The 57535-nt window shown below is 39.8% G+C and overlaps 2 protein-coding genes across 2 annotated transcripts; one reads left to right on the top strand and one right to left on the bottom strand.

The window, feature by feature from the left end:
* Positions 1-10129: 10129 nt before the first annotated feature.
* LOC145777896 (methionine aminopeptidase 2-like) lies at positions 10130-28242 on the top strand. Its single transcript, XM_082589253.1, has 12 exons — positions 10130-10252; positions 12516-12714; positions 13267-13350; positions 20900-21083; positions 21360-21521; positions 23430-23503; positions 23987-24094; positions 24490-24591; positions 25116-25205; positions 25679-25782; positions 26799-26920; positions 27597-28242. The coding sequence occupies exons 2-12, from the start codon at positions 12567-12569 to the stop codon at positions 27847-27849; spliced, it is 1431 nt and encodes a 476-aa protein (XP_082445379.1). The 5' UTR covers positions 10130-10252; positions 12516-12566; the 3' UTR covers positions 27850-28242.
* Positions 28243-30220: 1978 nt separating this feature from the next.
* Positions 30221-55176, bottom strand: LOC145778194 (uncharacterized). The gene is made up of 26 exons (XM_082589638.1): positions 55099-55176; positions 53836-53945; positions 52255-52348; positions 51518-51689; positions 50839-50933; positions 50322-50522; positions 49971-50129; positions 48948-49110; positions 48216-48417; positions 46789-46972; positions 45748-45855; positions 45103-45338; positions 43902-44075; positions 42945-43096; positions 42359-42477; positions 41946-42068; positions 39299-39391; positions 38776-38947; positions 38169-38320; positions 37659-37793; positions 36767-36967; positions 35911-36030; positions 35123-35200; positions 34640-34708; positions 33091-33270; positions 30221-32547 (listed from the first exon to the last, which is right to left on the bottom strand). The coding sequence occupies exons 1-26, from the start codon at positions 55150-55152 to the stop codon at positions 32368-32370; spliced, it is 3726 nt and encodes a 1241-aa protein (XP_082445764.1). The 5' UTR covers positions 55153-55176; the 3' UTR covers positions 30221-32367.
* Between the last annotated feature and the right edge of the window lie 2359 nt (positions 55177-57535).

The following is a 57535-nucleotide window of genomic DNA, read 5'->3' as shown; positions in this document are numbered from 1 at the left end:
AATAGAAATTCCTAAAGACGAGATTGCATCACGACCTAGCAAGTTCAGTCCTTTGACTGTCGTGACTACAAAAGGAATATTATCTGACCTTCCCGTGGAAGGACAAGTTACCTGGGCCGTGAAAGAACCCGTGATTGGTACTAGATGCTTGGTGGAGGCGTCGTTGGAAAGGAAATTTCCATTTGTAGCAGTGTCCAGTTCTAAGTGTGTGGTTACCGAATTAATGGAGATCGGTACTTCCAACTTTGAATTTCGAGGTTTTCTGCAAGAACTAGAAAGCATGTTAATTTCCTCGATACAATTTACCTTAGAAGGTTTGAACTGTCTAGCTTTCTTTCGACAAACACTCTGTAAGTGTCCCGTAATATTGCAGAAATGGCAAGTGGCTTTCTTAAACCTACAGTCATTGGCGTTGTGGTTGGAATTACCACAGCGATAGCATTCTTTATATTTAGAAGAAAAGAAAGTACCTGTAAGTTGCCTAGTTTTTGGAGGTTTGCTGATGGTCCTTACTTTCGCAACTGGTGCTGGTGGAGTGCCGTAAACAGTTTCTTTGGCCACCTTGGCTGCCTCTTCGGTTTCTGATGCAACCTCCACCGCACGTTTGAAAGTAAGTTCATCAGCTCTGATTTTGAATAACGCCTTAAGCACCGCCTCGTTACCTATTGAACAAATAAAACGAGTATGTAAAGCTTCGTCCAATGGATTTGAAATGGACGAGAAGTCATAGGTGGCAGCTGCCTGGCGTATGCGGATGGCTAGTTCTTGAGCTGTTTCACCGGGCTTGCGCTTCATTTCGCTCCAGAAATGGAATCGCTCCCTCACGATGAAGCGTTTTGGGTCGAATTGTTGAGCCATGTAATTTGTGATTTCCGTCATGGTAGATCGTTGACTTCTTTTGGGTTTGTTTCCTGCGCAGCCAAATTTGTTAACATTTTGTAGATTGTAGGTGATTGATTGGTGAGAAAAACCTGCGGCATTTTGTCTTGTGCGACTGAATGTGCTGCTACAAAGGTGTTAAAACTCTTCCAATAGTCTGCCCACAATTCAGTGGTGGCATCGAACGTTACGAATTTAGGTAAAGATACCTGCTGTTGTATTGTTGTTGGTTGTGGTCTTGAAGTTTGGGCTCGTATTTCTCGTAGTTGTTCAAGGTGGCGCTTTTCTTGGTTGGCAATTTGATCTTGATGACGTTGTTCTTGTTCTCGTTGACGTTCTTCTTGTCTGGCAATTTGTTCCTTCGTCTGGAGTTCTTGGTTGGCAATTTGTTGTTGCAGGACTTCGATCAGCTTCTCCATGTTTCTAAAATCCTGTAGAAATTCTGTAAAGATCCTGCCGGCGACGCCAGTTAAATGTCTGTTGTATTTCCAGACGTTTAATATAAAATAAACAATAATAATTGTAGCGATAGCCAACCAAGTGAGAAAACCATTTACCTCTTGTTACTTACTGATTCAGTGTATGAAATCAACGCAATATATAGTAAGAAAGAAACGCAAAGCAATCAACTGAGGAACGTGGTACAGAACGCTCAATTGATTACACGCGCAGTGCGGTGGTAATCAATTCCAACGTCTGTACCAGAAAACGCTGAACTGTGATTATGTAGTGACGCTGGTCACGAGTTACATATATTCAACGTAAATAAAATGACGACTATAACAGATCTACAATCCCTAGCTTAGATCAGTGGCGCCCAAAGTTTGTAGCCACGGGCTGCATTTCGCTATCTGCGAGTCTTCGTGGCCGCATTAAGTTTTTCACTCAGTTTTTGTCTTTGAAACTCGACTTAAGCTTTAACCCTTTGAAGGTTGGGGGGGAGGGGGGCTGTCAATTCAACTTTTTTGTATCAACAGTTGTATCTTTAAAATCACTGAGGCTGCGACTACGAGATTTCTTGACTTTTCCAAACTTTTATTCACCTCTATTGAGCTGAAATTTTGAGCAAATAAAGGTTATAAATTGAGAGATATAAGGCATTTCTCAGCACATCCTCTGAAATATTTCATATTCTATTGTTCAAAATTTTCCCACCAGCTGGATGAAACTAATTAATTTGGCCCATGCCTCGTTAATTCTAACTGTTTATGTAAAATTATGTAAAAAAAAAATTAATCACAACCGATGTTGTCGGACCACTCGCGAAATCGGACCTTTTTTCGTTAATCCCAAATCTAAATCAATCTTTTTGTACAATTTTTCCTGCTTGTAGAACCACCTTCCCACCAAATAGAATTATGGTTGACGTTTTTTGCTTTTTGTCCATATATTTATCGAACTTAGGCATCAAGAGTAGATGTTGGGCATTGTGCTACGTTTTAGCAAACCTATTGGTGATGTTTCCGACGTAATTACAACTAAAAAGTAGCCCAATCTACTTACAAGTTGAAACAAGCCCAAAAATTGCCTCAAATTTGAAAGTTTGCACAAACTAAAGTCAAACGAGATTTTTAGCTAGAAGCATAGCGTAGGCGACTTATTTTTCTGAAACTTGATTTGAAATGAAACCAAACAAAACCAATCACCACACAACCCGCGACTGCTAACATTTTTCGGACTTGTAAAAAATTTTAAGTATAATTTTGTGTTTATTTTATTTTATCTCGTGCAAATTAAGCAACACAGAGAAATACGGGACAGGAGTTAAAGCTTCTTCTTGCGTTTGAGGCTGCCGCAAGTCAAATTGTAATATCCAGGCACAACAGCCAATGGATTGTGTGTTAATCGAGCGTTGTGAGGTCCACATATCTGTCCTTGGGTCGGTATACAAGACATTGGTAGAGAATGTTGCATGCAGTCTGAAAATCTGAGCCACATACACAAGATGGTGAGTCGGCGAGGCCTCATTGGAAGTTCAACCTGCCCTGGACGAAAAAGTAATAGCAAAATGAAGACTACGTTATAATACGCAAAAATATTGAAACTTCTTCTCCCCACTTAATCGGACCATACGCCTAATCGGACCACCCGCTTAATCGGACCAGTTTGGTTTAGTTCCAATATGGTCCGATTAAACGGAACTGACTGTATATAGCCTACATTGTGCAACGTGCAACTCGCACTGCTAAACAAAATGACGTATGATTATCACGTGACAGAATGATAACAAACCAAAAGTCAAGCACGTAGACTTACTGCGTTATTTTAACTTGTTAATCTTGCTGGCTAAAAAAATACTTTTCTACTATATTGGGCTACAAGTTTTGGAATACTGTATATTTCGCTTCAACTAAAAAAATTCAAAAAATCCAGAAAATCTGTCTGCAACAACTGAGTTTTCATCATTATATAAAATAACTGAAATAGATTATGAGCCCAAGAGAAGGAGATGCAGATATCGTTCCTGCTGGCCGAACTTTGAGCATCCTAGAATTTGATGGAAACAAACTTTTTTTTAATGAATAAGAAAATTGTTAATGTACATTGTACACTACAGTATGTTTTGTGTTTTCTTGTACATGTGACTCTGTGGCATAAATTTGTGGTGCGATATTGGTGAGCCTAACCTTATGGGCGAAACGCGTGTCTCTCGCTATCAATTCTTGCCACACTCGATTGCCGAAAAACATGATCAAACTGCTTGTAGGATTTTGGCACGTTTTATTATTCTAATCTTATTGCAGACAAAAAATTTTCGTAGAAATCACACACAAATCACAAAACAAGCATACCAGACTGTATGATCAATGATCAAGAAAAAGAGCTTGTTCGTAATGTTTGAAGTAGTCTGATCTGTAAAAACAGGCAAAATTCATCAAAGACATCAACAGACTTATACCGGAGTTAATACAAGGCTGAATAAAAGAAAATATGTTCTTTCTTAATGAGGCGTCAAAAGTATTAATATGTTTACAAAATATTTTTACAAACACTGGGCTACAAGAATAAGAAAATCTGACGCATCTCCAGTCACTGCATGCAGAACTTCCCCGCGTTTCCGGTCAGGACTGCACTGAAATACTTTTACATCAACTATCAACCACTATCAGACTTTGCATGTCTGGCATTTAATTGTAGACCTACGTCGTATGTTGTCACATAGGGGAAGGTCGTGTAATTTAGAGTTTCTAAAAGAAAAATAACAATCTCTCAACAAAATTAATGTTTTTTTAAGGCGGGTATCACATACGGCACTGCATAATATATTTATGCATATGAGGAGGATATCTTTTTCAATGGTAGATTTTGGCAGCGACACAAAGTGCTTCATTAACTACTGGTGGTGATGATTGTGCCAAAAACTTTTTGGCACAGCCAAACTACCAATATCGTTGGCATTGCAATCCTCAGACTACCTTTCTGTGACTGCAGTGACTGTGACTCTGACATTTGACTGACAAAGACTTCAAACTGTTTTACCCATAATTAGTTTTGAATTTTGGTTATTGTGATCCTTCGCTTAATGTAGACCACAACGTTTTTCCCTACGGGGCCATAATAAAAGGAGCCCCTATATTATATATGCAGTAAATAGTTCTCTTCATCTTCTAGCCTTGTTCTTTCTTTATTGGGATGATATCAAAACTTTAAGAAAAGATTTTCCGCCTTGTTAGCTCAGTGGTTACGCTTCCGCCTCAAGATCACGCGCGCTGGTTCGGCTCTCGGGGTGTGCGCTTAAGCAACGCATTTTAAGGATTGCTCTCCATTCAGTGGCACCTAGTGAATGGAATAATTCCCCGGCAATAACACTTCAACAACCGGAAACTTCACTCTGCCTATCTCGATAACTGGCCCTGCGTCAAGAGCGTCTGCAAATATGCGAAACTACCAGGAATAACCAATCAAGGCTTTGTCAGTCTGAGGATAAACATTCAAAACCAGATTTTATTTCTGGATTATTGATTTAAATTTCTTAAACAATTAGGAAATTTTTGAATGTGTGTTAAGTCCGACTTTAGAAATTCTTCTAATTTAAAAACTAGACAGTACAACAGGCAGGACCATTGAGAGGATATTTTAGGCCGGTACCAATGAGATCTTTGGGCGCCAAATTATTCCTAGTCTGAGTCCTAAAGAACCCCCTGAATCTCCCTATCAACGCTACTGGCAGTAGACTACCATACTAAATTGGTAAATTCAAGTGTAGGTATAGCAGAAATTTTGCCACACGAGTGTGTTTTCATCAGTGCATGTCATTCCTTACTTAAAATGGGAGGAGTATCGTATTTTTAATTTATGATTGAAAAGATTCATCAATAAAAACGCATCATCCGAAAGCCAGGCGAAGATCACTGTATGTATGTTTGTTACAAAAGCAACGTTACAATCTTTATTGTCGACCCAAAAGGAATAATTGTTACACAATAAAGCTGTGAAAAAGTGTATGTAAGATCTTTTTTAAATAACCTAGATCCTAGAGTTTTCCTCAGTATTTTAATCAAATGTGGTACGTTACAGTGAAACTTCAAGTAATATAAAAACAATCTCTACATCAAAACGTATTTTTCTTAGTCAAAATGAAATAACGGAAATGAGCAATAAAATCTATCCAAAAAAACAGCTCTCAGGAAGAATTGGTAGCAATAATATGATAAAGCGAAAAAAAATGTTGCCCTGTTTGGATAGCTTTAACGTTGCTAGACCTTGAAATGATGTAAAAAAAGCAACTTCTTGCTGACTGGATAGCTTACGGAATGACGATTTACAATAAGAGATTGAATGTAAGTCTTCCAGCAAGCAGTGATGTTAATTATAATCTATATGCTAATGAACATGTGCCTTGTAAAATATAGCCATCGCAGTCACTATTACGTAACAAATTGTCAGACTACTCTGTTCCTGGAAATATCGCGAATAAACTGTGCTTTTGTAAACAATAGATCCACGAGTTTAAACTCTTTGACCTAACATACATAAACGAATCATTAAGTCATTGCTCGTTTCAGTGCCACCATATTTAGACGTTGTGCAGCGTGTATGCTAATGTCTCGAGCAATTTTTTTTTACCCAAAACGTAATCTGTTCAAACATAGTCTTGTTACATTTCGACTTACATTGTCGCCAAAAAGTCAACAAACAATAAAATCCTGATAAAAATACAAGCAAGAAAACTCAAAATGCCACAAAAGAGAGGACATTTGAGCTTTTTTGAGTGTCTTCGGAGGACAGTTCGTTTTTCTTGAAAAAAGAAGACAAATGGTAGCCCTATTACCTAATTATAAAATTTAGTCTATTTAGGCTACTACAATTTTGAATTGGATTATTACGCAAATTCACTATTAACATTAAGCTTTTTTTCGCTTTGACCTAATTAAAGTTCAGGGTTTTCAATTCTTATTCCAAATTCCATCTGGGATTGTGTTGTTTTAAAAGAAATTGTTTTTTCCCCTTTTCCACCTTTGCACTATTGTATGTATAGCCTAGTCTACTTTCACTCTTCTTCTGCTGTGGTTTCATGTGTTTTTTGTTTGGTTCGAATAAAGACAATACTGTCTGAAGAAAATAATTGATAGTAATAATACAAACGAATTCATTTTCACACCAGTCAATTCAACAGTTAAAATCGTTTGTGATCAGCTCGCAGCTAGATAATCTTCAGGTAATCTTATTTAAGTGGAATTATACTGTATTTTCGTGTTTTACACCACACCCTGTTAAGAACAAGACTGTGAAGAAATAATGACAGTTAAATTAACGCGCAATAGCCTACACACGCAGTCCGCCCCGTTAGCTCAGTGGTTACGCCCCCGCTCAACATCACGCGGCGCTGGTTCGACTGTCTGAGTATGCGCTTGAGCAACGTATTTCAGGACTGCTCTCCATTCAACGGCACCAAGTGAATGGAATAATTCCACAGCAACGACATTTCAACAATCGGAAAACTTCACTCTGTCAATCTCGGTAAACGGCCTTGCGTCAAGGGTAGGCACTTTTACGTACTGCACTGCCCAAAGAGGCAACCGCAACCATGCGTATCGTATATGACATTACTGGTGTTTTAGTCACAACTTTTCTCATAAACTCCATTGTTTGCAGTCACTACGATTCTTCTTGCACTCAGTTCAGTTGAAGAAGAAAAAATAGTATTAGCAGAGGGTGGGAATCGAACCCATGCAATCGAAGTTATTACTCCTCTGCCCTAACCATTAGGCAATGTTGGTTGTGGCGATGCATGCAGTTAAATTTCTTTGTATCAAAATCTTTCGATAAAGACGACCAGTTAATCACGTGTTGAGTCATGTCACGCATGATAGCGCTACCAACGTCAGCGATGTCGTATGTCACGCATGGTTGCGGTTACCTTTTCGGGCAGTGCAATACGTAAAAGTGTCTACCTGCGTCAAGAGCCTCGATCTACAAGTATGCAAAACTATCAGTGATATACTGATAACCAATCAAGGCTATTTGTCAGTCTGAGGATAAAGATTCAAAAATAAAAATAAAACCAGTTGTTAGATGTAAAGCACAACAGCGGATCCAGAAGGGCACTTGGTCACGTGCTCTCCTTCTGCCCAAATAAGCGAGAAAACAAGCCGTAGGGGGAGACCGGGGCAGGTTGAGCCACTTAGGATACTATACTTACGCACTGCAAAAAGTTTTATCTGTAGAATGTTCAAGCTTAGATCAAAATAATGCTAAGTCTTTTGGCTTTAATTTTAGCCAAAGCCTTTCTGTATTTACTTACAAATATATACTTAAAAATTCACTTAAATTTTTTTGTAACTTTGGCTCAACTTACCCCGACCCCGGGGTAAGTTGAACAACAGTCTGGGGTAGGTTGAGCCACATACCATTTCTAATAAAAATATCAAAATAAACACATAAGGCCCTTAAAGCGAAAGAGAACAAAGTAACCAACATTGTATTCTGTACTTCCTCTACTAATATCATTAAGATCCGAACCCGATCTAAATTATTCAGAATCGTGGACAGAAAAAGCTTTTTCTTCATCGGTTAGGCTACATGGGCTTTTTCAAACTCTGTTGGTCGTTTTTGTTTGTGCAAGGCTTTTCTTGTTTTATTCTTTTTATTCTTTCCTCCTTTTTTCTATTCTAATATATGCTTGTAAAGCCCACACTATTTTACCGGGGCAAGTTGCTTCACAAGGAGTCAAGGTGGCTCAGCTTGCCCCGCTATCGCCATTTTTTGTATTTAGTATAATTTACTATGAAAGTAGGCTACTAAGCTGTCCTGCTGCTAACACAGAAAATTACTATCATAAGTATCACCTAACTATTCGATGGAAGTACATTGACCAACTACTTATATACATCTTAAAAACATGGCAAAAATATTTTTAAAAAAATTTTCAAAAAAGCCTCATTTTCATAAAAACATCCTTCACTAGCTGTTGAATCGCAAATGAATGAGAAAACCAAGTTTCAGACACGTGGTAATAAACGTGCGAATGTATTGGAGGCGCTATTGAATCAACAATCTACTCCGTTTTCTTGTAAAGAGAGTGGATCAACTTACCCCGGTGACTCAACTTGCCCCGATCTCCCCCTAATGAATTTTTTATTGCTTCAAAATATTTTCGAATGCTTTGCTTGCCAAATCACGTCTCATTCGCTTAATCGGCTGCATTGGGCAATGGCCATGCACAGTGGGCCATGCGTGTTGTTTGGAGTGATTTATAACAAAAGAAAATTGATATATGCACTTCAAAACTGAGTAAACGATGCAATATATTGAAGTAAGCACATTGCTAACTCAATTAATCATTAGTCAATAATTACATTAACTTATTCTAGCAATCATAGTTTAGAGTTGCCATACGCCAGGATTTTCCCTGACATGTCAGGGAATTTAGTGTTTGATTTGCGTCAGGCAAAAGTGTGTAAACGTGCTTAAATGTTCGGGCTTTTGACACTGAAACTACCAAGCTCGTCAATTAACGCATTTCAAGTATTCATTTTAGCCTACTGTATCTCTGCCAGGCATCATCTTTTTTGCTGAAACTTCTTGATCATTGCTTTTTTCCTAATATGTTTGATTGCAGCTTTTCTTAGCTGTGGCGCCTTTCAAAGGAATAAGATGGCCGTTGAGAAGGCAAAAATAATTTTTAGCGCTTCAGCAAAACTTCACAGATATATCTTGTGCAGGGGCGTATCCTCAATGGAAGCAAGAGAAGCATTGCTTCCGCTGTCAGTGTCAACATTGAAAAAAGAGAAGATGATATTTTTCAGTAAAACGATTTCGTAATTTCTTTACCTGAATACAAATTAGAACAGTTTCTAACTCATGTCCCCGTATGATTTCAGCTTGGTTTTAACTTTAAAAAAGTTGGAACCTTACAGAAGCAGAGATTCGTATTGCATCAATTGCTCTCGTTTTTGCTAACGCTTTTGTGTTGCTGATGCTACAGATAACTTTTTTTCCATTCCAAAACGTAGGTTAGGCTAGACTATAGCCTATGATTAAATGTATCGAAATGTTTTTGCATAGTCCGAGTTAGGGACTTTAAGCCCCGAGTCTAGGCTAATCTCGTACAACTTCTAGAGGAAAGGCGTTCCCAAGAAATATCGTGACGAGTAGGCGTAGACCTAAAGAGTTGAAGGCATAAAACGTTTGTCGACCACTGCGTGACCTAAAGCGTAATTGCATTGCGAATACAACTGCCACACACACACCATCAGATAAGTTCTGTTTGTTTTGGATTTTCTGACTATCACAACAAAAAACAACATATGCCAAACATAGCAGAGGTCTAGAAAATAGTAAGCGACAAAACGCAGACGTTATAACGTGCATGATGCCAAAGCAGGACAATCAGTTCAAAACATGGCACGGTCGCAACTCGCAACACCTTAGAACGTGAAAGCAGCGAAAGATTACGCTGGCATAGAGTCAGCTGCTTCTATTTTTTCATGCTTTTTCATGTCTTGCCAAAACACAGCCTCGTGTTCTCCAACGGCGTTGAACTGGTTTCTCTTCGAGCATCGGGAAGGTTTTTTTATCAAACTAAAAAGCTCACAGTTTTCAAAGCAGGCTTTTTTCCTAGCATATAAAGACACAAAAACCAAGTATCTTATTAGGTCAAAATGGAGGCTCATTGGTTATGGAAATGGGAGTGTTTTTATCAAATATATTTTACCATATTTTGCTATATTTTTACCTTTTATTGCTATACGAAATCCAACTTTGATGGTAAAATGTTTGTATTTACTTCACTGTTCTTGCTCATTGGGCGTTCCTTGCCTAATAAACAAAACTGCAGTGTTGTATTCCCTAAAAAAAATTGAGGAACACTGATATATTGCGAAGCACGAAAGCAGAGAGAGCAGGAGAATTTGCATCTTTGGTTGGATTGGTAAGAAACCTCTTCGGGACTTTTTCTGTTACGTTCCAGGCACTTTATTCTATACTACTTATACTATGCTCTTATATATACTCATCTTCAATATGGCATCACAAGCTGGGGCACAGCTGACTCTTCCAATCTTAAAATTCTAAACACCTTGCAAAATAATGCACTGAGATGTATAGCCAACTGTGACTACTATACAAAACTTTCCCCCAAATATAAAGAGTTTGATATACTCAAGATAGAGGATATTCATCTACTAGAACTAGGAAAATTTATGTTTAAAATCCACCATAATGTATTACCAAATCATTTTGAAAACATGTTCACAAAATCTAAAGACATTCACAAGTATTCAACCAGAAGTGCTGAGAAAGAGTCTATATATATATATATTCAGCAAATAAATTCCAATTCTGGGAAAAAATGCATTGAATATGCTGGAGCAACCTTGTGGAATAATATCCCAAAGCAAATCACAAGGTTGTCGTTTTCTTCTTTCAAAAAGGAATATAAAAAACAACTCATTTCAAATTATTAAAGCTGATTTTTGGCATTATTTACATTGTTGGCATTGATAAACTGATTTAGGCTACTAGTTACTGACCCATTTAAGTGACATTCTATGATTATATTTTTGCTTTAGGCTACTGTTGTTGATAACTATTTTTTTTTCCTTTTTTGTTGATTGTTGTTGTTTTTCTTTCTGTTTGTTTGTTTTTTTTGTTTTTTCTGTACTACAGTAGAATTCGCCTATAGTGACACCTGAAGGGACCGCGGAAAAAGTGTCACTATAGCCGAATGATGACGTCGTTGATAACGTCACTTGTGCAGTATCTGCGCATGCGCATCCCATGTTGGTTTAATTCAAACCCAGTCAGCAAATCAATCCTTTATGGTTCAACCTCTGCATACGTTAAATCAATGTAAAAAGATGGATTTGCTGACTGGGAACTGGCGAATGCTGATAAGGACAAAATATGATTCCAACTTAAACTGGAAATACACCGTAAAGTGTCCTTATACGGAAATTTTTGAGCCCAAGGGACAGAAATGTGGTGTCACTGTAAGCAAAGTGTTCTTATACACGAAGTCACTATAGGCGAAGTCATTTCTATGCAAAACATATGGTTTGCAAACGGGACTTTGCAACAGGTGTCACTATAGGCGAAGTGTCACTATAGCCAAAGTCACTATAGGCGAATTCTACTGTATTAATCCAATTATATATTGCATCCAGTAAAACATCCCATGCACTGAGATGTGGGGGCACCTTGACTTAGATAACCGCATGGTTTTTTCGGTGTCTCCACAGTGTAGTTTCCATATAAAGAAAGCTATTTGTTATATCTCCTGATGTGTACTTTGAAAATGAATGTGGAGCTATGCCGAAATAAACTTGATTGATTGATTGTCCATTGAATAGACATAACTAAGCAACAACACTATATTTAGCAATAAGCGAACATTTTCGGCATATTTGTCACTCAATAATAAATTGAGACCTGGAGATAAACTAAGTTTAGTAAAATGAAGAAGATAATTTAATTGGGAACCTTTTAATACCAAAATTTTTGAAATTGATTAAAAACTAGAGAAATTATAATATCAAGAATCCAAGTCTGCAGTTGCCGCATGTAGCAAACAAGCAATTGACTCGCCCGTCTCAGCTTTGAAAGAATCGGGATGAGAAAACTAAAGTTTTTATCAAGTAAAGAATTGAACTATATACCGTACAGTACAAAATTTATCAAACAGCGATTAGTGAGTCATAAGGCTTAATTGTTTTACATGCTGTATTTATTGTGTAACGTCTTGTTTGCTGCCCATTATCAAATCGGTTCAATGTTTGTCCTAAAATTCTTTGTTTTAAATTCAGTTTTTTTTTAACTTTTCGGGTCAGTGTATGTTGTCTCGGCATAAATCAATTTAATTAAACTATCTCAAGAGATTTCAGTGATAAAGTACTTAGTTTTTAACATGAAAACCAAACGTTGGCCAGCAGTCTAGTCAAGTGTACTAGCATGCTACCGTATCATTTAAAAAAAGCAGAAAAGGTTGAATCATAAAATTTTGATATCTTCAAAAGACAGGTGGCTACATCTATGAAAGGGTTATGCAAAAACAGTGCTAACGTTACAATGGTGTTATATTTTTTGGCTTAGTTGGCGGCATTGCCATCGGAATCTTTTGCTTTACCATAGGCTATTATCTTCATGATTCCTTATTATCATACACAACAACTTCAATTAGAACTACTTTTATTTAGGTCTGTTCTTGCTGCAGCGTTCGTGTCACAAATTTATTGTTAATTTGTGCAATGTCTGCTTCAGCTGTAGTTGAGAGTCCAGTGTCTGAGCAGGTTCACAATGACGAAGAAATTAACATGGATTCACTCAGCAAAGTAGTAGAAGAAGAAGCACAGGAAATTAAAAAAAAGAAAAAGAAGAGAAAAAAGAAGAAGCCAGGTAAACTACTGTAAATGTATAGTATTAGTATGTGATGTTGTTTGAGTGCGATGCGAAGTAAACATTTTTAAATATCCTGATTTAATATTATTTAAATCTGACAGCATATTTCTGATCTTTCATCCTGGCAGTCACAGATGAACAATTAATACTGTATAGATCTATAATTATGTTAATCATCATTCTTACTGTTTTTTTACAGTGTCATGTGTTTCAATTCACCAACCACAAACAATAAGTAAAATTAAAGCCACAAGTTTTAAACAAAACAAGATTTTGATCTGAATCCAACACTTGGTTACATAGTGACAAATTTTCATAGCATTTTGAATGAGTTTGTTTCCTTAAATAAGCAGTCGATTTTATATATTTCCAGATTAATGTTTTGCAGTTGATCTTGTAAGTTATTGTGGGGGTAAGTTGAGTGTAAAATGGTATAGCACGGTATATATCTTGTGTTAAAGTGAATGTTAGTTAGACCTCATTTTACAAACCAGAATTTGTGTCACCTTTGACTTTCTTTATAAATAAAAAAGGACTCAATTGTTGCAGATTCAGCAGAAGGCACACAATCTCCAGAAAATAAGGAAACAGAGGAAAATATTGAAGTAAATGGAGACCAAGATGGTGTTGAAGGTGAATTATATAACCAGACCAGCAATGGGGGAAGTGCTTGTTTAGGAGTTGAATATAATAAAATAAATTTTCATTTAATAAAGGTAGGCGAGTAAGAAGTGACATTGGACCCGGACATTTTTGATAACAACCATTTTTTGGTTGTAGGAGGCTTGTCTGGTAATCAGACCGACGATTCCAAAATTCGGCAAAAATCGGACTTGGGGAACTGCCCCAAAACCGCATTTTAAATTTTCATAGTGCGCCGTCTAGCGGTTGTAAATATTTTCCCTAAGTAAAATGCAACTTAGTAAGCATACACACGTAATTAACACTCACAAAAAGATAAGTGTAATAATATTTTTTTTAAAAGTTTGTGATCATGGGTGTCGGCAGGAAAGGGGCACTTACCCCCCCCCCCAAGATTATGATTTACGTGTAATTTGCTTGAGAATGCAATTTTCAAAAATTGTATTAGCCTTCCACGCAAACACTTTCTCATCAGGTTTTCAACCAATTCTACTTTCGTTTTTTGATTTCTCTAAATAGTTTTGCGCCGTAGGCGCAACAACCACTTCCATCATACGTTAATAGTAATTTTTTTCACAATTTTTGCACCTCACCACTCAAATGTTACTTTAAATTTAGATCGTTTCTTACCTATGTTGCAGCTTAAAAGTTGTGTGCTTTTTTACAAGTAGAATTTGGCTTCAAAAATTGTGCCCTCCCAACCCCCACTTCTCCCCCACCCCTGCATTTGTTCTGCCGACGCCCATATTTGCGACGTATTTGGCCATTTATTACAGTTTAATTATTGTCACGCAATTATAATTGCCTACGTTAAAGTGTAATTCAATGTAGGCTATATGACGCTTCAACAACATTAGCAACTGAAACATGTGGTAATACAACGTTAGCAGATGTATAATAGGGTGGCCCTTAAAAATCATTTTTCTGAAATTTACTGCTCCAAACCCTTAAAAAGTTTCGTCCTTACAAAAAATGAGGTCTTGCAAAAAAAATTTAAATTTGAAGATAATTTAGAGGGTGCACAAGACCCCTCAAGTTCCGCATCCCCCAAAAATGCAAAATTTGGATATCTCGAAAACCGCTTGAGTTAGAGATGTGCTTTTGGTGTCTAAAGATGCAGAAGACAAGGTTTTCTATATGCTTTCTGAACATTGAATATGCCTATCTTGAGTAGAAAAGCAGTAATTTTGAAAAAACTACTTTTTAGGGGTTTTGCGTGTAAGATTCATAGTTAAACAATAGTGCAGACCAAAAACCACAATTTTACAATTTACCTTTCTAACCTGTTAAATTGTGATGTTACAAGTAAACAAATAGCACTGTTTAAAGTGACTAGAAATTCAGCGACCTGGGCATCAGATACACAATGTTCATAACCTTTAACAACCTGTAAGTACTGTTTTCATGTCCCTAAGTCTAGCTGAGTTCCGAGCTAATGTAAAACTTCATAAAATTCATGTAAAACTTAAAGCTGAGTTCCGAGCTAATGTTCCTGCGGTTGTCAACTGGGATGGAAAGCTTCTCAGAGACTTAACAACCAAACAGCATGTCGACCGCTTGCCGATTATTGTAACTGGTAATGGGGTTTCTCAGCTGTTGCAAGTAGCAAAATAGCCAAACGGAACAGGATCAAAACAAGCAAAAGCTGCTGTAGAAGCTCTCAATGAATGGGGCCTAATAGAACAAGTGATTGCATTATCATTTGACACTACTGCTTCCAACACAGGGTGAAAGCTTGGCTCATGTGTCCTCATTGAACAAGACCTGCAAAAAGATCTATTGTATCTAGCATGCTGCCACCATATTCATGAGCTGCTAGTACAAACAGCTTTTACCACAATCATGAGAAGCACTGCTTCACCAGATGTCCTGGTATTTAAAAGATTTTAAACACGCTGGGAGTTTATAGGCAAGACGAGGTTCACCACAATAGCTGAAAACAAAGAAATAGCTGATACAGTCATCGATGTGGATCTATAATAGCTTGGGCTGAAAAATGTTTGAAGGAAAGAAAAGATTTACGTGATGATGATGATAACAGAGAATTTATAGAGCTCTCATTAATTTTTATGGGAGCTATTCCTCCGAGAGGTGTTCATTTTATAATTCCTGGCCCAATGCATCATGCTAGATGGATGTCGAAGATTTTGTACTCATTAAAAGTTTGGATGTTTTATGACCAGTTTAAACTTGCAGAAAGAGAAAGGAGTGGGCTCTTGCAGATGTGTATTTTTGCTACAAAATTGTACCTTAAGGCATAGATAGAATCTCCTGTTGCAGCCCCGAATAACGATCTAAATCTTTTGAAGTCTTTTAAAACATATTCCAGCATTAACACTGCAGTGTCGAATGCTGTATTATCCACGTTTTCCTCCCACCTGTGGTATCTGTCTGAAGAACTAGCTGCCCTTGCCTTTTTTGATCGTTCTGTATCGACCCAAACCTAAAGACTCATGGTCAAAGCAATACAAGAGCGGGAAGAAACTGAGGATGCCCCTTAACGACGGACAATCAATTCTGCAATGACTGATTGACTGAAGTTTTCTGACCAGGTCATTAAGGGGTCATTGTCACTGTTCAAAAAACTGGACATATCAACTGAGTTTTTGGAACAGGATCCAGAAACCTGGGCGATCTGTGATGGTTACTGTGAGGCATCAAACATAGTAGACACTCTAACTGTCACAAATGACCACGCTGAGCAAGGTGTAGCTCTCATAGAGGAATAATAACCGCATCCTCACTCACAATGAAGAACAGGTTCAGTATCTGATGCAGGTGGTTGCAGACCTTTGGAAACGATTTCCAAACTGCAATAAAGCCACTTTAGCTGACAAGCATGTGTTGGCCAACAATTAGCAATGCGGACAGAAAAACTATGTGATTTTCATGCCAAGGCAATGCGAAAAGCTAGTTAATTTTGCCGTCAGTGATTGATATTCCGATAAAGCCCAATAATTTGTCATAATGCTAAGCTTATGCTTTGTATCATATAGTTTATTGCGCATTGTTTTCCTATTTTTGATTACAAGAAGTGCTTTTGTAGCCTTTTTCAAAAACAAATTACCGAATCTCAAAATTTACATGCATTTTCTCGTAAGGACCACCTTACCCGACCTTGTTATTTGTGTGAGGACCACCCTACTACCCTAAAACACATGTTTGCAATATTCTATTTGTTTACTTGTAACATCACAATTTAACAGGTTAGAAAGGTAAATTGTAAAATTGTGGTTTTTGGTCTGCACTATTGTTTAACTATGAATCTTACACGCAAAACCCCTAAAAAGTAGTTTTTTCAAAATTACTGCTTTTCTACTCAAGATAGGCATATTCAATGTTCAGAAAGCATATAGAAAACCTTGTCTTCTGCATCTTTAGACACCAAAAGCACATCTCTAGCTCAAGCGGTTTTCGAGATATCCAAATTTTGCATTTTTGGGGGGATGCGGAACTTGAGGGGTTTTGTGCACCCTCTAAATTATCTTCAAATTTAAAATTTTTTTTGCAAGACCTCATTTTTTGTAAGGACGAAACTTTTTAAGGGTTTGGAGCAGTAAATTTCAGAAAAATGATTTTTAAGGGCCACCCTAATGTATAATCAACGTATAATAGAAAGATAAACATCAGCGATTTGAGCAATTAACGGAGACCATTTAATGTCGTTTATTCAGTACTATTGCTTTGCTTCAACAGAAAATGCAGCGTACATTTAATATATGCGTTCACTTTCATTTACAAATCATTCATTGCAAAAATATATTACTTGCAAAAACTACCACAATAACAATTTGAGGTCCCGTTCTAGGGATGCAACTATTTTTATTAAAGTAAATATACTTCTACACTCACAGCTTTTGGGTATCTAACACTCTAAAAGTGATGAATTTTCACACTGAGCTTCACAAGCACAGTGAATACTGCATTTAAAGCCTTTCCTGGAGCAACCACAAGATGTGCGTAAACGCTTAGCGCTCCTGCAATTGCACCTAATTTCTTTCAGAAAGGTTTTCGGTGCACACTGCACGTTCATTATCTGTCATTATTGGGACCAGACCAGAAGCTGTTTCCTTGTATCCATAGAAAGTAGGACTCAGCACAGCTTTCAAATGACGCCATGTTGACACTTGATGATGCACACGAAGGCTGTAAAAGTAGCATGCTCTACTTTTTGGAGGCATTCTTTCAACTGATATATATTTTGGGGATACAGCGTAATGGTAGCGCAATAAATTCAAAGTACGGTATTGATGGAAAACACTCTCTTGTACAGAATTTGGGAGAATTCTTCTCCAATTCTGGAAATGTCTTTTCTTTTAAAGCTTTCTTGTTTCCGAAGTCGGCACATTTACGTAGTACTTTGTCCAGGCCTTTCAAGATTTTAAAAACTTTTACTTTTCCCGTTTCGTAAAAGCTTAAAGCAGGATGTTGTATCGCATCCAGAGAACGCGTGGCAAAATAGCAAAGATCGGCACATATCTTCTCCGAGAGCAAGCTGAGCTCGACGAATGGAAATTTTCGCGTTAGACGTTTTCATGTAGCCTAAATGCTGTTTCCGCGTGGTGCGAGATAAAGCAAAAGGATGAGTATATCAGTATCGTCAGCCATCACAGTTAGCCTATAGCCTACTTGCTGACCATAGGTTTCATGTTCTTCCAGAACCTTACGGACGATAGCAACATCAGCGTCTCTTTCTCCTTTGGCCTTGTCCACAGTAATGCCATTACTACTAAGATTATTTTGGAATAAGTTTATAAATTGTTACGTTTATTTGATAAAAACGCGGGTTTATTTGCCGGGATGGGTGTGTCTAAGCGAATTGCTACATCGGGACAAGAATGATGTGGTCAGCTTATGCGCTTTTGCTCTGCTCCTTTGGTTGTTTCAATACCACAATTGTCAAAAACAACTCTGATATTGGTATTTTCCCCGCGTAGAAGATATTGAATGAACATTTCAAGCAAATTTTTCATATTCCTAACTTTTGGCCAGGGAAGTCAGTAAATGAAAGCACAGCCATCAAATACAATCGAAATACAAGATAATCGAGAATTAGTGCACAAAATATTTTCATTTTGCAAGATTATGTATTTGAACAATGCAGATGTCTGAGATTTCCGTATACTTCCGTCATCTGAGAAAAGTGATGGTGGAACATTGGCAAGTTCATATGAAAATTTGTCCGGTTCCAGTGACGCCTGCAAACAGGCTATAGACAGTAATCTGTGACAGATTTTGGTGGATGACATGTGTATTGTGTATCTCTTTATCTCCATATTTTAAGGCTTTTCGCATAACGGCAAAGGTACTTGCTTGGTCAGATCTAAATCTCGTTCAGTTTCTTTCCACATATTTTGCGAATAATATCGTTACCAATAATTAAGACGTTATCCACATTTACACGAGTAGGTCAGCAATAATGCACTGCTGAAACATTGTAGCCTACAAATCTTTTCCATTATTTTTGGCAAAGATTTCGATGCATACACAGTTTTCCATAAATCATCTAAACCACTTCTTTCCATCAGTTTGCACCCTGCTCCGAGAAAGGACATCAGTTGATGAAAACCACCAAGTCGTTAGTGAACATTTTTGAAAATACCAAAATTGTCCTGTTTAATTTTGAATGCTCTGAAGTAGAGGGGTTGGTCAAACGTTAGCGGTGCACAAAGCATGCTCATTGCTCATTTGTCTCGCTTGGTCTTGAACAAATATCATTGTATTGTAAACAGCTTCATCTGTTGCGGGATTAAGCGGTATCATAGGAATAAATGATACTGACGAAACCTGAAACTCACCTTTAACTACATTAGCCATGAACCCTTGCCATTGTACTGGCTTAGAATTGAATATGTTTGAATACAGCCATAGAGTGTCAAGCAATTTATGGTGCGTAAATAACACGGAAGATACGTTCAGCTGCTTGATTCGCACGTCTTTCCAAGTACCTGTCTTTGCAGCAGTATACGACTTGACTAAATTGCCCAAATTGCCTGATTCCAGTAGTTCATTTGCGCTGACGTGTTGTTTTTCAATAACTAGTGGTCGAGTTGCCATTCTTGGTGTTTGACAATTTATAATACCCATCACATGCGTTGTATCATGAGTTCTTGACCTGTCAGAGTATCTTCGTTAAAATTGAAGTTATCTGCTACCCACTGGCAGAAAGAGCCGGGATGACTTGTAGATGTAGAGTCCATTTCCTCATCCGTATTATCACCATTCGCTTGGCTTACAGTAGCTGATCGTTTAAACGCTATTACTTGAGACCTTAACTTGCACAAAGACCAAAGGATGATAGTACATCCAAGAGAATACTCGATCTTGTGACCTGATGTATAAAAATTCCAATTGACAACAAAAGTCTGGCGACATTGCATCGACGTAAGAATGGCTACCCATGTAACGACCTATTTCTTCAGGTAGGCTAAGTATTTTTGTGCAGCTTCGGCGATGATGCAATGGATTTAATGACTTGGCTGGTATGACGTTATAGTTGTTATCCAACTCCTTAATTATGCTATTTCTGAAAGCTTTTCTTTGTGAAAGTTCAAGGTATAAATCATTACCAAATTTTATGAGTCCATAATTTTCATGTTCGTCAGATACGTTGTAACAGACGAAATTACATTTTCCGAAATCCATCTTAGTTAATTAGCATTTTGTAAAATTTTACAACCACTACACTGTGGAATGGCACAACGGGTAAGACGTTGGCTTTCCAATTATGCAAACCTGGTTCAACTTCCGGCTTGGTTGTTGATAAACACCGCTCACCTCTACCTAGGGTGTAACAAATTGGGTGGGCATAACTGCTGCAGGAAAGACGGCCGAGAGAAAGGAACTGGCCACCCTACTATCTTTAGTGCCGAAGGCTTAGTACAATGAGGACCTTATCTTCTCATACCCAACACTTGAATCAAGTATGGGACCACCTTTTACACTATCATTGGAGCCTAATTTCTGTTACATGAGGCACTCAGCAAACAAAATATGTTATTTTGCGTCGATTCAACGTCTGGCAACGTTGAATCAACGTAAAATAGCAAATTTTGCTAAAGGGTAATTCTAGATACTATGTTAATCATCCCTGTTTCACTTGAAATTCGGGAATTAGCACGACAAAAATACATAAATTTTTCCTCCGCTAGATGGCGCGCCGATCAATAATTGCCCCAGTGAAAAAGGCCTTTCCCCACGTCCGAATTTTGCCGAATTTTAGATTTGGGATGTCAAACAGGTAACCCATCTTTTTATGAAGAAAAATGGTTGTTATCAAAAATGTCCGGGTTCGGCTATTTTTTTGTCAATTCTTACTCGCCTAAGGGTGTTGCATAAACAATAAACATACATTGCATTCATGCAATGAAGTATGAAAGAAAGTTAGTTTTTTCTAGTTCTTCTTGCATATCTTGGTGTCCATTCTGTGGTTATCCTGGCCCATCTGTTGTCTTTCATTCTTGCTACATGTCCCGCCCATTGCCACTTTAGGTTTGTTGCTGTTTCTATGACATTGCTGAATTATTTCTAACAAAAACAGACGGTGACAAAGCTACTGAAGAGGGTGGTGAAGCAACAACAGGCCAGGCAAAAAAGAAACGAAAACGTAAGAAGAAAACCCCCAAAGTACAAACTGATCCTCCAACAATTCCTATTTTTGACTTGTATGCAACCAAAATATTTCCTCATGGAGATGAAGTAGAGTATCCTCCAGATAAAGACGGGTAAGTTATTTAGTTTTTACACACTGGTTCAGATTAACACAAATTTTGCTAGTTTTTGAAGTTAGCTACTGAGCTTTGGGAGCAAACTGAGCACTTTACATCGTCCTGACGTAATAAAGATGAACCCAATGCTTGGACATGGAAGGAAGCTAATGATAAGATTAAGTGGCGAGAAGATTAAAATGTCAATTTAGATATCCTCTCTCCAACATGCCATTAACTGCTTTGCCAAAAGTCTTGTTGTTAATACATGTTTAAACGTATTTTAATTTTCAGACGCAGTGCTGCCTGGCGAACAACCTCCGCTGAGAAGAAAGCGATGAATACAACCTACGAAGAAATGTGGAATGATTTCAGACAGGCTGCTGAGGCTCACAGACAAGTTCGAAAATATGTTCAAGGCTACATCAAGCCTGGAATGACAATGATTGAAATATGGTAGGTGGTCAGCAAGTTAGGTATCGCACTATCGCTCACTTTGAAAATGTTGAATAAACGAAAAATTTGTTTGAATTAGCATTTTTGAATGGGTAGAGCTCTATTGATTAGATGGGAACCCGACTTTATTGTTGGGCTTGTCCCATTACAAGGATGGATAATTGGATATTAATGAACCCAATCCAATACACCACCTGGAGCAGAACTACTTCGGAAGGAATGGGTGAAGCTCAATTGCTTGCGGACTGGGGTGGGCAGTTTCAATAACAACATATTTCAATGGGACCTTGCCCGACTCACCATCTTGTGCATGTGGCTCAGACTTTCAGATTTCATACCACGTTACTACCAATGTCCTGTATACAGACCCCAGGATAGATATGTGGACCTAGCAATGCTCGATGAACACACAATGCATTAGCTGCTGTACCTGGATTTAACAACGGGACCTGCGGCGGTCCCAAACACAAGAAGAAGATTACTAAAATAATGTGCTAATGTCAAGAGAGCCGCAACAAGATTGGCGAAGTGTTTTGTTTGTGGGAAATGCAGTAAAGGAAGAAATGAAGTGGAAGGCCATGATGATGAGTTCTGCCATGGCATCGAAACAGTGACAGACTTCTGTTATCTGGGTGATCGGATAAATGGAAGTGGTGGATGTGAAGCAGTGGTGACAACAAGGGCAAGATTGGGCTGGGCAAAGTTCAGGGAATGTGGGGAAATGTTGTATGGCAGAAAATTTTCACTAAGGATGAAAGGAAAAGTATATCGGAGCTGTGTGCGGCCTGCAATGCTATATGGTAGCGAGACATGGGTATTGAGAGAGAGTGAACTGGCAATCCTGAGAAGAACGGAAAGGTCAATGGTGAGAGCAATGTGTGGGGTGAAAACGAGAAGGGAAAAAAGGACTGAAGAATTGTTGGATATGCTAGAGATGAGAGAGACCATAGACCAACTGGCAAGGGCAAATGGAGTAAGATGGTATGGACATGTGATAAGGAGGGAGGAAGGAAGTTTTCTTAGAAAGGCACTAAATCTAAAGGTGGATGGGAAGAGGAAACGCGGTCGTCCAAGAAGAACGTGGAAACAACAAGTGAAGGATGAATTTAAAAAAGTCGGACTGAAGGAGGAAGATGCAAGGGACAGGGTGAAATGGAGAGAAGGGATTAGAACAATTGCTGCGCGAAAACAATCGGCCACCCCCACTAGTGGGGAACAAACCGACGATGGATTATGATGATGATGATGATGAATGTCTTCAAGAGACATTTATTGAAAGTTTATGACTATGTGTGACTCTCACACTTTTTGTTGGGGAACAATAATTAGCAAAGTGAAGTCGATTCAAATTATTTGTTAGAGGCCTATCATCAACCACACGATTTATTAGCTTCACTTTCGGCAACAAGAGATTCAGTGAGATTTATAAATAACGATTTAGTGATTGATAATGCCATGCATGAAAGCATTTCTCTTGTTGCTTATGTTTTGTGTAGTTTACAACATGGTGATATCAGCTAATCGCTCATGCTTGATACGCCAGTATGACCCATAGAAGATGTTGCACGTCATAACTTGTAGGGTAAAGGCAACATTTTGCATTAGTGGTTCGATTTTATCTCAGACAAAGTGAGCCATTGTTGTTAGAAACCGCTGGTTCAAATCAGTAAAAATTCCAATTGCGCTGCAGACGTTGAATCAATGTAAAAATGTCGGATTTTGCTGTCTAGTGTCTAGGTTACTTTTTTGTAGTTCAACCAATCGAGATAAAACTAATTTTTTGCATTTACCTTCGTCCTTTCCCAACTTGCGACATATCCTCTGTTTGGTAGGTGCGCTACGTCACGTCCTGTCTTGCTGCCACAAGGTGATCAGTGACGTGAAAACAAGTTGTTGCATTTATTTCAGCGAAAAGTTGGAGACTGCCTCAAGATGTCTCATCAACGAAAACAAACTAGAAGCAGGCTTAGCATTCCCCACAGGTGAGTATATTTTGATTGGTTGCATTTGTAGTGGACCCGGAAGAATCGACTTTTTGTCGTTTATTTATTTACTTCGTGACATGCACTGGCTGCATAGCCGAGTGGTGAGAGCCATGGTCCGACGTTGGAATGGCCACCGGTTCGCCACCACAGTTCAAGAGCACGTGGCTGTGTCTTTGGCAAGACACTTAAAGGCATGTCGTCGATTGTAGAGAGGAAACCCCTTTTTACTATAGCCCTTAAGTTCTCTCATGACTTTGCTGCTCTGGAGAGAAATGCCCACGGCCTATGGCCTGCTGAACTAAAATGCACTAAACTTTATATATAATATCAAATGGCAGCTTTAGTGAAAATGGCTTCATATAATCATTTTAAATAATTTAAAAGATTATCATTTCCAATTTCAATGCATCAAGTATGCCCTAGGATTACAGTACATTGCTCCAATATGTAAGATATACATCACTTGTGTTCATGGACAAGGTTGCTCGTTAAATCACTGCGCAGCCCATTACACCCCAAACGCTGGCGACAAGACTGTGCTTCAGTACGATGACGTATGCAAGATTGACTTCGGAACTCACATCAATGGTAAGATGAAGGTTTTCAATTGATGCGTTTTCAAAGTCTTCACCAAACAGTATCTACCTTATGGTAGACGAAATGTCAGTAGTTCTTGTAATTCTAGTAGCTGCAGTGTCGAGATGTTCAGTTGTTCACCTCTGGGTTAAGAAACCTGTTTATTGAATTTGCAGGGTTTTCAAACTCTCGACTCGGGCCCAGTCCCTGAGCGCAACATTTTAAAGTTTTGTTGAGTGTTCTTGATCTCCTATTCTTACTGTAGATCAAGGCATACCAACGTTTCAGCCATCAAATCATTTTCTGTAATCGCAATATGTTAAATCAATGTAAAAAATGGCTGATTTTCTGGCTAGGCTAGTGCAGTTATTTTTCTCCTTAACCCGAACTAAGCTGATTAACCTCAGGACGCATCATTGACTGCGCTTTCACCGTGAGCTTCAACCCGAAGTACGATCGTTTGTTGGAGGCCGTGAAGGATGCCACCAACACTGGAATCAAGAATGCAGGTGATGGCGCAAGCAAATCTTTTCAAGTTTTAACATTGCAAAACATGGAATTAACGTTAGGTGGCTAAATCCTTTTGACAGGATATAAGACCAAAGCATTCCTTGTTTCCCCAAAGAATCGTTCTGTCAAGGATCATCTCGCTCGTTTTTGTAGCTATTCACTTTTTGTTATTGCTGTTGCTGATTGTTAATCTCAAATTACTAAGTCCATCAACTCTTCTTCCCATGATGTGGTCCCTTCCTATTTTTAACTGCCACCTCATCATCACACTTAACATTTTTTTTTCCGTTGATGACCTCTGCTTGTGCACAGCAAAGATCAGTGTCAAGGTCTGCAGTCTCGGCAAAGATCTTGTGATTTTCTTTGAGGCACGAAGTGGGAAAACTTATTTAGTACATAAGTACACACTCACCATCATCAATTTCTAAGCTTATCTGCACCAACAAGCAAGATGAAAAAATAATTAAATGCTGCAACATGTTTAAACCTGGCACTAACATATGAAATCATCTGGTTCTTGCAGGGATTGACGTCCGTCTGTGCGATCTGGGTGAGGTTATCCAAGAAACGATGGAGTCTTACGAAGTTGAAATTGATGGGAGGACCTACCAGGGTTAGTCAGTGTGGTTCAGTGCAGTATTCGAATTATTCCATTTCTGACTCTTTGTGCATTCAACTCTTCTTAATATCGAAACATTCGCTTTCTATGTTTCTTGTGCTTTACAACCATGTTTGTGAATACGTGGTGTATCATGCAAACTTTCAACTGTATATTGTCTCTCTATTTTGCTTCAAAGAATCCTGGTCTTCAGCCCGAAGCCTCAGGGTCGACCAGCTGTCTGTAGCCACGTATCCATTTTTCGCTATTGTTGGCATCTTGAATTTTTAAGTTCCGCTTTGTCAGGTAATGCATCGCAATGTCCTCTCATGTTTTCTTTGGTCTTCCAACAGTATTCAAATTTTCCCTCTTTTAACTTCTTTGTGCAATGTTTCATAATATCCAGACATTCGCTTTCCATGTATCCTGCGCGCTGTGCAGTTCATCTATTCGTGAATATGTCATGTGCATGTTCTTTGTCATTCCAGTTCGTCCGATTCGCAATCTGAGCGGGCACTCGATTGGCCAGTACAGGATCCACGCCGGTAAGACCGTTCCCATTGTGAAGGGGGGCGACCAAACTAGAATGGAGGTGCGCTACTTGTTCCAACTCTGTGTCTTTAAAGTATTAAACTAAAATGCAGATCAATTCAATAAATCTGTCAGGGAACGCACTTCAGATATAGTGACCAATGTCTATGCTTCAATGTCTTCTACCAGATCAGCTTCAGATGGAGGAAGTATCGTTACGTTACCATTAGTTTATTCATGGCCACCTGGAGATGCGACCTGATTTGTCACATTTTGCAGATTTTGATTACAGCTACTGCTAGTGCTTGACTGACATTTTTTGAGATGTTTTTACTTTTTGCGGTTTCCTAATGACAAAAAACTTTTTTGTTGCCTTGGGTAAGCAGTAGCAAATGAGAAAAAGTAAGTTGAAAAACGCAAAATCAGACTGTTATTGAAAATTAACAGTCTGACTAAAATCTACAAAATCAAATTTTCTTTGTTTTTCAACATGTGAGGATTTTAAAATCTATTGTGTCATCTGGGGAAAAGAATAAAGAAAGCTTAAAAATCTAATTTTTAGAAAAAAATTATTTAAACGTTCGCCCTAAGTTAGAAAAATCTGGAAATTTCTGCAAAATGTGACAAATCAGGCCGTATCTTTAGGTGGCCATGGTTTATTGCATAGATTCGCTTTTAAATCCTGTAGTTAGTTAATTAGTTACGTTTCCATGTCACAAAACATGGGCTATCGTCGTTGCTTGCATGACGTCGTTGCTTGCATGACACCGGATGCGGTATTTGGTGAAGTATGTTCTGCGCTGGTCGATCTTGCCAGCGTTGTCATCTAGCGTCTTAGGTGTTCTTGGTTGGCTATATGTTTTGTTCGAAATTTCATAGTAATATTTTTCGCCGTCTTCCAAGGTAGCAAACGCCGAGACCATAAACAGAGACCTTCACATTCTTCTTTCCGCATGATGGATTGCGCTAGGCGTGTCTTTACGAAGCGGCAGCTGTTCACCTGGTTGCCCTTATGCTGTTTATACATAAGCGACATTAAGCCGATCTTTATCCAAATGTTGACGAACTGTTTTGCAGGAAGGAGAAGTGTTCGCCATTGAGACATTCGGTAGCACCGGCAAGGGAATGGTTCATGATGACATGGACTGCTCGCATTATATGAAGAACTTTGACCTTGCCAATTCTCATGTTAATCTCAGGTAAATATTTAAGACTTCGATGGTTGGGATGAAACTCACGTTTTGAAGCAAACGAGTGAGGGAGGTCAACTAAGCTAGACCACTATGGGTCTGCTTATAAGGATTTTTCTGTGCATTGAAATTTTTAAATGCTTATCAGACAGATTTATGCTACGAATGTTGGTCGGACAAGAGTCTGTGGAACAACAGTGAGATTTAGGGATTGAAATTCAGACAATTTTTCCAATCTTCTGGAACCCTAAAATCGACCAATCCCTCTGTCGTGAATTGTCATTCGCCCAGCTGTCATTGTGCGTGTCACACCACTGCACGAGTCAGCTCCTCGACCCTTGGAGTAGCGAAGAAAAAATGTTCAAATGCAACAGAATGCTCCCATAGAGAATGGATCTTATATGCGCTGGCTTACACCGGGTGATTGAAAATTTGTAGGAAACTGGCAGGCATGCAAGGCAAGGCAGCCAACTCCGTGTCAACCCTTGTCATTCAGCCGTTCTTAAGTCTCCTGACAAAAACACAACATCATGCTCTTGAGCGGTGTCGAACTGACTTTTTTCGATCGCCGTACTACGGTTTTCACCACTCGTCTTTGCAGCCGATTGTGACAATGCCTTGTATGGCTGCTGCGTCCCACTTCTCTTGTGGTTTTTGGTTATTATTTGTGATGATTATATTCCAGGTTACCAAGAGCTAAGAAGCTTCTCCACGTCATCTCACAGAACTTCGGTACGCTCGCTTTCTGCCGCAGGTGGTTGGATCGATTGGGTGAAAGCAAATACCTGATGGCGCTCAAGAGTTTGTGCGATTCAGGAGTGGTAGATCCTTACCCGCCCCTGTGTGATGTCAAGGGTTGTTACACTGCGCAGTTTGAACATACGATTATTTTGAGACCCGATTGCAAAGAGGTTGTCAGCCGTGGCGAAGATTACTAACTTGTATTGTAAATCAATCGTTTTTTCATTGATTGCATTACATTTACAACGCCTGCAGACGTTGAATCAATGTAAAACAACAACTGATTTGCTACCTGGAAACTTGGCCCAAGAACAAACGAGTTGATGCATGACTCTGCTGTTATTTGTATTAACTCAAGTTCAAGGGTTAAGTCTCATCCATCTGTCATGCTTGCTTTGCACGTCTCAGCCACTTGTAAATTTGACGTTTACAAAGAACCACCCTCCCAGCTGGCCTTGCTTTGTACAGGAAATATGGAATAAAAAGTGAATGGGGTTTCTTTGAGCTTAACGTTGCAACATCTAATCACACTCGTGGAATGGTTTTACTTTGCGCGTGTTTTTGACGAATAATAATCCTTCCAAACTGAATTGTTCTGATAAAGTTGTTTCATCCAAGAAGGCTGGAAGATGACGTCATTATCGATATGAGCTGGAGGCACAGGAAACAGCAGCTGACTTGTGGCCGTAGTTTTTAGGTAATATACAATGCGCAGTGGCGTAGCCAAGGGGGGGTTTTAGGGGTTACAACCCCCCCTTTGGCACGCGTGTGACGTCACGATATTGAGAATGATGCTTTCGGTCTAAAAAAAAATTGCCTAATTTTAAACAAAATTGCATTAAAAGAGCAAGTTTTGCCAATACCAAACATCTCAACCAGGAATTAGCAACAAGAAAACATAGAGACTTAGCTTTATTTCCGAAAAAATGCCAAAGAAAACATGATCTTATCCTTTTGCAATGCCACCAGACACCACCATTTTACAGGAATATTCGTAACCACATTTTTGTTGAAAATGCTTTCAGAATGCACCAAATTCAAAGTAATTTTTCAAAATTTTCTGGGGGAGCCCCCCGCCGCTGGGTTTTCAAAACCCCCCCTTTCAAAATTCCTGGCTACGCTACTGGCAATGCGTATCATCGATTTTGTGTCTTGCCACGCAAGTCCATAGAGCAGCGATGAACAGGCGGCATCTTGATGGCGGGGCTTCCCCAGAATGGTGCCTACAAGCAGCTACTGTTAGGGGGGACTTTTTAAAGGCAGTAGCAGAATAGTGTCAAGTGTTTATCACAATCTCCATAACCGGCCTTGCGTTAAGAACCTCTACAAGTATGTGAAACTACCAGGAATAACCTATCAAGGCTTTGTCAGTCCGAAGATAAAGATTTAAAACCAACCAACCAGCTTCTTAGTAGAGTCGCCCAGTATCGATAGACCAACTGCCCTTGGAATAAATACAGTAGTTCCGAGTTATTACTCCCACCTCGGGACCGGGCGATTTTATTCTTATTCCTATTATCCTACACATTCAGTAATTCTGGCCCGGGCCAAATTCAACTCAAGAAGCAGGTACGATTGCACATATAAGGTGGTACTTTGGAATGCAATGTTGTCAACGCAAGGATTCTTGTGACTAAAGTAAAAATTAGTCTTGTATTGCGCTTAAGGTAAATACAACCACAGATCCACTGCTTCCATGTTTGCTAGATGGCCGAATGGTTTGGGCGATGCCCAATAAAGTGATTGAGAGCTTGCGAGTTCGAAACGCGGTGGTAACCCCGTCGACATCTGTCAACAAATTTCGCTTTTAAAACCCGTACACATTTGATTGCATGTAACTCAAAGACAACCATGAACCTCTTGTCCAAGTGAGGTTTGCTGGCGCAGTAGTTCGGTCATGGCAACCACGACCTAAGGGGCGCGAGTTTGAACCCTCAGTCGTTTCGAACGACTTTTTTACTAAACCATATTTTCCGCACAAAACTTCAAGGGCACTAAGTATAGGCATGATGAAAAATCCCTTGTTCGAGAGAGGATGAGTTGGCGCAACGGTCAGGGTGATGGCTGCTATGCTTCGTGAGAAGCAATGTTCCGGCACTCAAGAAGGTCGCTTCGGCTGGTGAGAAAATGCAGAGCTCACCGAAGGGGAGACCCAACAGAATAGTGGTGAAAGAAAAGTAAGTTAACTTTTACTGGACCTTTACGACTACGTGTGCCTCTGAACTTCATACAACCCATACTCCGTCCGCCCCGTTAGCTCAGTGGTTACGCGCCCGGCTCAAGATCACGCGACGCTGGTTCGACTCTCTGGGTGTGGGCTTGAGCAACGCATTTCAGGACTGCTCTCCATTCAGTGGCACCTAGTGAATGGAATATTTCTCTGGCAACCACACTTCAACAATCAGAAACTTCACTCTGTCAATCTCGGTAACCGGCCCTGCGTCAAGAGCCTCTGCAAGTATGCGAACCAAGCCTCTGCAAACTACCAAACCAACTTTTACTGCACCTTTTCGTGTGCCTCTGCACTGAATCTCGATCCATGGCTCTGCTAACTCATAAACAAGCTCGTTCAATTTTCAGAAGATTTGTATTCAGGTCGTCATTGCAACACCAACATGTCCCCTGCCAGCAAATTAGCCTTTCTACACGGGTAGTGTTGACCAAACACAGCTAGCGCTAGCACGTCTAATGCACATTGATGACGTGATTAAAACAAGCAAGAAAAACAATCTAAACAACCAGCGATGCACCAACAATCATATGAGAAAACCGTAAAGGATTCGAACCCACACGCGCGTCATGCTCTAATGAAATTGCAATTACCGAGTTGCAACTTTAAAATATGTCTAAAACCTCTAAACTAATATACTTTGCTATGTTACAGCAGTTCAATAAACATTTAAAACATAGTGCAATGTGTAGGTGGAAGTATTAATTAAGTTCATTATTTACAAATGCGATTTTGCATGCAACATTCCAGTACCTTTTGCTGTAGTGCAAGAAGCCGATATATGACGTCATGAAAATAATCAAACATAGTTACAGAGCGACTATCACAGCTTTATTGGGCCACGACCTGAGCTTTTCGTTTAGAAAGTAGATCGTTGAATTATTTATAAAAACACGTTTACAGTATTGAATTCGTTCGTGGTGTTAAACTACAGGCTCAGTAGCGATCATTTAGTGCAATCATCTGTGTGGTTGCTTGGAATAAAAACAGTTCATACCAGCCATCAATCAAAGTATAAAAACGGGACTTCTATGGTGTGATTAATTTCTTAAACTACGATTCAAAACAGTTTGGCGAAATGCAGTCAAGTTTTAATATTACACCAGAAACTGAACAATGCCAATATGTGAAAGACGTAGCGCGGAAAACACGCTTTTTACAGCGTTCTAACACTGTGCGCAGAAAAGAATATGTCAGAAAAGCAAGTAGTTTTTCAATACCGAATGAACATGAGAAAGCAATACCAACCGTGTAAAAGTACCGCAATATCTTAAAGCACCGTTAGTAAAAGTTAAAATAACAATACGAGTACGTTCGTAAACAAATCAAAAATATGAAAAAAACATCATAAAAAGGTTTGATAAAACGTTATAGGTAGGAGGCTGCTATCTGAAGTGGTAACTCAGGTGTTCGTCTGACTACAGAGTGGAGACCACTTTGAGTTTATAGGAAGCAAAGACGTCGTCAACGCATGAACTGGGCCATTCACTCATGACGACAAGTAGTAGAAATATATGAACACGAGGTAGACCGACATACATTGTCAACTTAATTTCATTTATTTCACTTTAATAAATCTGACTTGGTTGAAACACCCCACAAAAGCCTTAATGAGATGATAGGGAAAAGACAGTGGTGGCTACCATAACAATACCCACACCTGCCTGAGAGCGAGACGCTTTCAACCAGAACAATACCGCAGCGTCAAAGCGCGATAGCAATCAGTTTGAGCGCATTGTGGCCGAATTGCTCTTTCTTGAACAAGTGCAACAAAATATTCGAGAAGTTCACAAACACAAAAATATAAAATGGAACAACAATGAAACCTGATTGGTTGGTTGACATGGAGGCCATCTTGTGAGAAAAAGACAACAAGACACAAAATCACTGCACAGATTCGACATATTATAAAGCTACAAAAAGGATAGACGACGTGTTAGTATTCCTCTTAACGAGCACCGTTCACATATGTACCGTAACTCAGCGATGATATACCAGAACCTGGCATAGCTGACAGTACAGTAGTAAACCAACACGCAATATGAAGTCGAATCGAACGATTTCGTTTCAGTGTTCGAAGGAGGCGACAGAACAATGAATTCTGATGACAAATGGAGAGACGGATTAAGTGCGAAGATCCCGTCACCCAATATGCAATATGACGTCGCACAATATGCTTTTCTCAGCAACTGACGAATTACTGTCAGATATAAATCAAATCTTTAGCAAGTGAACTTAGTAAAACATACCAATCTTGCGCTCATCAATCGACTTGCAATTGAACGAAGGGTCTTGTGGATCAATTCTGACGTCATGATAACAAAAAAAGAGATAACGAGCTCAGATTATGAAGTAACAAATGATTATTGCAGACTTTGATACTTTACAGAATACAAAGCACGATAGTGTGGTGAACAAAACAAGTAAGCTACTGCCGGTAGGTAGAGCACGGGACAGAAGCACCAAAGACCGGTGTAAACTGGATTTAACCGACTTCCTGATCATCTTCGTCTTTCTCCCAATCAATTTTGAAGTGGTTCGCTATGGCCTGGGTGATGTTGGTGATCTGTTGGGAGCGATTCATGAGCCCATAAACCTGACCTCGCAGGTCACGAACTTTGCCCTGCAGCGTATCAATCTTCTCGTCCATGGCCTGGAGTTCGGTCTGCGCGAAAGCATTCCACAATATATAAGTTCACTTAAGAAATAATCCGTGCAGATACTGCGTGCCTTGGATGAAGAAACTAAAAACTGGCTGCTTCTAGCAGCCTTCCTGTGTAACCCAGGAAGGTCGTGAATCTGGGATGGTAGAAGGATAGACCCCCGGTCCCAGGGGCTCACACGACGAAGACACCTTACATCTCACCTCGTACATCTTACATCGTTTTACTTTTAGATGTAACTTTAAGCCAGAAGCAAAATAGTTGGAATCCATGGTCATTTTGACTAAACAAATAAAACACCAATCGGCAGAAACTAACTTGAGGTTAGGAAACATTTCAAAAACTAAACTGTTTTTATCATCAGTGCAACAAATCGAATGATGATCAAAGCTAAAGATAAAAAGCTCAGTTTCGGAACGTTTTCTTTCACGAGTTTAGTTTCGGCTTTTTAGACTCCGCAATTTTTCCTTAGATTAGAAGATTATTCACGAGTTTCAGAGAAATTATCATGAAACATCTGAATATAAGTAATTTACAAAACCAACCTTTTCGGGGTTGAGAGCTTCTTCCAGCGTCTGATGGTTGAGATGCTCCTCCGAATGGTACCACTGGGTCAACCAGTGACTCTTCCTGTGTTGGTTAGGAAGAAACTTCCGGTATTTCTTCATGAAACGACGACGGACAAATCGAGGCAGTGTGTACTCGATGTCGAACGCGAGTTTGACCTGAAGACATAACATGGTTTGCTGGATTGCTTTGTAGAACGGAAGAAGGCCAGAACTTGCCAATAACAACCAGCGGCTGATCGCGTAAGCCCATGACGAATATTGAAAAAGTTAGGTTTATTGCGATGTACAACACTATCTTCTTGCGTATGAGATGATAGCGGTCAGCCGGTCACGTTACTTCATCCAGGCACTGCAGCCATTGGACTGTGATGCTACCAAGCGCTGTAAGGTTGGCATTTCCAATTTGAGGCCCGTAAATCAGGCAGTGATAAATGATGTGTTGTGCGGTTTGGGAATTGGAGGCTGATCCACATACACAGGATGACGATTTGGAACTCACTGGAACAGATTATAATTAAAACGTCCCACTCCAGTACGAAGACGATTGAGTTTTACCCAATCTTTGCGGGGTAACTCTGATCTCGGTGGGAGTGAGGTGCCTGGAGGTATTGTCAACTTCTCTGGTCTCACAGTCTCATCGCAACGTTTACTCTCGATTCTTTGAAGGTGAAAATTAGAATCACATAGATCTGTAGCATGGCGATAGAAGGGTTTGCGAGATTTAAGATGTGGAGGCTTTAAATTCAATTGTTCCTACAACACTATCAGAGACATTGATTCGACCGAATGGAAGCTTTGAAATAGTTAGCAAAACAAATACATTAACTCGTTTGACCTCTGCCTCGTATGACATTTAACCTGTAACCTCGTATGCCCATTAACTCGTATGACCTCTACCATGTTCAATCATGTGGTATGCCTTGATAGCAAAACCTATATCTAACTAAACAAAATGCCTCGGGTAAGGCTGAACATTCGGATGAAGAGAATGCAAGGTCTTGTCTGTCCACACAGCAGCGTGCTTTGGATGGGCGCTGAACCAGGTTCCTTTCAAGCGTTGGTCAAAACTCGCAACGTTTGGCCATTCAGAAAATGTAAGAGAAATAGTCGACTTGTAGATTGATTCTGGCAATCTTTATCCTCGGCCGAGAAAAGCCTCGTCAGGTTTCGTTCTGTTAGTTTGGTACAAGAGTTTCTAGAAGAATGAGATATCCAACTTACTGACTGTCGAGACGAGAGCGAGCTGCGAAAAGGTGTTGCCAGATTTTATTCAAATTTCCAACAAAAATATTATTTTAAAATACAGGCAGCGAGGTATAGTATTTATGCTGAAACATTCTTTGTTGGGGAAACCAGGTGCTTATCCAAGGAGTTATCGAGGCAAACGAGGATGTTACTGTCCCGGTTGTACACCCCGTTCCTGACACACTGAATTGATTCCACTGTTTGATAGTGCTTGTGGTTAACCAGGACACGTGTCATCACTGTGACATCATATACACAATAGACATAACCCGCGACCAACCTGCATGGCCAAGCTCTCCAACACCGCGTTGTCCTGAACAGCTTTGATGTCGTCAACAGCCAGACCGACCTAAAGAGATAGTTCATTAGTAATAACTCGATGCTATTCTACCACTGACTGCCTTGAAAAGCTCTGAAAGCAACGCATATCTGTAATGGATACAGTGCTTATGTAAAATGCGTTACTATTGTGTTACATGAACATAATATAACATGGAAACAACGTTTATAAGCTGGTTTGTTGTTTAAACATCAATCACGTGACATATTTTACACATGCGCATTAAAATGGCGGGAAGAAGTACCATGAACATTTTCTTGCAGTCATCAGACAAAAAATACAAAAATCTAAAGAAAATTGAAGAACAGAACAAGTACTTTGTTATAAATTTGTGGACAGCAAATATTTCACAAAACTCAGTCCCATTCAATGATTACGTCGTAGACACTTTTACCAACCCATCTTATCATATGAAAAACTCACCAGCAAATTCATGATGATAATGCTCATGATAATCATGAACACCACGAAAAGTATATAAGTGATGGCTTCATACTGGAGCTGTAATGCAAAAGGGACTTCATCAGTGATTAGTTACGTATTGGAATGCGGGAGTTGACAGCATTCCACAACTCACGATAATTTCATTCCGAATTAATTTTAAGTTATTGTGAGGTAGTGGCTCAGAGAGCCACCGAAGAAGAGACAGGCAGAGACGTTAAATTAAGACGTCCGTCCCGTTAGCTCAGTGGTCACGCGCCCGGCTCAAGATCACGCGGCGCTGGTTCGGCTCTCGGGGTGTGCGCTTGAGCAACCCATTTCAGGACTGCTCTCCATTCAGCGCACCTAGTGAATGGAATAATTCCCCGGCAACAACACTTCAACAATCGGAAAACTTCACTCTACCAAGCTCGGTAACCGGCCCTGCGTCGAAAGTCTCTACAAGTATGCGAAACTACCAGGAATAACCAATCAAGGCTTTGTCAGTACGAGGATAAAGACCAACCAAACCAATTAATGTAAAAATGACAGATGTTGCTGTCTGGATAGTGTGGTGGTTATGCCTGTAGCCAACAGCACCAACAAGGTTTCTTCAATGCAAAAAAAAAGACGACATATCGCAAAAAAGTTGAATCAAAAACTTAAATTAAAATTCAAGAGAAAGTTTCTCAGTTTTCAAATATTCCACAATCAATGAAATATTTGTCTGTTGCCACAAATTCTCTCCCAGCGCCGGTTTGATTAAACCACCAGCACAGCGCAGACCTCACCTGGCTTGTGTACTCGTTTGGTGAAGTGAACTCTGCGTTGAAAATCCCTTCGTATTCGAACTCTCCTATCATCATAACGAACGTCTTCACTATGCTGTTCCACCATTGGTTGAACGCAAACTGAGCAGCAAACCAGACAGAAGTTAACATTACTACACGTGGTAACATGGCTACCTGGTGGCAGTAGAGATGTTGTCAATACAGTTGGTAACATCAAACAATAAATACTATTAATAATACAAAAAGTGCTCAATGCCAAGCAAAAAAACAAGCAGAGCAAATTAAATCAAATATAGTTATTACTCTCTAAACCCTTGACAGCCTGTTTCACCCTAAAAGGAGGATCATGGCTATTTGGTGGTGGTAGAGATGTTGGCAGTTGATAGAAAATTAATGTGAAAATCTCCTTGCGACTTGTTGCAATTGTAAGAAAATGACAGTGGTTTCTACGAGAATTTGAAAAAAGCTTGCGAGAGGAGTAACAAGCCGATATTACAGAAGAAGCCAAACAAATGGCATTTGTGCTGATGTGGCATCACACACTTGTGCGGTCCCTACAGGTGTAGTTAAGCAAACCACATCCAAGACATCTACGCTTAGCCATCAGTGGAATGTTCAAATTATCAACCTCGGTAGCCGGACATGCATCAGCGGTTCAAAACCTCAGCAACTATGCAAGTTCTCGCTCCGAGCATATAACAAATAATAATCAACATTCATTATTCATATATGAATACTACGTCTATCAGCACCCCCAGATAGTAAAATTCATCATTTCTGTATTGATTCAACGTTTGCAGATGTTAGATCAATGTAAAAATGGTAGATTCGCTGTCTGGGTCGCCACAACAGTTACCTGATTCTGAAGGAGGACGTGGAAGCTGAAAGCAAATCCCAAGATGAAGAGCAGGAAGACGAAGAAGAATGAGATGAAGGTCCGGAGGACGTCACCGAACATGAGGACGAAGATCCCGAACCTTGGGAAGTTCTGGATGAAAAGGAGAAGCTCCATCCATGAAAGGAAGAGAGCCGCAGCTCCACATTGCCACTGCCAATCCTAAATGAAGATGTAAATCTTGCTCTTCACTCCACGTACAATAACTACTACTACACTACTACAGCATTATAGCCGATGCGGCCTTTGATGAACTAGATGCTCAGTTCGTAAATTCTTCCAATGTTCCCTTTGTTGTGCAGTATCCCAAAGTGTTTTCGGTTGGCTGATTGATTTATTTTGTTGAAAATTAAATAAAAATGTTGTTTGTTGTCTGGCACGAGCAGTTGAGCACATCTCCCGAAAAGGCCACCGCTTAGACAGAGATCTTCGAACTCTTCTTTTCTGAAGATGCGACCGAGAAATTTGAGTTACCTTTGAGTTATGTTGTTCAATACTTCCTTACTTTGATGTACGTGGTTTAAAACTTCTGCATTTGTAATATACTTATTACTTAGTATATGAAATCCACTACAATATGACATTGCAATAACTAAGCGCGTTTAAACATATACACGAAAAAGATGTAAATTTATGAGAAATTAAGAATGTAACATCCGATCTTCTCTTTGAATAAATGCCACTTATCTGCTTTGATTATAAATCATTCTTAAACGTCATCGGTTTAATTTGCAAAACAAAACTGTCCATATCAGAAAGCTCAGTAAATTTGATGTTGAAATGATGTAACTTGACATATGTGTTAGGTGGAAATAAACACAAGCTACTGAATAGATCTTGGAATTGTAAATACCTCACGAATCCCGGTTTGTTCCGCGTATGTTGTGAGATCAATGACCAGCAGAATTGAGAGCACGTAGAGAGACATCTCAATAGAGTTGGTGATGCTTTTGATGTACGAGATTCGTTTCGTGAAAACTTGATAAAACTGGAACAGAAAGCATCGAGTTGGACAACGTGGCATCAGCACATTCATGTTCACTAGACTAGATGTGGATTTTGTTCTAAACGAAACTATACGACATTAACAACGCATCTAAACTAACAGAAGATCAAGTCATTAGTTCCACTATGTGCATTGTGCAAAGATAGAATCTGCTGACAATGGGGCTTTGATGCCACAACAAGCAGTTACAACGGTGCTGAAGTCTGGGAGTTTGTATTTTATTTGACCCATCGTATCGAACATTTCTGGAGGCATAAATGGTGACAGGAACGGTGACCTTGTCTGTTTAACATAAGAAACTATCTTTAAAAAATACTACAAAATATGTTCAATTCGCAACATAAAACAAACACTCACTTCTTTGAGCAATCCAAAACTCGCCAACACTAAGATCAAGTACCGAGCTATAGGTTGCCATTCTGCATGGGCGGGGGTGCAACCTGACCCCCAAACCCCCTGGGCTTCTACCCTCACCCTCACACAAGACCCAGGGATGGTTTCATTCCTCACTGAACACAAGATCGATATTTAACCTAGTGGAGTGCAAAGGGCGTTGCTTCAACCCTACTGGTGGACCATGCGGTCTAAGAGACAAACGTCACATAAAATAAAAAAAATGAATTTTCTTTTCCAATTTAGCTCAAAGGAATGGGAAAGGAAGAAATAGTCAGGTTTGCTTTTACCATGTCATTGGGTGTCCAGCCAAACGCAACTAGACGTTCCCACCAAGCATTGAACATGTCAACCGGTCGCTCTTTATTGGCTATGTAGTGTTTTGTGCACATAGCCAAGTAAAAACAAAGTAATAGTCGGTTTATTGATATTAAATACATGGTGAACAACTATGCGGCCAAGGTAATAAACAAATAATTTTTTATTATTAAATCCGTTTGGAGTTACGGCTTCAGATTTTGGTAAAAACTGAGAAACCATCTTTAGTTCTTGAGCACGTCAATCAACTTACGTATGGCGTACGGCGGAGGAACGGTCAGCATGTAGGAATTAAGGGAAGCCATGAAACACATGTATATGAGCAAGTTGGTGTAATAGAAGGCGCGCCCGTAAGAGCGCCACTTGTGGTTGAGAAGGCTTATCACCAGTGGGTGGCGCATTAAGCTGACTCGTTTCGATTTCACCTGAAACGAAACAAATTCAGCGTCAGTGACCGGTTATTTCACTGTTTGTTTTCCGCATACAAACTTTACAATAAACGACTCAAATGAAGTAAACGTAAAGACAAAAAAGCAAATCTTTATGCCCACGTTCAGACATGGCATTAAGTATCCTTCCAAAGGCAAAGCAACTTGCTTTGAAGCGGTATCGAACCGATGCCCTATCGAACGTGGCACTCAGGCTCTCAGCACCAGGCCACGTAAGTAGTATTCTCTGCATGCGCCACGACATAGCTTTATATTGGAGATGCATGGCTTCCATCCATAGTGAGGCGGTGAAACGTTACAAAGGATGTCTGAAGATGACGTACTCACCATGACGTACAAAGGATGGTTGACCATCAAGGTGGAAGAGTCGTCAGTGTAAGGGACAGCTTCCTTTAACACCTTGCCGTTGTCGTCATACCACTGAGGAATGAAAGAGGAATTAAATCTTTTAAAATGGAGAATGTGACCTACGTAGACTGTAGAGGGATTGCTACAGTCAGTTTGCGTAACCAAGCCAGGCTTGTGATGCAACAAACAAATCCACTCATGCATGACCACACTAGTTGGTCATGGCTCATGTGTTGGTGAATAAACAGTAAAAGTTGTGAATTTGCAGCATACGAGGATCCCCGAGACATAACCCTTTTGTACTGAATCGAAATTGGCGAACGAATAAAGCATAGCAGGAACAACACGTAATTGCATACTTCAGCAGACAAATGTACATTGAGATTTTTTATGCTTTGTCTCATAAATGGATTAGATAGAACCCCAGCAAATACAACCGGTCCTATTCACAACGTTTCAACGTCTATATACGTTAAAAGATCAAAGTAAAAAACGAACAATTTCCTTCGCTGAGGAATCACATGTGAATATTAAACAACGTTGCAGTTCATATACATATTACAATGTTGGATAAACGTACAATATAGACCGACACGTTGGTATATTTTATACCAGTTGATTGGCATGCACGTACAAGCGCGCACATGCCGGTACCGAAGTTCTCCATTAAATGCATTCCACAAAATGATTATGGGATGGATTTAATGAACGATTTCACTCCTTTGATGACATAATGTGACGTGACACGATATTTAAACCATGAGGGTTTCACATGATACTCAGCTTTTGTGCTTATATGCTTCATTATGATGTTTGATATATGCTTCATTATGATGTCAACCGCTACATACGCTACATATGGTGCAGAAACTTGGAACCTTACAAAGAAATTAACACTTAAACTAAGAACTATGCAGAGAGCACATGAACGAATCATGATGGGTTTAACATGGCGAGATAAAAAGACTGCCGAATGGATCAGAAATCAAACGAAATTACGAGATATATTGAGCACAATCAAGAAACTAAAATGATCCCGGGCAGGTCATATAGCAAGATATCAGGACAATAGATGGACTAAAAAATTAACAACATGGACACCACGAGAAACCAAAAGAAAGAAAGGAAAACCAAAAGTAAGATGGAGGGACGACATTGACAAACAATGCAATACAACCAATTGGTACCAACTAGCACATAATCATGTAAATTGACATGAAAAGGGGAAGGCTTACGCTCTGCAGTGGGCTCACAGGCTGAAAATGATGATGATGATGATGATGATGTTTGATGAACTTCAAAAGTTCTCAGGTTTTCTAGAAACTATAAAGCTAAGAATATCAACATTACAACTTCTCCAGTGGGATAACACAGAGCATCACAAGGCACGTGCAAACAACACACGCAGCATCAAGGCATTGGCACAAACACCGTCGTTTCAACATCAAAGCCATCGATTCTGTCATCAAAACAATAAGCACCAACACAAACGTTTATTTCAGCATCAATATCAAATAACGTTACAACAACGTCATATCTAGTTCTCGAATAGAGCTGAAAGTTTAAACACTTTACGTATGACATCACACACGATAAATGAACCGCTTGGTTGTTCTTATTACTTAAATTATTCAGACGCAAGACAATGGCAGATGTTAGTAATTGTTGAAATTAAATTTGTGTTAGAAGGCATTCGATGACGGATACGGAAATGTCGAACACATAACGCTGAGTACATGCAAACACGCACACACAGGCGTCGTATACCAGAGCATCACACGGTTGTGTAAGATCAGAGAAGTCTTGAATGACACCGTGGAAGGCCTTGAAGAATGACAACGGTTTGTTAACTTTTCGAACGTTTTTAGTTAAATAAGATACACCTCATACAGCAAAAACCCGCCATTTTACATTGATTCAACGCCTGCAGACGGATTTTGCTCTCTTCTGGTGCGCATGTGCTACACCACCAAAAGACGTTCCTTTCGTTCATATCTGATACATTTGACTTCTTCAAGAGGCTAATTCGCCATTAATTTGAAGGAGCAATTTACTTGGCGTTAGCACAAAGCTGCTTGATCACTATGGAACAGTTCATCATCACCCTGAGCTTATAGCAGATGCAAATGATTTTTGTCGCATCCAGGCTTATGCTTAGTATTATACTTATAGAATACCAAGTGGAAGGAAAGAGACTAATACTCAACGCCACCTTCTGACTGGTCACTGAGTGTCTTGCCAGAGACACAGCAATACATATACACAATTTATAATAACTGGATAGTAGCATATATACACAATTTACACAATACAACAATTATAATACACAATTCACAATTATAGATAGTATTAATACACAATTATAGATAGTATACACAATTTAAGTGTATATGTATCGGTGTGAAAGTACAAACACCAATAAATTTATATCAGTTACAAATGAAAAGAAACAAAAGCTGTGACATCATTTTAAACATAATATTAAACGATACATTTTACTGAACGAAATCATTCAATGACATGATAATATTAATAATCAAGGCTACAAAATAAACTCCGACCTCGGTAACCAAACTTCTCTACACCAAACCACTGGGCCATCACACAGATGTCCCTCGCGTCTCACCTCATTGGAGCCAAGCAGGTTGGTCTCAATGGCAGAGACATTAACTTCAGCAGCGTTCTCATCTGTTTCCTTCCATAACGTGCAAGAGAACTCATCATCCAAGAACTCGTAGTCGAAAGATATCTGGAAGTGATTTGTTTCGTTCACTTGTTGCAAAGATGCAAAGCAAAAAGTTGCTTTATTTGAGGTAGATCCTGGTTACAATCAACCGATGACGTAAGGTGATGACGCCATGTGCGTCACTGGTGACATCTCAAGATCTGGCATTCTTTACTAGACTTTTGACTACAATATGTTCCTTATCCGCTCTAGAGCAAACCACTGAAGAAATCAACCGTTTTTCCATTGATTTAAAGTCTGCAGACATTAAGTCAATGTAAAAACCGGTTGATTTTCTGTCTGGGTGCATGTACCTCGTATCTAGGATGGTCTTTATGTCGCCCGTTATCACGCAGACACTTTCTGAACACCTGAGCAGCCACAGAAGGCATTCTCCTTATAAGCTTCCTCATGGGAGTGTCAACGTACTGATCTGTGAAATACAAAGGAGCAGTAATTTTCATTCAAGTCTTATTGGTGTTAAACATCGAACAAATCACATTATTCGGTTTGTAGCATAGAAGATAAAACAAACTAATTTTCGATGCATTTGCTATACGTGAATTTATATTTTACATTTTGGGCAGTCTTTGTTCACTTTTAACAAAATGTTTTTCATGAATATAAATTTAAAATATCCTCACTCCAAATCCCACAGATGAACGTTCATATTTTTGGTCAAAATAGTTCTCCTGCTCAATGCTCATCTTCTTCTTCCTCATCGCGTGTCACACGACCGCAAACCAGAGCATCACGCAAGCTCTTGCTCTATCGTTGAACTCAGCTAAATCCTGGACAGAGCATCTTGCTTTCAGGACAGGGCATTCGAGTATATGTTGCATCGTATGCTCCTGTCTGCATTTGCATATCCTGCCAACCATAGCTAACCAATAACCATACCTGACGCGAAGTCCAGCGATCTGTTGTGCAGTGCCTCTCGCCACCTGCCGCTGTTGATGATCGCCTCCGCGCATTCCACTTGGGAATTCTCGATCGCGAAGTCTAAAGCGTTCAAACCGCGCACTGAACGCTGTGTGACGTCAGCGTTCCAGCTGGAATGAAAAAGTTACCAGCTGAAAATCGGCATCACCAACACATCAATATGACGTCAACGTATCGTCAAAGAAACGACAAGCCAGAGAAGCAGGTAAATCTCCGATGTGTGTGACACCAACCCAGACAGCAAGCCAACTGTCAGACGTTGAATCAATGTAAAGAATGGTTATTTATGGTTATTTGCTGTCTGGGAAGGCACTCGACACCTTTTGTCATATCCAGGATAGTTTGTTGAAGATTGAGGTTAGTTGGACGAAAATAAAGGAAGCTAATCTTTGTGTCCACCCTTAAACATGTCATGAAGAATCTTGTCTCCGACACGGACGTGTGCCCTCAGTAGGTGTCGAACCGGCGTGTTTTCTAGCACCATGCAGAAACTTTCGCTACTCGGTCACTTGAATTGGAACATGACAAAGAAAGAGCCCTGGAACGGCAATCGAAAGGGCACCGGTTCGACACCGCTCAAGAGCATACGGCTGTGTCTTTGACAAGACACTTAGAGCCACGCTTGAAGGTGGACACGAAGATTGGCTTCCTTGCCTTCCCGTCCACTTCATATAAATCATCAACCACCATGTGTAAGCCTGGATACGACAAACAAACATGACAAAGAATCTCCTCTGACTCGTTTTAGAATAAACGTAAAACTAACAAAATCTTCTGAAGATAACATGTTTCAAAGTGATGCATTAGTTAGATAATGTAAAAGATAAAGCATGAAGTAAATATCCCAGACACAGAAATATCTAAAGTGAATTAAGTTAACGACAATAACGATTCACAGTGGAACAAGGAACTCACTGAAGCAGAAGTTCCACAGTTCTGGTGTGGCCGTTCCTGCAGGCTAGATGCAGAGGAGTGATCTTCCTTTTGTCTTTCGGATCCACTGGAGAGTCGGCTTCTAACAATACGAGCGCGCACTTGTGCATCCCTGCAGAGGCGCAACAATCAAGCGGGGTCCACTGCTTTGCGTTCCTAAAAACATTTATGACGTCACAATGCCATATAAAACACACAAAAGTGAACGGAATAAGAAAATGTTGCTCTGGTGGTTGGTTTGAGAAGAACAAGCAACAAACGCATCGCTAGATCGCTGTTGTCGTACAAAACGAGCCTTTGGAGCTAAGCTTTTGTCCTTTTGTCACCCTTTGTTAGCAATGTTTTACAGACTACAACATAAAGCTACTGGAGAGCTATCAGTGAAAGCAGCCAGTGTTTGGTCCCACTGTCCAAAACATGCAAGATTCTACTCTGTTAAGTGGCTTAACGATGGTGCAACTGTGATGGTGATATGGTTTGAGATCTGCTTCTCAGCGCTCCTAAAGAGAAGATGACGCTCCAATTAGCGCGTGGTTGAGCATTTGCAAGGTAAGTTGGTAATTGCCTTGGAATTGTAATCACAAACTTAAATTGCTTCTTAAAGGCATACTAAATGAAATTTTCAAACGGGAATTAAGCATTAAAATGCGTAAACTGAACATTCAAGAATACATTTCAAAAAAATTGCCGAAAAAAATTTGTTTTCAATGGCGCTGGCAAGTGGCAAGGCCCAAAGTCCAATGTTTCATTTATTTTCATTTTTTTTTCAAAATGACCAGAAAGTGCAAACACTGCTCGAGAATACGTCACTAAAGACAGCAATAACAAAAGCCACGTTACCACATCTGGTGTTTTAACATCAGATCTGAGGTTTTGAGCAAACTGTTGTTTTGATGTACATACATACATACATACATAGCCTACAGTTAAATCGCCGGCAGTAACAACTGTTGCGTGATCAGCTGATTGCTCGTCTTTTGTGACGTAAACTGTACAGTCGCACGCTTCGCTGCTCAGGCCCATTCTGGTTTTGAAAGCTCTGACAAAAGCACGCGCGGAATGTTGATCAGACCGCAATGGGGCAAAATTTTATTGAAAATCGTTTTATGGTAGCATGTTAAACACAAAGAACGTGGAAAATCGCCAAGTCAGGTTTTTCCTTTAGTATCCCTTTAAAACTTACCGGGCTTCGATATTTGCTCCAAGCCGTACAAGTTCCCGGACACAGTGTTCCCTCCCGGAGAGAGAAGCGAGATGCAGGGGCGTATTTGCACTCTCATCATCATCATGGATGATGTCTGCCCTCTTCTTGACTAATTCTTTAACAATCTTGACAAATCCTTTTTGAGCCGCAAGATGCAGGGGAGTCTGTTCATCCTCATTCTTTGCATCCACCACAGATCCGGCTTCCACTAAGATCTGATGAAAAGGATGATGAGTTCAAACTAAGGCTGCATCTGATTCTATTCAACGTTCATTCGCAATCAAAAACTCCCTTGTCACTACAGAGCTAGAAATTTTTGAATGACACAAAAAAAACTAAAATTTCTTCCATAATTCCTAATTCAACTGCAATTAAAACTCTTCGCCACAATTCTCTTCTTTTCGCTTGACGTTGTGAGACAGAAGATGCAATAGTTATAACAAAATCGATTTCTAATTAGAAAAATGAAGCAGCTAAACTTTTGCTGTGTTGTTCACAAGGCATTTTATACTAATTGATTATGAGACAGTCAACCGCTTTAAGAGGGAAGTTTGCTTTAGTTGGGTGAGGTTCCCAGTAACAGAAATGTTTTATTAAACTCCTCTGCAAAGTTATGCTTCCGACCTTGATGATGCCGAAGTGCCCGTTGGTAGCGGCGGCATGCAGAGGGGTGTTGTCGTAACGGTCTGGGACCTCCAGGAGGGATAGCACCTTTTTTCGTTTCAACAATTCCTGAAAGAAAATATTAAAAACTGATTAAAGGCATCCTGAAACACGGTATTGCCATCGCGCTAAATGCAACTTGTTGTGCCAAATATTTTATTTGCAGAGCAGACAACACACCCACTCTATCAACGTATGACTAGTTCAACAAAACGGTCAATGAATTACTTCTAAGCAATTCGTAGTTTAGGTTTCTAAGGTAGAAGCTAAAGAACAAACACTTGATCACGTGAATAATTCATTTGTCCCCACACAAACTTCTCATAATCTTTCAAAGAAATATAAGTTTATTGGTTTGTTTTACTAGAGGTAAGTTATTTAATATTAAATAAGTCTAATTAGTAAGTTTTTGTTTCTAGCACTAGTTGCAACGTTCATCTGATAAAAGTGAAAGTAAAAGCAACAATAAGCAGGTTGGTTTATTGCTTCACTGACGTTTCGCGCACCGTAACAATGCGCATCTTCAGAGCGTATGTTATTCGCTCTAAGGATGCGCATTGTCATGATGCGCGAAACGTCAGTGAAGCAATAAACCAACCTGTTTGTTGTTGCTTTTACTTTCAATTTCATCAGATGAACGTTGCAACTAGTGCTAGAAACGATAATTGTCCTGATGAACACCCAAACTTTTCAGTATCCATTAGTAAGTTTTGTAATCTCTGCACAAGTATTGCAGAACACAAACCTGACAATCAAAATTCAAAAGACTCTGAGGTTGCAAACCACTTGCGCGCCAACGCAGACCACAGGATTAATTTTGAACAAGTTGAAATATTAGGGAGAGGAGAGGACAAAAGGTAATTGAAATTTTGGAAACGTTATTCATCAAAGAAAAATCTCCGCAATTTGAACTTGGCATCTGTACCATTATAATCATTCAATTGTTGAACTGATAGAACGTATAACACTTATTTTAAGTTATTCATTTTCTAACAATCAAACCTGCAATGCTTCCGCCCTGTTTTCTTCAGCGCACATGTATATCACTGTCTTGTCGTTCTTATCCACAGCCAGCACATTGGCCTTGTACCGTAGCAGCACTGATATGGTCTCGGTGTGGCCGTAGTTGGAGGCGATCAACAACGCGGTGTAGCTGTCGGTGTCGTGGGACTCCACGCTGGCGCCGCTGTGAGACAAGTAGCTTTGTTGTACACAACGTCGTTGAGCCAATAATATGGGTCTGGTGTCAACGAGGAGCCCGGACCTATGGGTCCGGTGTCAACGAGGAGCCCGGCCCTATGGGTCCGGTGTCAACGAGGAGCCCGGCCCTATGCGTCCGGTGTCAACGAGGAGCCCGGCCCTATGCGTCCGGTGTCAACGAGGAGCCCGGCCCACAAACAGTTTCAAAGAAAACAACAGGACTCCAATAACTTATTAATTTTTGCTCCTCCTGGGAAGATTTCGAGATCCGAGCCCCTAAAATTATCCCGACCCCGAGTCAATGCTACCGGTTATGCAACAAACACGTTTGATTGTGGTAACCAGGCAATGCAATGGCTGCTCAGTGCTCAGTACAAGCTTTGTTGTGTAGTGCGAGTAGGTGTCTTCGCTCGGCGTCGCGAAATAAAAGTTCTAACTCACAATCAAGAAACAACTGTAGAATGGACAATACACGAACATGGTGGTTGTCTTATGTGAAAAAGGAAGTGAAAAAGGAAAAAGGAAAACAAAATGTTTAATCCCTGGGCAACCCGCCACTGAACAACTGACCGCAAAACCAATTACGTAAGCGACCTGCCTAATTACGATAATAAATAATTCAATGATAATGCCCTTGGCTCTTACGCTGTGGTTGGTAGTGACCATTTTACATGTATGCCCACAGACAATAATTAACCCAAGTTAATACAAGGTTGCATAAAATTATCTCAGTTGAGTGATAACCAACATCGATAGTTGCAATAACACTACAATAATCGTTGATGCAAATTGCTCTTACATGTTCCAATATTATAAATAATCGTTGCTGCGAATCAGAACAGGATGTTATGGTTGTTTTACAGGATGTTACGATAGCTTCCCTATGCCGCAAGAGGCAGTGAATGTGAAACGAATCAATATAATCTGCTTGTCATTGTTGCAAAAGCAATGGCAGCGCTTGAAACATTCCTTAAAATTTGCACTTGTGCATACACTGCATAATTATTATGCAAAAACCTCATAAATTGCTTTAAATCACGTCAAACCTCAAGCTCATGATAGGCGTACTACTATAAGAAGATGAGTCACAATTCTTATCTGCAGAAAGACTCTAAACTTCAAAAATATCAAAATCTTTATTTCAAATTGCAAAAATCAGACCGAGCCAGCAAATCAATGTCTTTTTATATCTGCAGACGTTGAATCAACGCAACAACAGCTTCACTTACCACTTGATGAGAAACTCGACGGCTTCGGAATGGTTGAACTGAGCAGCGAGGAAGAGCGGCGTCTGAAGGTTGTCGTTACGCGCGTTCACCTTCGCTCCTTTCTCAACGAGAAGCTTTGCGATCTCGATGGAGCCGTGCCTCGCCGCGATGTGCAGCGGAGTCTCTTTGTTGCAGCGAAAGACGTTCAGGGCAGCGGGATATTCTGCATGACAACAATGAAAATGACATTTATAACAATAATATTGTTATTATATCACAATGACAGAGCATCCCAATGCTTAGTTCCAACAACATGTAAGCAATTACCACACATTGGTGGCGCGTTTCATTTCGGTTGCATTTCGCAAATGCTTATTCTTCTCAAAACCCAGCGATCAAAGTTAGCACCGATTCAAGACTTCCCTCAGTTATCAATGCTTCAAACTTAGCTAAAGTCAATGATCCATTTATAAGGTTGGATTGTAGACAAAATCAACAACCGCTTTGTGAAGAGAGTTAAAAGCATCTTCTACTGCTCTTGCACCAACTGAAAAAACTTGCGGCCTATTAAAGAAAACAGTTTATAAACCTTGCAAGCAGTGTGGGATGATCGATCGTCCTAATTGAATAAGACAAACTGAGCACTTATTCAGTATTCACTTGTCATGGTTAAGTACAAAGCTGTGATTTCAACAAAAGTTTAAATTTAAAGCAACTTTTTTGCACAGCAGACTTCTAAAAATTTCGTCTTACTATTATTTAAGCATTGCTCTATGATGCATTGAGTCATGGGTAAGTGGCCATTATCCACAGCGAGGTGTAGCGGGGTGTTCCCGTCACTATCCTTCTCATCCAACAGATCTCGTATGTGCAGTTGTGAGTTGCTCTCGCACTGACTGAAGATCAGCTTGACAAACTGAGAAAAATATGTTTGTAAGAACGTCTGACGTAGGAACGTTTGTAAGAACGTCAAAAATATGTATGAACGTCTGCGCGACGTTCGAAAGAACGTGGGTTCGACACCGCTCCAGAGCACGCGGCTGTGTCTCGGCAAAGACACTTAATGGCAAGCCAAAATAAGGGGAGCAAATGACTCGCAGACTATATGTCACTTCGCTGCTTCCTGTCGTCTGTTGTATGGCATCTGTGATCGCAGTGTACTGTATGTAATCGCAACGGGCACAAATAAAAACACAATTATTATTATTTGTAGTAAGCAGAATGTATTCAAACACCTTCTCACTTCTCAAAATTGTAACATCTCTCTGACAAAGCGTTTTTACTCTTATTTGAAAAATGTCAAAGCTCTCTACCAAATCATGAGGAACTTTGACTTTTTGTTCATTCAGACCCTTCAGATCAATATCAAGTTCTCCAAGGTGTTCTCAATTACTGGGTCGATTTCTTTGAGCCCTCCCTGGAGTCAAGAACTACCCAAAAGTGACAGAAGACACAAAAGTGCAAGGGGCAGCTCATGAAGAGTTGCTTTTATTTTTTAGCATTTTATATTACTGTAGGCCTACGGTACTTTGAAATTTCAAGTAATTGAGAATTACTTAAGTAACAAGTAATTAGTTACTTGAATCCAGCCTTAATAATGAACAGACGCTGCTGTAGAGAGAAACGCCTACGACCCATCTTGGAGCTATGGCCTGCTGAACGTGAACAGTGCACACAAAGATCGGCTCCCTTGGCTTCACGCATAATGAATTTAAATCTCTAAGCACCTGACATTAGTTTGTACCCGACAAAAAAGCGCCAGAAAGAGCAGAATACCTCGATATTTCCTTCAGCCGCGGCGAACTGCAGCGGCGTCCCGTCGTCGCTGTCTTTGCATCGAAAGTTTGCTCCAGCGCTGATCAATAACTTGGCTATGTCAACATGACCGTAGATGGCGCAAATGTGCAACGGCGTCATTGCTTGCTTGTCGGTCGCCTGTGACAACACCAACCGAAGATGATCGTATCAAAGCAATTATGAGTCAATTGTGACCTATGCATCGTCTCTGAAGTTTTCAGCAATGAAGAGTTGTTCTTGCAACAACAAAAGTTGCCATACCGACTCAAATGAGACCAACTGTCTAATACATTTCTAATTTCAAAGAATTTCGATCGAAAACGTCCATACCTCGATAGCAATGCCTTGACATTCTAGAAGCTTCCCAGCACAAGCGGAATTTCCCCTCAGAGCCGCATGATGCAGTGGAGTGAGACCATAAAAGTCCTTCTCGTTCACACGTGCTCCGGATGATATGAGAAAGCTGAGGACATTTAAATTGGCCGCCTCTTGTGCTGCTGCGTCATCCTCACTGGACACATCGGATTTGTCCTGTTCAAAACATCAGTCTTGTTAAAAGCTTTCGTAAAACTTTGGTCTGACATCCACCAAATTCACATGCAAATCTAGCATCTTGTTTTACGTAGCAAAGTAGGTATAAAGATGGACAAAACAATACCAGCGCTGTTAAGCTCGGCTCTACTGCGTATGGGCAGATTCGAACCAAAATTTCTGGGTCTTGTCGCTTCTCTGGTGAAGTAAACGTAGACATGCCCAACACACGCCCACAAAACGGCTAATGTTTTATGCAGACGTTGAATCAATGTAAAAAATGGTTGATTTGCTGTCTGAGAATGCAGTCTCTCACCCCGTCACCGGCACCATAGAGCCTTTCCTTCTTCGGCTTGTACTTGGCCACAAGATGCAATGACGTCATAGCATCTTCACCCTTTGCATGCAAATCTGTTGAGATCAACAATACTACGTAATCAGTCCTTAGCACATTTATGCCAATGTTGAGGTATGCTCATTCTCAACAATAAAAAAAATCTCAAATTTTCTTTCTGGTAATATTATGCCTTCGCGGAGAGTGTGTAATAGAAGTACTACCTGGTGTATTAGAGGTGTTCATCAAAGTCACATTACGCAATTGATTGAGTTTCGCTTTTAGAAGCATGATAGTTGCTTACTTTACAGGGTAATTTTAACGATCTGTTTTGATTGATTGAATCTTTATCCTCGGACTGGGAAAGCTACTTGCAGAGCTTAATCCTGGCAGTTTCGCATACTTGTAGAGGCTTACTTGGTTAGGTTTTAGCCTAGGCTAGGCTAAAACAGATCGTTAAAATCTACACTGTGAAGAAAGTCACATTATTTTGACTAAACATATGCACTCATGGGCACAAAGCAAAAAAACAAACTTGAAAAAACGTCTACAGGATTGTCTTTGTAATAGTGATATTACACATGTAGCACTGATCAGCCTTACATGAGAAACGTCAAAATTTCTCCATAAAGATTGTAATGCCCATTGCCCAGGCTCGTACCTGCTCCTCGCTGTAGTAGCAACTGGCACATATCAAAATGGTTGTACCGGGCGGCGTAGTGCAGTGGCATGAACATGTCCTTGTCTTTCTTGTTCAGCTTCCTCACCGCACGAGAGTGAGGGATCCGGTTCAGAACGGCTTTCATTAGAAAAGTATCCCCGTCTCTTGCGATCTAAATGTTGACAAAACGTTGTGTGAGTTTTGCCTGACTATCAGCAGTCAGCACTGGACAGAGTATTTACTGGAACAACGAAAATATTGCGCTTAGCTCATCAGATGTGTCGTTAATATGGGAGCCATTAAGACTTTTATTATTTAACAATGCGCTCAGCAGTCGAGCATAGCAAGAATTGACAGTGATAGGTGCACCGTACACGTGTTTCGTTATGAAGGGAGCTTATCCATACCGCACAACTACCCCATGCCACTGGGTCTAAGCCACGATTAATACGACTGCTCTAAGGTAGCACCAAGTCGTCCGCTGAGCGCAGCTGCTTTACAGTAGCCTACCTACGAAACACAAAATCAGGAGGATAACGAGCACAAACTCAACTTAAGCTAAGTGATGCCACCACATCCATTGCAACCCCATTCTTTATGATAAATGGGCCATTCTTCCCAATGCAAAAATAATCTGCTCGTGTTTACTTGGGAGTTGGAACTACTAATTCTTTCTAACACCAACGTTACTTTTTAAACTTCATACAGCACATCTATTAATACATTTCGACTTGTACCTGATGCAAGCTTTGATCTGCGAAGTCAATGTTTTCCAATCTAATATCATTGACCTGATGAAGGCTATCCCCCCTCGAAGGGTCTTGTGTCAGGCTGCAAATGTAATAAAACACACTTTGCTTTTTATTGAACAAGAATTTTGTCTTTTTTAAACAATCGCCATAGCTTTCAAACACAAATTCTCAACACAAACAGAGCAGTTACGACATTCCAATTCATAGACAAATGACTGTTTTATTTTTCATACAAGCAGAAATTTCAGCATTCTTCAAAACTAGCTCTGAGGAGTAGATATGCAGAGGAACTTACATTCGGATACTTCGGAATTTCGCAAGCATATTCCTTGCCAAGTTTTAATATCCCAATACCAAAGTGTTCTCTGACCTCTTTTTTACAGTAGCTACTGTACTTGCTAATCAACAGAAAATCCACCACACAATAACTTTGCTACGCCTAAACATCTCGGGGTAATACTTCACACAGGCACTTTGATGGTATATACAATGACTAAATTAATGGTCGCCAACTGAACTTTGAGAAAAACAACAGCTTTGTTTGTAATCCCTGAATCTTTCACAGTGAGCTGGCAAACGATTCCAAACAAAATAAAGCGGAATGTAAAGTTGTAACCTCCCAGGTAGCAAATCAACCATTTATTACATTGATTCAACGACTGCAGACGTTGAATAGATGTAGAAAAGGGTTGAGTTATTGACTGTGCTACCTAGGCAGCAGTTACGTTCTACTTGACTAATTCGATATTCTTTTAAACACAATTGGATGTAACCTCATAACTACAATGGGCAAAGAAGATCAATCCCTATTGAACATGACGTCAATTGAGATCAGGTAACGGTTCAAAACCAATAACAATAAAAACATATTGTATTTATCTGGGTGACGAATTTGGTATATTGGAATTGTTGTAATACTGGTAAAGATCTCTCATTTTGTTGTAAACGTAAATATACTTTACGCAATGTGTTAAACTGTCGTAAAATATTCAAGCTTACTGGCAGTATCCACTCAAACACAATAATCATGCAATAATTAACCAAAAGGTGGTATCAAGATGGTGCCAAAAAAATATATATATCATATACAATAAAGATATAACCAGATGGTGGCTTCATGGAAAAGTAACGTATCTGAGGTGTGTACTTCGCTGCTTTGAGCGTATCACATTATCACACCTGCAATTCCACAACGCCAAAACATTGACAATATCTCCACCCACTGCGGACGTGTTCAGCCCAGAATGTTAGATATCAAAACGTACATTAGACTAAAATTAAATAGACATTGACAGTGGGGGATTAGACGAACTATGATAAAACGTCAATGCAGTATATATATACAGTATAACACATATACATTAATTTTCTCCAGTCATACTTTAATTTATACATTAATTTTCTCCAGTCAGTCAACCTAGTTATTTTTAACACCTTGGGCCCTAGTCTACTGCTGGTAAACGGCTTGATCAGTTTTAACACCATTTCAAGTTGATTAAGTAAACTACCACACAAAATATCAAACGAGATATTTCTAAACAAGCTGAAGAATAAAGAATATCAAACCTTGCCAACTGCTTCTCTCGTTCAAGCATTGTGTCATACTTTTTAAAACTTTGGTTTGAAAAGGAAGTTGTCAAGTGCTCATCCCCATTCTCCATTCTGTGATTCCCAGCCTAAGGCATGCACAAGTTAATCAATATTACACTAACCTTGATTGAGCAGTCAACAACCCCAAGAAATCAAGATCATACCAGAAACCGCAATAGACGCACGTTAACTAACATTTACATAAACGTTACACTAACAATAACCATCTTACCATGCAGTCAACAACCCTAGACAAAAACTAGAAGGAAAAAAAATATTGGACAGATAAAAAAGCTGAAGACATTTCAGTGCTAACCAGGGTTGTTGGTATTCTACCCGACCCAAAAAAACCCGGGTGGGTTTTTTTAATAAAACCCACTTAAAAAAAAACAAAAAAACCCATAAAAAAACCCAGAGCATCATATTTGTCCAGTTTTTATTGGAAAATTAAAAAAATTTACAAAAACACAACAAGGCACTTACAACAAACTTTAAATTAGGACTTAAGGATGTGATTGTGAAGTAATTTCCAAGAATAAACTGAAAACGTAGTGGATATTGCACAGTACACAAGAATCAAGTCATGTCACTTTGTGTATACTACACTAAAACTCATTTATGCAAGAAGGCCTTATAGTTAAATTGGTGAAAGTACTACTCTACTGTAGTCTGTATGTATGATGTGAAATGCAATTTAGGAGGCTATTTACCAATTACAGATTCTGGATTCTAACGCATGGCTGTTTCAGAGCATTTGCCTAATTGGCCACGCAATCGCTCAATTGCTCATCCATTACTATATATAATATATATATAAATGATAAAAAATATTTAAACATGATGGCATAAATGCTCCTTGCCTTCAAATCTAAACAAATGATGCAATAATGTGATTTCTACCACAGTAGCATCAACTTGGTATAGAAATCAGTGGATGATGCAACATCCAACTTGATCTTGAAACTAATGGATGATGCAACATTCAAGCAACAACAGCCCTAGTGCATTATTTTATTGAGTTATGCAAGCATGTACTGTGAGTGAAAGGCACTTCACTCGTAAAAAGTAGTTTTGAGGTGAAATAAGCATGAATCTACTTTTTTTGCATCTTTTTTAAAAAAAAACAAAAAAACCCGGGCGGGTTGGGCTTTTTTAAAAAAACCCGGGTTTTTCTCAACCCTGGTGCTAACCAGTGATCCAGAATGTAAAAGCTAGTAGAAGAATTTCAATCGGACTTACCGGTGCAAATATATCAGAATTCTGTTGGTCTTCTCCAGGGTACACCTTGTTCATTGAATGAGAAGATCCTGACTGGCCTAAGACAGACCAACATTAAATGTTAAAGATAATATTTTGCAGCTTTTTTAAGTAGTGAGATGATAACATTAATGTTTTCTCTCCAACCCCCTGTAAATAACCAGCAGCACATGATGTTAACCGTTATCTACTTCAGCCAATCATGATAGTATAATATTTGTTTTTGTTCAAAGATTTGTAACAAAACAAAACAAGGGTTCTTAACTTTCTAAACAACGCTGAATCCTTACAAGCTGAACCCCAACTAGCTCACAATAACACCAACTCAACATAAACTATTATTGTTGGTCGGCACACAGAAGTGAAATGATATCATAGTAAGGAAAAGGTGAGTCCCATACTTGATGCAAGCATCGGGGAAGAGAAGATAAGGTTCTCATTATACTAAGCATTCGGCACTAACGAGAGTAGGGTGGCCAGTTCCTTTCTCTCGGCCGCCTTTCCTTTAGAAACTACGCCCACCCAATTTATTACACCCTGGATAAAGGTGAGCAATGTTTGTCAACAACTAGCTTAAGCCAGGAGTCGAACCAGGATTGCATGATTGGAAAGCGAGCGCCTTATCCGCTGCGCCATCCCAGCCACTGATATCATAGTACAGCATGCAAATTACACCAAGGGCTTCCTTAGCAAAACAAAAACTATCCTGTTTAATATCTAATTAATGTGGATACAACCAGGTTTTTACTACAGTGTTGCAAATCAGAAGCAATAGCCAAATCCTTAAAATACCATAAACAAACTTTACACACGTAAAACTCTACAAAATTGAGGCATGGGAAGTTCAGAATAAAGCATCTGCGTGCATATGGATCTTGACACTAGAAAGACCAAGCATGTGAATTGGTGCATATTCATCAGGGTTCGACCTTAACTTTTTTTTGCATTGGCCAACCGGACCAGTGGCTCACCATTTGCACTGGTCCGCATGAGATCGCACTGGTCCGTCCCGTTTACTGATAAAAACAAGATTGTCATGGGAAGCACGAGGCCAACCCAGAGAAAACCACCTTAAAACGACAATAATGAATGGTGGCAATAACATGGAAATATACAATGGCAATAACAGTCACAACAGTTTATCTAGGCAAGACATTCAATCTACGTTGAGTCTTCAATCTACTTGGGGCTCTTCTTCAATTTCTGAATCCGATGAAGATGATGGCGTATGAGCGATCTTTCCAGGCTAGATTGGAGGACAGGAAATCATCAGCCACTCAGCAGTCTCGTCGTCCAGGACCCTCAGACCATGCGCACCGTGTGGAGGCCGGTGGGTTAGGCAGTGGTGGATGACATGTTCTGCGGTCTGTTCCGTGACACCACACTCGCATTCTGATGAAGGAGCCAGGCCCCACTTGTGCATGTTCGAACGAAAGCGGCCGACGCCAGTTCGCAGGCGGTTAAGCCTGACTCACGCAAGCCTTGCGAGGGACATCCCTGGTGGACGGGGATCGGCGTCGGGTATGAAGTCACGGAGCGTGGAGGTGTGATTTTGCCGCTCTGTGTTCCACATGTGGTTCGTCCAGTGCGCCGCACTTAAACCAAGTTCTTCTGCGTTCTTAAGTAGTTGTTGTGCGGCAGGCACAAAGAGGCGTCTTGATTTCAGCCGCTGCTTTACAGGTGGTGGTCGCTTGAATGTTGCATCTGAATCCGATGATGGGTCATAATCGGAATCTGATGACGGGACGATCACGGGGTTATAATCAGAATCCGATGTGTGTTTGTCTGGCCTTGTAAACACATAGCCAGTGTCGGGCCTTCTTGACCTCACAGATGAATCGTTTGCCAGCCATTGATGTATGGCAGGTTTGGGGTCGAAACTAGGCTACCAGAGCTCACGTGTTGTTGCGATTACCCCTTTTCTTACGATTTAACACCGTCACGTGATGTTGCGATTGCTTTCTTCTTACGATTTAACACGTGATGTTGCGATTGTCTTTTTCTTACGTGTTTTGTTGTTTGAAGAGAAGCGCAAACGGGAACCACGCATTCTAAACGATCAAACGACATAATACGATGATATTTTCGCACTGGACAATCAGACCAGTGCGAAACGATTTGTACTGGTCCGCGGGGAACTCGCACTAGACATTGGCCAGAGGACCAGTGCTAAGATCGAACCCTGTTCATTATTAAATACTCGTAGAGTTTGTTTTGCAAAACTTTATAGCCTATGACTTAATACTACCTTGTTTTTATTTTGATTAGCAGACAAACTTTAGAGCAAGTTTATGATTTTTGGACAAAGGTTAGGTTTTCAAGAAAATTAAAACAATTCCTACAAGGACCAAGCATGTGACTTGATGCAAGGAGGGTTAACACGTCAAAATGCTCATATCAGCCTAAAGTTGCATAAACG

The sequence above is a fragment of the Aplidium turbinatum genome, chromosome 10, assembly GCF_918807975.1.
Source record: "Aplidium turbinatum chromosome 10, kaAplTurb1.1, whole genome shotgun sequence".
NCBI classification, from domain to species: domain Eukaryota; kingdom Metazoa; phylum Chordata; class Ascidiacea; order Aplousobranchia; family Polyclinidae; genus Aplidium; species Aplidium turbinatum.
The sequence above is the reverse complement of the archived record's forward strand: the minus strand, read 5'-3'. Positions and strand labels throughout refer to the sequence as shown.

Bases quoted from the DNA above. Each gene is read 5' to 3' on its own strand.
- LOC145778194 (XM_082589638.1), bottom strand. From the start codon at position 55,152: ATGAACAAGGTGTACCCTGGAGAAGACCAACAGAATTCTGATATATTT. The intron at 49,111-49,970 runs GTATTCTGCTCT...TATTTTTCTCAG, and splicing joins CGGCTGAAGGAAATATCGAG to TTTGTCAAGCTGATCTTCAG. The intron at 39,392-41,945 runs GTGAGACGCGAG...TTCATTCCTCAG, and splicing joins ACCTGCTTGGCTCCAATGAG to TGGTATGACGACAACGGCAA.
- LOC145777896 (XM_082589253.1), top strand. From the start codon at position 12,567: ATGTCTGCTTCAGCTGTAGTTGAGAGTCCAGTGTCTGAGCAGGTTCAC. The intron at 13,351-20,899 runs GTGAATTATATA...TAACAAAAACAG, and splicing joins AGACCAAGATGGTGTTGAAG to ACGGTGACAAAGCTACTGAA. The intron at 24,095-24,489 runs GTAAGATGAAGG...GATTAACCTCAG, and splicing joins CTTCGGAACTCACATCAATG to GACGCATCATTGACTGCGCT.